General features: G+C 28.9%; 6 protein-coding genes across 8 annotated transcripts in view; 2 read left to right on the top strand and 4 right to left on the bottom strand.

The window, feature by feature from the left end:
- The window catches only part of LOC100202978 (supervillin), a 47344-nt gene extending 39365 nt beyond the window's left edge, over nucleotides 1-7979 (top strand). For all 3 annotated transcript variants that reach the window (XM_065799232.1, XM_065799231.1, XM_065799230.1), the window contains 5 exons: nucleotides 4176-4325; nucleotides 5314-5432; nucleotides 5519-5577; nucleotides 5693-5789; nucleotides 7173-7979. In XM_065799232.1, the coding sequence (XP_065655304.1) occupies nucleotides 4176-4325; nucleotides 5314-5432; nucleotides 5519-5577; nucleotides 5693-5789; nucleotides 7173-7259 (512 nt within the window). In that variant the 3' untranslated portion in view covers nucleotides 7260-7979. The remainder of the gene's footprint in view (nucleotides 1-4175; nucleotides 4326-5313; nucleotides 5433-5518; nucleotides 5578-5692; nucleotides 5790-7172) is intronic.
- Nucleotides 7980-13185: 5206 nt separating this feature from the next.
- Nucleotides 13186-29013, top strand: LOC136080955 (uncharacterized). The gene is made up of 3 exons (XM_065798315.1): nucleotides 13186-13353; nucleotides 13559-13615; nucleotides 28630-29013. Exons 1-3 carry the CDS (start codon nucleotides 13323-13325, stop codon nucleotides 28881-28883), a joined length of 342 nt encoding a protein of 113 aa, XP_065654387.1. The 5' UTR covers nucleotides 13186-13322; the 3' UTR covers nucleotides 28884-29013.
- A 3552-nt stretch (nucleotides 29014-32565) lies between these two features.
- Nucleotides 32566-33455, bottom strand: LOC136081206 (uncharacterized). Its single transcript, XM_065798504.1, has 2 exons — nucleotides 33384-33455; nucleotides 32566-33264 (listed from the first exon to the last, which is right to left on the bottom strand). The coding sequence occupies exons 1-2, from the start codon at nucleotides 33453-33455 to the stop codon at nucleotides 32566-32568; spliced, it is 771 nt and encodes a 256-aa protein (XP_065654576.1).
- Nucleotides 33456-48277: 14822 nt separating this feature from the next.
- LOC136081650 (uncharacterized) lies at nucleotides 48278-55357 on the bottom strand. Its single transcript, XM_065799229.1, has 7 exons — nucleotides 55161-55357; nucleotides 53972-54128; nucleotides 51857-52029; nucleotides 51475-51783; nucleotides 50901-51182; nucleotides 49856-50017; nucleotides 48278-49713 (listed from the first exon to the last, which is right to left on the bottom strand). The coding sequence occupies exons 1-5, from the start codon at nucleotides 55272-55274 to the stop codon at nucleotides 51150-51152; spliced, it is 786 nt and encodes a 261-aa protein (XP_065655301.1). The 5' UTR covers nucleotides 55275-55357; the 3' UTR covers nucleotides 48278-49713; nucleotides 49856-50017; nucleotides 50901-51149.
- A 5829-nt stretch (nucleotides 55358-61186) lies between these two features.
- On the bottom strand, nucleotides 61187-63332 carry LOC105851038 (uncharacterized). The gene has a single exon (XM_065799228.1). The coding sequence runs from the start codon at nucleotides 62900-62902 to the stop codon at nucleotides 61589-61591; it is 1314 nt and encodes a 437-aa protein (XP_065655300.1). The 5' UTR covers nucleotides 62903-63332; the 3' UTR covers nucleotides 61187-61588.
- A 121-nt stretch (nucleotides 63333-63453) lies between these two features.
- The window catches only part of LOC100203097 (endoplasmic reticulum resident protein 44), a 22050-nt gene continuing 13414 nt past the window's right edge, over nucleotides 63454-72089 (bottom strand). The window contains exons 8-13 of the mRNA XM_065799227.1: nucleotides 69131-69188; nucleotides 68814-69045; nucleotides 68654-68727; nucleotides 68297-68364; nucleotides 68070-68193; nucleotides 63454-64086 (exon numbers count right to left, since the gene is read on the bottom strand). Of these exons, the coding sequence (XP_065655299.1) occupies nucleotides 63880-64086; nucleotides 68070-68193; nucleotides 68297-68364; nucleotides 68654-68727; nucleotides 68814-69045; nucleotides 69131-69188 (763 nt within the window). The 3' untranslated portion in view covers nucleotides 63454-63879. The remainder of the gene's footprint in view (nucleotides 64087-68069; nucleotides 68194-68296; nucleotides 68365-68653; nucleotides 68728-68813; nucleotides 69046-69130; nucleotides 69189-72089) is intronic.

The raw sequence follows: 72089 nt of genomic DNA, 5'->3' as shown, positions 1-72089 counted from the left end.
AATATCAGAAATGTGTTTTATTTCTTCTTCTTTTAAAATTAAATCTGTTCTAGATATATCAACAAGAGCCTTTGCAATAAAATTTTTTAATTTTAAGAATCGTTTTAACATACTTATTAGCGAATTCCATCTTGTTTTACTATTCAAAATAGGCTTGAGTTCTTTTCCTAAATCTGTTCTACAAATACTTTGAAGGGAATCGTTTTTAAGTGGAGATTTTCTAAAAAGTTTGACTGTTTTATGAACCTTCAATATGATAATGCCATAGTCCTCATTAAACTGGATTTCCTGTGAAACAGAGCTATTACTTTTCTCATTCCAGCATTCTTCAGTGTTGTTTTCATCATCAGGGTCGGAATCAGATGTTTCATTTTCAATCTCATCAGTCATTGTTTCATTTTGAGTTGTTTCTATTTCTAAGCATTTTTTCTTATAAAGAATATCACATACAGCAAGATGAATTCCATGGCAGTAGCAAAGTTGGTGTATAACTCCCATTTCTGGTCCCATTTTTTTCATTACTGATGCACCTTCAGTAACACATCCAAAAACATCATTGATCAAATTTAAGCCAAATTCATTTAATTTCTCAATAACAATATTAACAGCTCTTTCTGAAGGCAACGAACCATTTATTCTAATCATTCCAAGACCATAGTGACATTTGTCTGAATAATGTACATTGAGACATAAATACCTTTTAGTTTTACCAGAAGTCCACTCATCAAGAGAAATTGAAAACCTTTCTCCTTTTAATTTTTTTTGCTGAAGCTCTTGAACAACTTTTAACTTAATTGAGTTTGTGTAGTCATTTTTGTGTGTCCAGCCATTTTTAATATTTTTGCTATTGGCCAAAGTTGCAAAAGGGATACAATTAACAGCAGTTAAACGAGCTAATACATCTTCAGCTTTGCTACCTATATTATTACAATAGGTAGCAATACTTGGCTGTATATTTTTAGACTTCTCTGAAATAACTTTCGTCAAATATATTTTATGTTTGTGCTCTAAATGATACAAGAAACTTGAAGTTAATGAATGGAATTTAAGTTCAACTGTACAATGTTTGCACTTGTATGTTGATTTGCCTTTATTTTCCAATAAAAAGTGTTTCCAAACTTCAGAGTGGTTTTTTCCAAACAACATTGTAAATGGTGGTTAAGAAACGGCACTATGAAAAAAGCATTGTTTTTGTTTGTTTATAATAATATTTGACCGGATGCAAGAAAATAAAGGCAAATCAACATACAAGTCAACACAAGTCTTGTTTGTTAAAAAAGCGCTTGTAAATGTTCGTAAAAATCTTTGAAACAAAAAAACACAAAGTTGTTATATTAAAAAAAAATTAATCGATTAATCGTTTGTTAATTAATCGATTAATGATTAATGGTTTTTAATCGATTAATTGTTAATCGTTTACCACCCCTACTGTAGACATCAACAGTCTCTAAAATCAGTATATCAAATATTTGTTCTTTATTATATACTTTTGTTTATAATCTTTTTTTGATCTTGTATATTTATTCAGATTTGTGTTATAATGTGTGAATGAGACTGCATATTTGTGAGAAGCATAACAGCGCAAAAATTTTACACAAAAGTACGTATTAGTGTATTTTTATAACAAATGCATTCTTGGTTGGAATGTACTGAACTATACTACTAGATAAGTTTAGACATATCACGATCTCATTAGGTTTTTTGTTTCTATCTAGTTTTCTTGATCTGACATCGCTAAGTTACTTTGTTGTGGTTTGCACTAACTGTTGTGTTCACTAACATTCTTTTGGTCATTTTGTCAACAATGTTGTTTTTTAACGTTACATTTTTCAGTATTTATAAGCTATTAGTAGAAAATCGCATTTATTGTCTCATCTGTTTATTTTCTCACTATTCTCTGCCTACTGATTATATGTTTGTATTTTTTTTATCTCTGGCTAATCATTTTTTAATTTATCTAAATCTGTTTTGTGTAATAGCTATTGTCTCTACTTATCAGGCAAGATTTATATTTCTCATACTATTGGAGTTACCACATTTTCTACTAACTACTTTTGTACTAACCACAAACCATCTTAACTTAAGACACATTTCAGCCATAAAAGAAACAGTAAGTTACTCATATATATATACAATTTGCTTTGTGTTATTTCTTTACATTAAAATTGTTTATTTAAATACATGGCGCATACATGCATGTGTACAGGTTTGTCTCTTCTAGTGTAAGTGTACATGATATTTATATGTATTTACATATTTGTTTATATTTACACCACGCGCATCCCTCACCACCTTCATGAGATCTCTAAGAATGTTGAAGCTATATTAAAAACTGGGATAGGGATTGGGATTTTTGGCTTTTGTAGTGTAGTCCTATTATATTGCAATATTGACTAATATGACGTAGAGTGCAGGCGGTGAGATCTGTTGCAAGGACATGCCCCTGACGAGTGGCGTATTATGTTTATATTATGTATATATTACATTAACAACATTTATATACTTTTATGTCACACAGGTGATTATCAGTTTTCAATTTATTTTCTAGAGTTTAGACCATAAATAGTACCGCATTTATTAGCCTTTTTTTTCTTTTTATATTGCCCGAACTATCATTTTTTATCATTTTACTTAATATTTTGTTATCTACCTATTTTATTTTATTGTTTTTGTATGATGCGATAATTTTAGCCATGGTTGCCTTTAATAAACCAGCGGATCTATATTGACTTGTTTCCTCATAGACCATTGTTTATCATTTGTTTAGAATGACAAGAGCATGAGTTATTGTTCACCCTATCCCTGAGTCCTAAAATTTTATTCTTCCTACAAAATAGTCTTTACATTCATTTATGATTCTCACCCAATGACATCTACAATCTACTTCTATTTTCACATCTCACAGGTTTACGTAACTGGATGCGACACAATGGTCACTTTTTGCGACCATTGTGTCGCATAAACAAACAAATTTATTCTTTGTGGCTGGTGAGCCCCGATTTTTTCCAATGTACACTACAACGACAAAACAGACATTAGGCTATCCCACTGGATGTGGTTACAGCGCTCAATAACCTAATGACTACGCTGACACTCATGCACATGTTCATTCGGAAGCTCCACAATGCACTTCGGATCAGCGCTCGCTGACTATGTGCTAAAGTAAAGAAAAGAAGTAATAAGTCAAGAATTTTTTAAATAACTGCTCAGAGAAATAAAAAAAATCAGAGTCATAAAAAAAATCAGAGTCATAAAAAAAGTATAAAATTTTAAGTGTTCTACCCTTGGCATTTTTATTATTATCATTTTATTATTATTATTATTATTATTATTATTATTATCATTAATAAGTATAATATAAATAGAAACTAGAAATTATAATTGAGTTTTATAATATTTTTATCAAGCATCAAACAATGTTGTTTAACTCAATTTTATTAAGCAAGGGTTTAAAGTTTTTAAACTTTATAAAAACTTTGGAACTTTATAGACATTTAAATCATACAAAAGATTTTTTTGAATGAAAGGAAAGCTAAGGTGACACCAAAGTCATGAAACCTCACTGTGGTTGAATTAATCTTTGATCACTTCTGCAAAAAAAGTAATAAAAAATATATTTATATTAATGCACTAGATTTTGATATTTGATATCTGTGACCATCAAAGTAAACTAAAATAAAAGTAAAAATAGGCAATAAAAAAAAAATCTATAATATAAAAAATAATAAATATTTAATGTTTGATTACATGATTATTTTAAAACATGTAAAAATAATTTGAAAATAAATAATTTGAAAATAACAACAATAAAAAGCTTGGTAGTAATAGTTAAGCAATATTCTCACATAAAAAAATTCTTTTTTTTTTTTTTTTTTTTTTTGCATAAGGACTAATTGAAATTATAAGGTTTATTTTCAATAGTTCTGTAAAGTTATAGTCAATTATGGTTTGTCCATGCTCTGTTTAGTGTTCAGTTCATTATTTAAAAAAAAGCAATTAAGTTCTCCAGGTTTTTTTTTTTGAATTTTTAAGAGTTGAGATTTTACTAACTCTTAGACATTCAAATTTCAAAGGAATTTTTAATTTCTTTGAAATTTGAATGTTTATTTGAGTTTATTTTATTTTGTAAATTTCTTTTTTGTTTTGTTAATAAATTATTACATCTTATTTTACAGCCATATTTATTTTGGATTCCAGTATTCATATATACGTGTGGTTTGGCTGGTGGCCTGATGATGATGATGTTGGCGAAAGCAGCTCAAAAATTAGACGTTGGGGTGAAGAACGAAAGAAAGCAATGGAGAGTGCCTTACTTTATGCTGAAAGTATGTATTTTAAAATTTTTAATTAAGTGCCAAGCATTTTATTAATTTTAAAATATTGGTTTTAAACCAACTTTGTTTAATCAATGAATTTGTAAAATCACACAGAACTTTTATAAAAAATACATATTATTTATAAAAAATGGAATCATATATCCTTTGATCATTCTCAGTTCTGCTCAAAATTGTTGTTTATAATTATTTATAATAAAAAAAAAAATTAGTCATTTTTTTTTATTATAAATAAAAAAGTTTTTTTTTTCAAATCCATAAAAAACAGTTGTTTTGAAAGATTGAAATCCGCAATAATAAACTTAAAGATTTACAGTTAGCTACTTTTATAATTTGCAAATCTTCTATTAACAGCTTTCTTGTTCTCTAATTATTCTAATTATTCTAAATATTCCTTGCTTTCTTAGGAATTTAAAAAGTGGCTGGAATATTAGGAGTGTCTTTGTATTTAAAAAAAGTTGTTTTAGTCTTTTGAATTAACAAATTATTTTAATGGTCAAATTTCCAAAAATATATTAAAAGTTTAAAAATAAATGCAATACAAACTGGATATAATATTTGTACCCAGTTATATATAAATAACAAGAACTAGCCTAAAATTTGTACAAAATAATGCAATCAAGGTTATAATACCTCATGATGATTGCATGGATCATTTAAAAATATAATTTTGGAAATAGTTTAGTAGAAGTTATGACAAACCTTGTGAAGTTGTATTGTAACTGATTTTGACAAAATTGTTTTTAATGTATCCACACAAAATTATTTTTATTTTTAATTATTATTATTATTATTTTTTTTTTTTTCCATCACTAATTCAAATCAACATTAACAATTTGAACGTTTAGGTGGTTTTGAATGTTTTTATCTATAAAGTTTATTTTTTATTTTTTTTATTTATTTATTTTTTATATATATAAAAGTATTCATTTTAAATTAGATTTTCAATAAATAAATTAGAAAATACTATTTGTTTTAGAAATGGATCGTGACCCAGATAATATGTATATTGTGTATGCAGGGCTTGAACCAGAATCTTTCATTGACCTTTTTCCATACTGGGTTGTACAAGAGGATATAACTGATTTGCAAATTGATGTGAGTTTTGTTTTAACTTGTTAGCTTATAAATTTTTTATAATTTCTTTTAAATTATAGTGAATTTTTTTTTTTAATTTGAATTAGATGGGAATTGAGGAAGACAAACTGTGCAAAGTCACTGAAGAACTGGCGTTATTTACAAAGTATGTTTATATATAAATGCAAGCAATGTTTGTCTTTTTTTTAGTTATAGATTTCATTCATCGTTTTTTTTTTTTTTTTTTTCGTCTCTTAAAATTTTATTTTTTTTAATCAAAGGGAATACTACACCATAGATGAACTCCGTCGTAAACCACCTCCGCAAGGTATTGATCCTACCAAGCTAGAGAAATATTTATCAGAGGAAAGTTTTTTGGTAGGTGTATTAATTTTTTTTTTATATAAATTCTCATACAACATATTTCTGCTACTTCTTTTTAAAAACTATGATAATGTATTCATATTTTCAAAATGTGTATGTATAAATACCTGCTCTTTGTATATCAGCTCTATACTAATTCACATAGTTACTACAGAAAACCACTTTTTTTATTAATTTTGTGTTTCTATTCCTTTTTCTAAACCTTATGGAGAAATACAAACCAAGGCCATATTTGAGAGAAATTTTAAATAGTTGATTCAATATTCACTATAAGAAAATGTTTTCTAATTCTAAAAAAGTATTTTATTTTGGAAAGTTTTTTTTTAGGAAATGATTTCAATATCAATAAGTATATATTGATTTATTTAGTTGAAAAAGCTTATCTTTCAAGCATTGTTCTGACTAACTCCAAGTTAGTCAGACTTTGTTGTTAAATTTTGTCTTATTTGAACAAATTCTGGAAATTCTGGAATTACCCATAGTAAATTTATACGTAAATTTACTATGGGTAATTTCCTACATAAAATCAAGGACATTGATGACTTTTCAACAAGGAGCTAAATAGACTAGAGACAAAATGGTTTCCATTTTTTGCCAAATTATACCAATTTTATGCGAAGTGTTTATATACCACTCTATGCGCATTTCAGCGGGAAATAATTTGTTAATTTTTTTGAGACATTTCAGTATGTCTTTTTAAAAGATTAAATATAATAATAAAATGCTACACAAGTTTATTTAAACCTGAGTAATCACAGCTCAAAAAATTGTTTACAAGACGTAATTTTGAAAAAATAATTACACACTTGTGAATTATGGGAATCTACAAGCAGGATTTCATCAAAATATTGCGAACGTTTAACAGATTTAAAATTGATTTTTTTTTTTTTTTTTTTTTTTTTGGTTGCTAGATTCCCCCTTTCTTTTCTCCACTGTACATAAATTTTAGTTTTTATAGAAAAAGATGAAATGCAAAAAGGAATATTTTCTTTTGAACTAATAGACATACTACGAATAGCCATTTTCTTGTATTAACTGCATAATTTTTCTTCAATTTACTAAAAAAAACTTGTTTAGAAATTATATTTTAAAATATAAACGTTATATATATAAAAAAAATAATTCGAAGAATAACATGTAGGTTATCTAATCTTTTTGTAACAAAGTGTTCAACTGTGCAACGATTATAGTATACCATAATAGTCCATTATTTTATGATGAATATAAATTGAAATTAATCAATTACTCAACTAAAATCGGCTAATAGTCGTTTACAAGTTACCAATTTCAACTGATAATGAGATCCCTAATAGGAGATAATTATTTTTTTATAGAAATTTTTTTACTTTATTTTGACAAATGTTATTAATATTTTAGGAAGTATTTCATTTTCAAAAAGCAACGTTTTACAAACTACCAGTCTGGCAGCAAGTCAATTGGAAAAAGAAAGTTGGACTTTATTAAAGTTAACTTTTGCGTTTCTTCCTGTTTTTAAAAAAAAGATTTGATTGCAAATACGAGTGAGACAAATAGTGTAATCGTGTCTTATTCATTCAAACATGCCATAAACTTTACCTTTATATTTAATTTGTATATTTTCGGCAGTTTCTTTCATATACATCCATATTTTATTGCTTACTTTATGTCAGCACATAAGTAATTCACTTTATTACCTTATCGAAGGAAGGACTTGTCGAATGCTTTTGACCGGATATTTAAAGATTTGTATTTATTGATTATTATAAAACAAATAAAAAAATATATATATATATTAGTATGTATCTATATCCATTTATGAGACATTAAATATTAGACGTATGTTAAATATGTCGTTTTTTTGTTCAAGCTTTTTATTTATTTTTTTATTTGATTTTACTACTTTTTTTAACAATGTAGGTATTTATATATTCATTAAATAATAATAATAAATAATGCCCTTTTTTTTTTAAATAAAAAAGTTGCTAAAATTTTCTGTGGATTTTTTTTTAAAATATTTTATCTAGTGTAGATTATCACTACTTAATTGTAAATAAATTAGAACTTCTTTAAAATTTTTATATTATGTTTTTACCGTTACATATTGTAAATAATAATGACGTTTCAAATATTATTTTTTAATGTGATTTTTATTTTGCACAACTGTAAAAATTCTAAAAAGAATCAAAGAAAGGTTATTTAAGTGTACCATATACTTTCTTTATTTGTTAACTATCTTGTTAAAATCAAAATGGTTTTTTAAAAAAATAGTTTTTACTTTAAAAACTGACTGGTAATCAGATAAAAAAAATCAAAAAACTTTGTTTAATAAAAGTATTTTGTGGTAAAATTAAATTGCTTTGTCAAAAAATCCTTATGGCAGAAGATTGCTAATAGATATGGATTCCTTCATAAGAAGTTTTAGATGCATTTAATATTTTGACATCCGCTTCATAAATATTCCAGTATTTCCGTGTATTTTTGGATATGATAAAATAAATCACTTGCGCGAACTTGTCCCAATTTAATTAAGAATATTTTATTTTTATTTTTTCGCTTGAAAAAAAAATCTTTTTTCTGTTTCCAAAACTATTAATCTTGTGTATAAAATAAAAAACAATAGTTCATTAATTATATTCATCATTAAAAAAATGCATTTAGCTCCTATTTTTTATTTAAGTTAGTGTTTACGCGTAAATAACTTTAATACGAATACATGTGTGTAATACGTGCCTAAGGCACACGTAAATTTGTTTCTCAATAATACTTGGTATTCTTTAATATGGTATTTTGGTTCAAGAAATCCAAATTTGTTCTTTAAATTAGTATTTTTGCGCGTAAACAACACTTGCACGCGTACGCAGCTTTTGTACGCGTATTTTTTAGTTTTATTAACAAATTTAAACTTAGTGATCCCAAAAACACTGGTATTGATGTATCTTAAGTTTACATTCTCCTCTTTCGATATTTTTTTTCTCAATAATGAAAAAAAAAAAACATTCAAAGAGGTCTAATATTGCTGGAGAGAGAACAAAGCTGTTTTCATATTTTTAAATGAAATACCGCGTAATTAACATGGTTTAAAGTTAACCAATCCCATTCCACTTTTAAAAAAATTCATGATATTGTTTCGAAACGTCATAAGTAATCAAACCGTTGCAAATAAAAGTTTAGAAAAATTGGTTAATATTTAAGTGATTTTAAACAATACTAGTTTAGAGCAAGGGCGGATCCATAGGTGGGGGGGGGGGTAGAGATTGCTCCGCCTTATTTACTTTTATATTCTTTTAAAATATCTGTTTTTAAATACGGCAAAAATATTGCAGCACATAAAACAAAATCCTGGAGATAATAAGTTCCTCGCAGAAAAAACGTTTTTTAAGAACGGAACAAACCTAGAGCAAAACGGGGAAACAAAATGTAAGATTCCAATAGGTACTAGAGGTTGCCTAAAACTATGATATTTATATTTACTATTGAGGTATTTAAAAAATTTTACCTAGATTGTGAGTTTTGTTGTGATTACTTCCTGTTCGAATAGTTGTTAAAAATTTATCTATTCCACTTTTTAGAAAGTAATCCATTTTGATTACAGCTTTTTCAAAGCTTATAAAATACATTTCGAAACTTTCCTTTTCCAACGCAAAAGCGCCATTTTGACTTAGTACAGTTTTTGTAACATAATTATTCCGCACGAATACTACAAAGACCGTATGTATCTTCTCCCCTAGCTTACCGCTTGCATTGTTCAAATTTATAACTAATATGAGTACAGAATCCGAAGCATCTAATTAATGAATGAAATGTTTTCAATGCAACCACGGAATGAGATGCTTGATTTTTTTAAAAAAAGTAGTAATATTTCTTAAACACTGAAGAAGGTTGCCAACATGGAGAATTTAAAAAGATCGATACAGTAGATCTAATCAGTGACCTAAGAATATTTTAAGACCAATTGCTAAGTACACATTGCCATAGGTGGAATAAACTTAATAATAAAAAATATGAAAAAAAGTATGAAAAATATTCAGTACATATATTTTTTTTTTTTTTAATTTTGCAATTTAATCGTGATAAATGCTTGTGATAAAATACAGTCGACTCTCGATATCTCGAATACTTGATATCTCGAACTTTTGAGTATCTCGAACTTTTTTAGCGGTCCCATGGACATAACGTACTAGTTTAGGCTAAAATCCTCTCGATATCTCGAACCTTATTATCTCGAACTTTTTGGTATCTCGAACAATATTTTCGGTCCACAGTGCAATTTTCTCTCGTTATCTCGAACTTTTCAACATTTTTTTTTTCAAAAATGTTTTAATAAAATTTAATTTTTTTAAATTCCAATTTTCGAAAAAAAAAAATTTTTAATTCCATTTTTAAATTCGATTTTTTTAAGAATCGAATTTCTGAAAAGTTTTTCTTTAATATATAATTTATTCTTTTTGTCAAAAGCAGCTACATGCCGCTCGTTAAACGAAAACTCACGAACAAATCTATAATAGAAAAATGCAAGGCATTAAAAGACCTAGAGACTGGGATGTCTAACAAAGAGGTTGCCAAAAAGTATGGAGTCCCAAAGAACACATTATCAACCTGGATTAAAAATAAAACCAAGTTATTAACCTTACTGGAAAAAAATGGCACAAAATCTAAACGGAAGAAACTTCGTAGTGGTAATTTCAAAAATGTAGACAAGGCCATATACACGTGGTTCGTTGCAAAAAGAAGTCAACAAGTACCAATTGATGGTACCATACTAAAAGAAAAGGCACTAAAATTCGCAGAAGCATTAGGAGAGTTGGATTTTAAAGCATCTGATTGTTGGTTTCATAATTGGAAAGAAAGGTCAGTTAAATTTTGTCAAATCTAGTTCAATTTTAATATAAACAAATAACATGTATCTGTTTATATTTAATTTATTTAGTTTTTTAAACGTGTAATTAAAATTCAATTATTCTGTTCCTATTTTTAGGAACGGCATCAGCTTTAAAATAATCTCAGGCGAAAGTGCCGCCGTGACGAATAATATGACTGCTTCGTGGAATGAAACTACACTTCCAACATTGCTTTTGAATTACAAACTTGAAAACATTTTCAATGCCGATGAGTTTGGACTATTTTACCAGTGCCTACCAAACAAAACATACCATTTATCACGAGAAAAATGTTTTGGGGGAAAAAAAATAGTAAAGTCAGACTAACAGGCATAGCAGCAGGGAGTGCAACGGGAGAAAAATTACCTATGTTTGTTATCGGAAAATCTAAAAACCCACGGTGTTTTAAGCACATTAAACAACTTCCTTGCACATATAAAAATCAGCTAAAAAGTTGGATGACCGGAGACCTTTTTACAGAATGGGTAATGAAACTTGACTCATTTTTTCGTGCTCAAGACAGGAAAGTAGCACTCCTGGTGGATAACTGTTCTGCCCACCCACACATTGAAGGGCTAAGCAACATCAACCTAATATTTTTCCCCCCTAACACCACATCTGTCCTTCATCCCATGGATCAAGGCGTAATACGAAGTCTTAAAGCTCATTATCGTCACAATTGTGCGTTTGTGTATCAAGGCTGTCGATAATAACGAACCCATGCCAAAAATTTCTATACTTCAAGCAATGAAAGATCTTGTTTCTTCGTGGAATGCTGTGTCGAAGGAGACTGTCATCAACTGCTTTAAAAAAGCTGGTATCAGCAAAACAAACAAGAGTATTGAAGAAGCTGATGATGATCATTCTTTTAAATTTTTGACAGAAGAACTTAACCGTTTGCGAGTTAGATCCTCGTGCCGTCCAAGAAGATCTCTCAGCGGAATCTAACATTGGTTTAGATTGCGATGTAGTAACCACCGGTTCACTTGCTACTGATGCTGAAATCATTGCTCAGATTTTAGACCCTAATTTTGAAAACGACGATAATGAAGTTGAAGATAGCGTTGACGAAGCTATTGACGTCGAAGCCCCGCCACGCCCATCTGATATTCAATTAGAAATTGCTTTTGAAACATTTCAAAATGCTTCGCTATACAGCTCAAAATACGGAAATGAAATACAATCCCTAGCACTAAAACTTGAGGATTTAATGAAGATGGAAAAGATGGATAATTTAAAACAATACCAGATAACAGATTTTTTCCAAAAGTTGTAGTTTTTGTTGTTAATGATTTTTGTCAGAAAAATAACTTGTTTTAATGAAAGTCGAGCAATTTTATTTATTTTCAACCCTTTTCTTGATATCTCGAACTCTCGATATCTCGAACTTTTTTTCCGGTCCCCTTAGTGTTCGAGATATCGAGAGTCGACTGTATATATAAAATGTGTAAAACTACGTTTCACAATTGATATAACTGTTAATATATAAATTCGTTTAGTAAAATAAATTTAGAACAAATAAAAGTAAAAGCAAATAAAAGGAATACATTGTTCTAGTTTATATTTTTTTACTAAAAAAGAAAAAAAAAATTCAAGTCCGTAGATAATAAAAAACGCTTTGATTCAGATTTAAACTGTTCAAGTGTATTTCTTTTGATAGTAACAATCTGGGGAAAAAATTTCTACAAATAAGGATTGAATTTGAATTTAACTTTAATGTAAATTTTAGGATGACAAAGTTGTTATTGAAGAATCTACTAGGGTATGACTTATTTCGCTAAAATAGGGTTAATATTGGCAGAGATATTCCATATTTTATATTGTACATAAACTGTAAAACAAGATGTATGTTAATTTTGTATACATTCAACGTTCCAAGTTTGCATGAGAGAGCTTCACAAGATATTTTTTTACCTACTCCAAAGACTACAGGCATGTTTTTGTTTACTGTAGAGTTTTTTAAGCTTTGTATAATTTGTGCTTACCCAGGCCATGTTACCATAGCTTAAGTGACTATGTAATAACGAAAAGTATAAACTTTTTATGGAAATGATATTTAGGAAAAGTTTTGCTTTATACATTAATGTAATATTTCTTGTTTGTATGGAGCTTCCACGGATCTGAATAATATACCTTGCTTCAATATATTGAAGCGATTAGCATATACAGGTCTCATTTATGTCTCATTTATTGTCTCAATTATGCAAAACAAAATGAAAAGTAGTAAAATAGCAAATTCTTCACTTAAGTAACTTTTTTTTTAAACTAAATTTTCTAAAACCTACTTTTTAGTATTATCATAACGGAAGTATCAAATACCATAACGGAAGTATCGAATATCATAACGGAAGTATCGAAAACCATAATGCTAATATGTTACGATAATGTTGTAAATAAGTAAAATGTCAAAGGTTTCTAGTTATTCTTTGCTGAAAATATCCTACCTTAATTAAAATTATAATTTCAGTCCTGAATACTAAGTAGGCTGCAAGTCTAAAATAGAATAAATCTTTTGCTGCACTAAAATCAACTAACAAAAATATTATGCAACTGTGGTGCTCGCTGGACCAATTTAATGTTGCAAAACTTTACGTTTAAAGTTATTAAACTTAAAAAAAAAGGTATATATATGTAATTCTCTCACAGTAACAGTAAAAATATCAACACAAAAATGAGTTTTTTTGTATTAAGCTTTCTTTCCGGTAAGTGAAACTATCGATTAATATCGATTTTTGATCGTATCATCGGTTAACATTATTACAATATTTAATAGATACGGTTAATACAATAGTATTGTTATTGCTTTAAAAAAATTAAGAAATCAATAAGTACTTCATAGAAAAAATAAATATTATGATACATGTTGTTGTTAAGTTTTTTTGTATAAACGTAAGTTTCTTTATTTAGTTTTATTAATACCAACCACAGCTTCTACCCAACACGGCGAATCTTCTCGTTATACAAGTAAGATTTCTTTAAAAAGTAAAAACAAATTTTAATTCACAATGAATGTTTGAGAATGATACTTTAACAAAGTTATTTCAAATTTTGCTCCATCAAATAGGAGGTTTGACGCTGAAAAATTTTTATTTATTAAAATATAACTTCATACAGTACAAGTTATCTAATATTCAACACAAAGCGGACTCTGAAAGGTCTTTATATGATACAGGTTTATCCTAATTTACTAAGAACTTTATTTATGGTATCGTTAAACCTCTTTTTTCACATTTTTATTTATTATAAGTCGTAAGACATAATAATACGTATTTTTTTAAATTCTGTTCTTCATCATTTTTTGATAAAAAACTTTAATTGATGTAATATTATATTACATCATATATTAATACAAAAATACATCATAGATATTTGCAAAGCATTTTTTTTTTCTTTGCTTTATCATATTTACTATAAATATGTTACGACAATAACTCTTTTCAGATATTTAAAACAGAATATAAAGGTTTTCCAGTGTTCTTTATTATTATTGAATATTTTAATAAAAAAAATTTTCATATAAAAGGTCCTCGATACAATAAATTAATTATTTTACGTGACCTTAGTCACGCTTTTTGGATAAAAAAGGCACGGTGCAAAACCTTAACGTAAATATCGTGATCGTGGTCACGTTTTTTACGTAAAAATGTGCAGCGTAAAACAATATTATTAAACAATTGTTTTTATCAATTTAATTCAATGATATTATAATAATTCAATTATTCCTATTTATTAGATAACATAGTATAATTATTATATTTTATAAAAAAATATGTAACTGACATAAATTAAATACCATTTAAAAAATAAATAAATAAATTGCGTAAACAAATTGCGTAAATTTAAATTTACCATTTAAAAAATAAATAAATACATTGCGTAAAAAAATTGCGTAAATAAATAAATTGCGTTTAAAAAGAAAATTGTTATCTCGATTTGTCCCAGGATACCGCATACTTAGAACTCTCACCCTGTTATTTCGAAAGAGAAAGTCTGAATTTAACACCTTCCTTCTTTAAGAAAAAAAATTGGCTCTTTACTAGTGTTGCCAGATGACCGACTTTTACAAGAACAGTAAAAATCTTTATTTTTATAGCTTCGGCACTGTATTCTCCAACGAAAAAGTCGGACATTTACTCTTTACTGCGTTAGATGCACAGATCCGAATTATTGATCACGTAAACATATAAAACATATATCTCTTACATAGATGACAATTGCGCGACATTTCTCCCGATATTTTTTGAAATTTAATAAAGTTTTAACCCTCTGTATACTTTTAAAGCAAAAAAAAGATACATATACTTTTAAAGCAAAAAATATATATAAATACTTTTAAAGCAAAAAAAAAAATCGGAAAACGGGTCACGGGAGCTAGTTAAGTCAAATAAGATAAGTTTATCTTTTTTGGTAGCAACTTCTTTTGCAATACTCTTAACGAACAAAAATTATTAATTACCGGTATTGGCGGTTTATTAAAGTATGCCATAAATTTTAGCAAGCAAAACTATCAACTTAGGGGTGGGAGAATGGAGGGAGAGTGCCATAAATTCTTATAGAACAACTTATCTTAATACTTTGGCGTAAGCATTTGTAGCTCGATGATAAGGTGCGATGTACTCTAAGCGGTAAGATAATAGCCGAACCCTCCAATAAAATAAAATATTATTTGTATTTTTTAATCTTGCTGATCTTTCAAAAACACAATTTCATAAATACAAAAATTTTAAACAAAGTAATTTAAGCAAAAAGACTTTTAACTGTAAGAAAAGTTTAAAAATTTTTTTATATTATACATACACGGTCATATTAAACATACACGTTTAAATAATTAATCCGCAACCTCAACTTACCTACTGTCAGGAGTACCGACGTTTACACTTGCAGACGTTTTTATTTCACTCTATATAAGTGGATTTTTTTTTACACTAGCATATTTCATATTGTTTTTTACATTTGGAAGTTGTATACGCTATGCTATATGGAAGGGTACTGAACATAAGTGTAGCACTAATGTTGAGTACCCGCTCTTACCGCACGAAAAGTGTTGAGTACCCGCACGAAAAGTGTGTTTAATTAATATCGATATAAAAAAGTTTATAAAATGGTTTCTTTTCAATATAGAGTTTACCTTTATTTGCTCTAAGCAAAAAAATCAAATTAGCTTTCCGCCTTTTACCGCTTTTTTAAATACGGAACAAAACAGTTTAAATAAAAAAAAAACTATAAAAAATTTATATAAAAAGTGCTTAGAGACTCTTTCACGCCATTAACTTGAGTTTAATGGCTGCCATAAGTTTTATGCAAAAATGCACGAATGAGCATTAATATTATAAAGTTGCTCAATATATAATATGATTTCTATGCTTAACTTAATTTAAATAATGATGTTTATATTAGAATATAGGTCATTAAAACTATTGCTCATGCTAATGTGTTTTAAGACATATTTGGCTATGAAAATAGTTGCGTGTTTAAATTTAATTAATTATTCGTGTTCGACAAGAAATTAAGGGAAAGCTTAAAACGTTGACGCCATAATAAACTCATAAAAAATGAATAAAAATATTCTGATGAGCCCAACTAGCATTGCAATCTACATTTAACATGCACTCATAAGTTTTTGACATTTTAATATGAATTTCATCTTCCAGAGTATCAACAAAATGAAAAATTGCATGGGAGTAGATTCCGTTTCAAAGGTTTTCAATTTCACCAAATATTAAAAAAGGTACGAATTCCAAATAAAGAATGGCGTAAAATCGTATCTTGAAGAGTATTCGCAGTACGATCGGGAGCTTCTACTAAAAAACACAAAAATTACCTCATCTACACATACGTGGTTAATGATGTTCATAAGGACTTATTGGTCAGAGGTGGATACAGTATTCTTTGATGTTTGAGGTCTAACTTTCAGACATTGACCAAACTTCTAAAAATTTTTCTTATGTTAAACAAGGATGCTGTGCAAAAATTTTAATGGTTTGAGCCTAGAAACAAAAAAAGCCGTAAAATTTTTGCTACGCTTGCCCCAAATGTGAGAGCATCAAGTTGATAAAATATTTCTTTACAATTCTTAACTAAATTTTATTCATCGATAAATTTTAAAAGTCATACGATTATTTCTTAGAGTTCAAAAATTATAACAATGTAAAGTTTAAACCAACCTTAATTTGGGGGAGTTACAATCCTATATCTATAAAATAAAACAAAATTCGCAAACTTTTGTTAGCAATCAAAAATATTCTGAAAAAGTCTTAAAAAAACTGAACCGAAAAGAAATCGCTTTGTATTGGTACGTGCGTAAAGTATGAACTAGAACCTTAATAATTTATTAAATATTTCTTGTTTTTTAAATAATTTTTTGAATTTTACCCCCTAGAAATAAGTCAACTTTATATTTTATGGAACTTAAAAAAAAATTGTTTTTTTTGTAATGATCCTTCTTTACACTCTACCTCCTACATCAGAAAATAATATTGCAAAGTATTGAGTCGAGTTGATTTGCCATTCTGGAATAATCATGTTTTGAAAATTGAAGAAAATCGATCTTTTTTATATGTTTTTTGAAGACATTGTCTTTTTTAAAAATGAAATTAGATAAATCCTAATTTTTCAAATTTTGTCCATTAAATTTGTTCAAAAATTGCGGCCGTGGCGCAATGGTTAGAACGCTTGCTTTATAAGCAGGAGACCCAGGTTCGAACGAGCTCTGGACATATTTTCGCGTCACGGTAAGGAAGGAGGCGTGAACTTCCTGGTTAAATGCACTTCCGCGGTGCTCTGTGACAAGACCGTTAGGACTTCTTGGGGCACCTAAAATAAAAAAATCAAATTTTTAAATCTGATTTTAGAATGAAATTTAGTTATTTTACTAAAATAGATTAATTTTTTTATATCCATATTAATCCACCTTAAAGAAATCTAATTTCTTATTGGCTAGCCTCTCCAAACTCCCTGGCCACAGCGACTGCCTAGGCTGGACATGGGTAATGATGAGCCTGTGTATCTTTAAATAAAGCAAGTCGCGTTTTTTTGTTGTTGCGTATTTTAAGATTCGGATAAGCGAGGCAAAAAAAAGAAAGTTTGTTACAAATTGTTTCAAAAGCTGTATGCTTTAGTTTTTGATATAAAAAACATCAAATTTGCATTTTTTTATTTGATTATTTAACTTTTTTTATTATTACTTTGAGCAATAATAAAAAACTTTTTTATTTTGCTTTGCTAAAAGTTTCATTTAACAGAAGTTATAATTATTAAAAAAAATAAAAATATTGCTTATTTAAATAAAAAAAACTTTGAAGTTAAAATGTTTATTGACTAGTTTAGCAGTTATTTTAAACGATTCACTGTTGGTCATGAATGTATGCATAACATGTCAATTTCTACAACTAACGTTTAGTTGAGCAGGCAATTGGTAGTTGTAAGCATAAATAATTTTTAGCTTGACCGTAAAATACACTGTGATTCTTTTTGTTCCCATAATGCAATATATATAGTATTTGTAAATATTCTTTTAGGTCATCTCATAATAATATTTATTAATTATTTTGAAAAATTGCTAAATAGTGTAGGGGAGAGCTGGGTTGCTTGTAATTTACGTTTTAGGCGGCTTATATTTTATTTTTATTAAATCAAAGCCAAACTTTACATAAAGGTAGTTTAAGTATTTCTGGTAACTATCACAACAACTTCGTGACATTAAATTAAATATATTTTGTTGTAAAATCATTTTTCAAAGACCTCTGCTGTGTGACAGCAGTAAGCCTAGTGTGCATTCTTCATGAGCCCATTTTTTGCAAAGCGTACATTAAATCCAATGTTTTCTTGATCTGCTATTAGCAAATGATTCAAAACAGTAGATACAATATTTTGCATCCTTAGATAAATTTAAAACTATCAAAGTGCTTTTTTAAGCAAAACTTAACTTCAAAAATTTTTTTCATTCACATGTAATTTAAGATTTTTAATCTTACTTGTTTCCTGTTTTCTATCATTAGTGAGCCATGCTTTGACAGGTGAGGCGCTTTTTCCTTCCTCTTTTTGATGGTAACCTTTAACCTGCTTTAGGCAGAGGCCTAATACTCTCAGTTGGCATTAGTGATTTGGTCATGATAAAAGATTTTATTTGATACAAGTGGATCTTTTATACTTCTGTCTAGCTGATTAGCCGATATCTGAATAAATTCTTTAAACCCATTGTTTGGTAGTCCTAGTTGAACTGAATACGGTTGGCAGATTTATTTATTTAAATCAGCATGTGAAGAAGATGGGTTTTGGCGATCAGTTACATAATTAGGACAATAATCTAGGACAGCATCAGTAAAAAATATTTATTAGGACAGCATCAGGAAAAATATCAGGATTTAATGGGTAAATTTTTCATTGCAGAAAAGCTAATCTAAATATTCTTGGGAGACACCCTACAGCTTGTGATGTCGCACATTTGAACACCCTATGATACAGCTTGTGATGTCGCACATTTGAACACCCTATGATACAGCTTGTGATGTCGCACATTTGAACACCCTATGATACAGCTTGTGATGTCGCACATTTGAACACCCTATGATACAGCTTGTGATGTCGCACATTTGAACACCCTATGATACAGCTTGTGATGTCGCACATTTGAACACCCTATGATACAGCTTGTGATGTCGCACATTTGAACACCCTATGATACAGCTTGTGATGTCGCACATTTGAACACCCTATGATACAGCTTGTGATGTCGCACATTTGAACACCCTATGATACAGCTTGTGATGTCGCACATTTGAACACCCTATGATACAGCTTGTGATGTCGCACATTTGAACACCCTATGATACAGCTTGTGATGTCGCACATTTGAACACCCTATGATACAGCTTGTGATGTCGCACATTTGAACACCCTATGATACAGCTTGTGATGTCGCACATTTGAACACCCTATGATACAGCTTGTGATGTCGCACATTTGAACACCCTATGATACAGCTTGTGATGTCGCACATTTGAACACCCTATGATACAGCTTGTGATGTCGCACATTTGAACACCCTATGATACAGCTTGTGATGTCGCACATTTGAACACCCTATGATACAGCTTGTGATGTCGCACATTTGAACACCCTATGATACAGCTTGTGATGTCGCACATTTGAACAACATTGTATAGCTCTAACCATGAATTTAAATTAGCGGTTTAAAAAAATACGCGCGCAAGGTAAACGTGACAGCCATCCTATTTATTTTTTGAAAAGTAACCCCTTCTAAGCTAGTAGAAAGACACTTATTAATTTACCCAAAAACGTACGAATTTCATAATTTTTTATAGATTACGTTTCTCAAATGAATAAAAAAATTATAAATGTACATTCAAAACACAATAAAAAATTTCCGTTTAGAAAAAGAAAAATTCTAAGTATGTGAAATTCAACTTTTACATATCAAAATCACATATAAACAAAAACCAGCTGTGACGCAGTGGTTAGAGTTCTGACTCAGCCGCGACCCAGAGGTCCGAGATTCGACGCAGGCTCAATAAGCAACATCAGTATGGAAGTAAGCGTGAACTTCCCTAAAAATATTCTTCCGAGGTGCTCTGTGGTAAAACCGTAAGGACTTATGGGAGCATCTTAATAGCTAAAAAAATTTTTTTTTAGAACTGTAAAAGTATCTTTTTTTAACAAAGTTTCTGTTGCACGATTTAAAAGTTTTAAATCCTATCTAAACTTTTAGTAATAAACTTTGTAAGCGGCGTAAAAACCCCGCTCTTCCCTACATAAAAAAAAGTTTTTTGATATTTAGTTACAACATATTAGTTAGTATATAATAGCTCAATACTTATAACTATAAAGAATCCCCCCCCCCCCATGCACCTCCCCAAGATGAACGAAGTTATGGTTGCAATTTCGGTTATAGACCTCTATAACCGAAGTTGTCATTGCGTGACAAAATAGGGTATGAGCGAAAATGGATATATAAAATAATTTGAAAAGTTACAAAACTAAATCAAAATGCCTTCAATATAAATGCACTTCAAGAAGCGATGTTTCCAATAATAATGAAATCACTAAAAACGTTAGCAACTGCAAAAAAGCAGCCGCAGCTCAGTGGCTAATTCAATTAGCGATCGCATTATGCAGCCTGCTTGTGGCTTGCACACTTGCCTCAGAAGCTAGAGAAGCTAGAAAAGCTAGAGCCTCAGAAGCTAGAGATCCGTGGTTCAACGCCACGTCTGGGCAAGTTTTATAACATTGGTAAGGAAGGAAGCGTGAACTTCCTATCAAAAGTTCCCCCGCGGTGCTCTGCGATAAGACCATAAGGTCTTCTTGAGGCACCTAAAATTAAAATTTAAAAAAACAAAAACAGAAACTTAAAACATTCTACTTTTGAAATGAAGTCATAGTTATACAATTTAAACATATATATATATATATATATATATATATATATATATATATATATATATATATATATATATATATATATATATATATATTTATATTTATATGATAATTATAAAGTTTACACCCCCCCCCCTCAATTTTTTATTTTTATAAGGTTATTTAGGTGTTCCCAGAAGTCCTTACAGTCTTATCACGGAGCACCGCGGAAGTTCACGCCTCCTACCTTACCAATGTCCCTTATTAGGCTAGAGCCGGCGTCGAACCCCAGATCTCTGGGTTCTTAGCCAGAACTCCAACCACGGCTGCTAATTTGAGGGGGGTGTAAACTTTATAAAGTCATAAAAGCCGATCAAAAAGAGATAATTGAATCAAATTTGAAATTTGTCGATGAATATAAATAAAGTTTAATATTAAAAAAAAAAAATAACAAATTTGACTCATTGCCCTCTTATTTGGGGCTGGGTTTTATTTTGGGGCTAAGGTTTTGGGGTTTTTGTTGTTCCCAGTCTCCAATCACCGCAATTTTTTGCGAAGCATCCTCATTCCTCATATATATGAACATACATAAATATGGAGTTTTCTTCATGTTTCAAAGTTGCTTAGTTCAAACATCAAAAAAAGTTGTCTACGCCTTGCTATTTTCCTTCTAAAAAATAAAATATAAGCTCAATAAAAACAAAGCTGTTAAAAAAGAAGCTAACAGCTAAAAAAAAATATGATAATAATGATTATGAAAATATCTTGAATTTAATGATGATTATTTATCTCGCTTGATAAATCTTTCTCCAATGGACCGCGTGCATGTTGAGAACTCTTTCAAGTTCGTAAAAGCCAAGTAACTAATTAAAACTACTTTAAAAACGAAAGCGAAACGACGTTGAGCTAGAACGTAGACTCTTTACATTAGTAATATTAAGATTAATCTTAGTATTAAGATTATTATTAAGATATATTTATTATATTTTCGGTTACTGAGGCTCATACTTTTGATATGGATTGTTGCTAACAGAGGCGTAGAAAGAATTTTTTGGTGTTTGAGATAGGTAACTTCCAGACATGGAGCAAACTCCAAACATTTATATGTTTATACTTATGTCAAATAATGAGGGTTTGCAAAAAATTGTGATGATTAGAAGCTGGGAACAAAAAAGCCCCAAAATTTTCGCCCCCCCTGCCCCAAACGTGAGAGCAACAAGTTGATGAAGTATTTTTTGTACTATTCTTAACTAGACTTATATTCATCGATAAATTTTAGATTTCATTTTAAAATATTTTAGCGTTCAAAAATTATGACCATATAAAGTTTAAACCCCCCTCAATTTGAGGGGGTTGCAAATTTTATATGATAATAATTTTATATAGTTAATAATGTTGTCATATAGTTATTCATCTTTATTTATATTACACACATAATGTCAATAAAGATGAATAATATACAGACATAATGTTAATAAATATGAATAATATGACAACACTATGTGTACTTATTTAATGTTTAAAAACTTTTTTTTTTAGTTCTTTTTACAAAGTCTCTGCTTTGAATTTGTTTTTTACTATTTGCATTGTTTCTTCACAAAAATAATATTATAAAATTTTTTTACTGTATTGTAAACAGTACTTTTTTTGTGTAAAATAAATTGATTTATTGAGTTTTCATTGCATTGATAAAAGTTATAACAACACATGTGTTATAAAAATTTATATTTATAATACGACATATTAAAAATATTAGATTATAATATGGTATTATAGTTTAATACATATTTTATAGTAATATAATGTAAATGTTTTTAGGTTTTATTTAATATATATGTTGTTATCTATATATATATATACATATATATATACATATATATATATATATATATATATATATATATATATATATATATATATATATATATATATATATATATATATATATATATATATATATATATATATATATATAACAACAATAAGCTGATTAATTAATTGCAATTAATTAATCAGATTATTGTCTTGCAGTTTTAGATAAAGAAAATAACTCTAAAAGTAACTTGAAAATTTGCTCTTCAACTGCAAAGAGAGTGAGTAATGTTATAGTCTTTGGAATGTCACAAAAAAGAATGGAGATTGATACTAAAATCCATAAAGAGTGACTCCAAATTAGTTAATGATCTATTTAGAGAAATAATCATAAATAAAAATATAATCAAAAAAGTTTATCATTTCAAATCTAGAAGCGATGCACTAAGCAGCCCTGTTTTAGTAGAATTAACGAACAATGCATACGAAGTAGAAATTTTGAAAACTACTATAAAGCTGAAGCCATTGAATAATTTTCAAAAAGTATACACCAATCTGGATCAAACTGAGGTCAAAAAGGAACAAAAGAAAGAACTAGTTATTGAGAAAAACAAATGCCACAGAAAACTTTCTATAGAAGAAACTATCAAAAAGCCTTTTTGATATGTTATTCAAGGAATTAGAGTCTGCAAAATCTGCATCAAGTAAATTGAAAAGAAAATACCGTCATCTGTGTTGCTGGTATACTAATGCAACATTGCTAAACTACAAGTCTGAAGAATTATTAATTGATATTGAAGTTAAGCAACCTTGTGTAATGATATGTGAAACATATCAAAGTGAATCATCAGCAACAAATATCCTGAGTTTTTCCTTTTCCAGACTAAACAGACTGATTAAAAGGGGACATGGAGTATATATTTATAGTCATGAAAGCATCAGTTCTTTTAATTTGAATAATAGTTATTTAGATAATGACAATACTGAGTAAATATGGTGCTCAGTTTGTACAGTTTCAGAAATATTTGTGGGTGTCTATAGGGTAGATGGTTGTAGTGAGGGAAATAACAAGAAAGTTGTAGATTTAGTCAATTACTCTTATAAGTTGTTAAAAAAAATTAATATTCAGGTTTACAGATATGTGGCAACTTTAAATACTCAAAATATAATCAACTCAAGTTATAAATCAACCAACATTTCAAATTAATAACTAGGAAACAATAAACGTATTAGACTTAGTGGTACCAGAATCTTTGGCTAAAGTTTCTCAAATAAAACACGTATTAAACTTTTTTTTGAATTTTTCTTGAATATTTTAATATCCTTTTTTTGTTTCTTTTGTCTTTTAGAGATTAGAATTTTAATAAATAATATATATATATATATATATATATATATATTATATATATATATATATATATATATTAGGAGCTCATTTGCAAAACGTGTGTGATACACATAAAGCATGCGCATAGGAAAAATACAATTCGATAGGGTCATGAAATAAACCTTATTAAATTATTGACTAAGCTTATTTTAATAATGTGAGATGGACTTAGATTATTTTGAAATAAGTTAGTTGACGAAAAACTATATATAAATATAAGCTTCATTGAACTTATACAAGATTTGTTTTATTAAAAAGCATTAAAATGATTTGAAAGGAAAGGTTTTGATTAAAGCATTAGGCTTTTGATATCTTTTTTTTAGCTTCTGCTACTGGGACTTTTTTATAAATCTGAGAGGGACAAGATAAAAAATTATGGCCTCTTTTAGTTATAATCTGAGGACCATTCAGCAAAAATTTAAAATTCCGCTTGAACTTTAATTTATTTAGCTGATCCTTTTGTAATAAAAAAGCGTTTATTTTCCTGTACTTTAATTGGCAGTGGCTTTTTAAATACTCTTTAACATACTGACTTAAAGTCAAACACATTCCAGTCTATTCCTGCAATTTTTACAGCTCTTTAAATACTGTAAACATTATAGTACCCTGGAGAATATATTCTTTCAATTTTCATAAACTTTTTTCTAAAGTTCCAAATACACGGTCACATGGCAAAAATGTATGCTCTCGAACAGGAAACAAAAGTTCGATTGTTTTTACTAATACTGGTGCATGGCGTAACAGTCAGAAGCCTGCTATGTAAATTAAAGCGTTTTTTTTATTTTGACATTCACAAGCATCAGAAACTTAGCGAGCAGTGTCTAGGCTATCCATGCTTGTATTACAAAGCTTGTCCAACACTGCGCTGGAGCAGGAAGAACTACTTTTTTTGAGGTCATTCTCATTCCAAGTATAGATAATGACATTATCTTTGTTCAAACATCCACTACTTTTATTTTCTACAACACGAAAGTTGTTTACTGTAACAAGCTTGCTTATCTGGAACTTTAGGGATGATTCGGTTTTTTAAGCAAATAATTTTTAAACCATCTCTTTGTTCCTTCAGAAAATTATAAAATGTATTTGCTCTTCCTTTGTGAACAGCTAAATCAGTAATCAAACTGTTCTTTCTTTCTAAAGCACTTTTACACTATATTTGGAGTCGATATATTTTCGCAATACGAACATGCATCTGATTTAGGAGAGCCAAACCCTAAATTAAAGTTGAAAATAAAAATTTCTCGGAAAAATTCAAAAGTTACTGGTAGATTAGGTTGCTTCTCTGTGATATAGTTAGATATAGGTTGAGTATAATAGACTATTATACCTCCTTGGTTAAATTCAATTAAACGACGCTAAGATAAATCATCGTTTTAATCGCACGTGAATCAAGTACACCTCTACCGTTATTTTTGTTAACAAAAACAAAAAAAATTCATGTGGGCAGGGTGGTCTTAAAAAGCTTGGATGAATAGAAAAAGTTTGTAAAAATTATTCAAAGTCCTCTCCCGTGTATTAGACACCAAAGAGTAGATATAAAAAAAATAAGCTATATGGATTGCGTTGATTAAAAGATTTATTACTTATAATTTAGAAATAAATAAAAAATACTACCTCTCTTTTTGTTTTCTTTTCCATGCATCTCCCTCAGTAAGATGGTTGTTAGCTTTTTCTCCAACAGCTATAAAACTTTCTCTAGTTTCAGCCTTTTTGAATTAAGTGATAAATTTTTAATAATTTGATGCGCCAAGAAAAAGTGCACTAATAATAAGTATAAACAGATCTTTCATTTTTAAAACAACATAACGTCACTTATCGCTTATCTGATTGGGTTCTGTCTTAGCATGTTTTGAAGCTTTAACCCAGTTTGACTTTACGTGTTTTAAAAAACGTTTCAAAACACGTTAAGTCAAACTGGGTTAAAGCTTCAAAAAAACAGGTGAGGGAAACTGTTACGTTTCACTTAGATTTTTCAGGACTTAGAGTCTTTTAATAGAACTAATATTTAAATAAATGATAGATTTCAGTATATAAAATATAGAAATGGAATTGACTCAAATAAAAATTTTTGTGACTAAGCGCTTAAAAAATTTATTATATATATATATATATATTATATTTATTATATAATATATATATATATATAAAATTTATTTTTTTCCAAATTATTTTTGAGTTATTAAAGTTATTAAACATAACGGGTAATACCCGTTATATCAGGTTATTCAAGCATAACGTTTACGTAACGCTAGCGTAACGCCAGAAAAGTAACGCTAACATAACGCCATTTCGTGTTTTACAACAGGTAATTACCATTATGTTCAATCAAGGACGTTTTACCAGATGTACGTTTAACTCATTGTTTAAAAGCCAAGATATGCGTGCCTGCAATTGTTATAAATAACAAAAGCCAAACAATAGGAATCATTTATGCCACGTGGAATACTTTTATATGATTGTACATCAAAATCTATCCAACTAAAGTATTGTGAATAATAATACTTTACTATTTTGTTAAAAATTATTCTATTTATTCTATTACCCTTGTATAATTCCTGTATAAGTAAATAACAAAAAGTTTTTAAATCATATTATTCTAGAACTCTACTTGTAAAAAAAAATACGATAAAAAACGATATGATTCCCGTCAAAAATTAGAATTTTGAATCTTTAAAAAAATAGTAAATTTAAAGTGTAGGGAGTAATGCCAACAATCTCTAGTTCAATCTTTAAATGATCTATGATATGACCTACATCACGTAGAAAATTCTTTTTATATAACAATATTCATGTTACTATGCCATATATTGCATTTTCAAAAAGACATTATTTTTGACGTCAAAGTTTGTTTATAAATAAGTTATTATTTAAAAAAACTTGCATATTAATTAAAATATTTTCAAATACGTGAGACATTCTTAATTACATAAAATGCATTTATATTTTGCAAAAGTTAGTATTTTACGAGTAATAAAACATTTACTGAAAGAAGTTAGCAAACCAAAAATGTCGGTTAAATGTCGGTTTTTTTGTAAAATTATTTCAAAAAATGACGCTAATAATTCCAACCGCAGCAATTGATCTTTTGGTCTATTACAATACGTTAAACGTCTCTCTATTAAAACGTCATTGGTTAGATTAGATTAGATTAATATTTATTAGAACAAATTCTAACGGACACACAGGTCCATAAAATATGAAGGACTCTGACAATGTATAATTCGTTCAAAGTATAATTCGTTCAATGTATAATTCGTTCAATGTATTATTCGTATGGAAAAAATATAACGGCAAATACCGTTATGTTTTTTATATACGAATTATACGTGGAACATATAATTCGTATAACGGTATTTGCAGTTATGTTTTATCATACGAATCATACATTAAACGTAGCGGTAATTTCCCGTTAAAAACACGAAATTTAGCGTTATGTTTTTAAAAATATAACGGGTATTTTTTTACTGTGTATTCCATTTTATAACCCTTTTTATAACTCTTGTCGCACAGTTATTATACACTGCGCTGTTATTGTTCAATAAGTTTTACATCCTTTTTGTAGAATAGATTCTAGACTGAAGCAGCATACATTAAATGAGAACAAAGCAAAGATGAATAAAGTGGTCTCATTAAAAATCATATTAAGATGTTTAAAACTATGCTTGATTAGTCAGTTTTTTATGCTTGATTAGTCAGTTTTTATTTTTACTTTTCAATTGTCAATTTAATCTGCGGAGTGAACTCACAATTTAATCTGCTATTCTCATTTCAAATTATCCAATATCTGATATCATCACACCAAGATCAATGTCGTAATTTGATTATTCTAAAATTGTGCTTGCGCCTGTACCGAGTTTAGCCATCTTGCACAGTTTAAAGTTTTGTTGAAATATGAGTGAACTCACATTTTTCTAGATTGAAGTTCAAAAGCCACTTTTTTGATCATTCCCAGAACGCTAGTCTTAAAGCTAGCTAGTGGAGTGGGCTACTAGAGTGAGAACTTTTGTTAAGCTTGCCTCGGCAATCTCAAAAAAAAGTTCTCAATCTAGTAAAAAAATTAATCTATTTTAAAAAAAACTGATTTTAAACTCTTGTAGCAATTTTGTAAAACTTTGTTACAATTGGATTTTAAATTTAAAAAGTAAACATCATTTAATTAAAAATATGGAAACTTAACGCCTTTTAAAACTTGGTGGTAACAAATCAAAAATGAATGACACAGTAGGTAACGTTGGTAACGTTGGTAACGTAATTAAATAACGTTGGTAAGTAACCTTGGTAACGTTTTACCACAATTCGTATATTAAAAAAATCAACATTTTATAAAATTTCTTACTACCTAAATTTATCTAAAAATAATAATGTAATTTTACTTTTTAACGCACTTTTCATTTACAATATCTAGGATGTACGAAGTCCGAGTGTGATTCCAGTGGAGCATTGTCATATTGCGGACCTATTGAAAAACCATGTAATCCCAACCACGAAGATGCACCTGCAAGTAGCTGTATAGAACCAAACAAAAGATGTTGTCGCTCAATTTGTAACGGACCAAAGTCTCATTGTCTTCATAACAGTCGCACATGTTTACTAGGGTACGAAGAAGCCGAAGGAAAATGTTTAGTAGAAGGACATAAATGTTGCAAGCCCATTTCTTGAAATTTGTAGTTAAAATAAGTTAATTATAATAATAGCAATAATAGTAATAAATTAATAACAAATAAGCAAAAAGATAATTTTTTAATTGCTTAGTTAGCTAACTATAATAATATACTTGACTTTCATTTAACTTGTAATTAATATTTTTTTATTCCGTTTTTTACATAATATGCAAGAGAATAAGAAAAAAGGAAGATAAAAAATAACCGAGAGTTGTAGTTTTAATCAACTGAACTTTCTCGATAAAACACTAATTCTGAAGAACATAAGAAATCTACTAAGTGCAGGTAGATTTATCAGGAATCGCTTCGTTTATAATAATTTAAAATTTTAGTATTTTGACGGTTTGTCTATTTAAAATGCCGCCATTTTAAACGACGGCAACAAAACAGCAAGTAGCAACTTATTCTTAAACTTCATATTAAATGAATGGAATGTTACTAGCATGATTTATAATATACAATTTATTATATACAACTTATGAAACTTTAAGCTTTAGTAATTTATAAAACAATTTTTTTGATTTTTAAAAAACTGTTTTAGCTGGTTTTTTAATCAAATGTCGTGTTATGATTCGAAGCAAGAAAAAAAGCTTAAACTAATATGAGGCCGGGTGAATAAAAAAAAGCTGTTACTTAGCGTTTTTGGAGTAATTGCTCAGCTCTACGTGAATAAAAATTCTAGCAAATTGGTTAGATTCTTATTCATGTAAACCTGACCAGTTACTGAGTAAATGCAATTGCTTTTTTTTTATTTACCCGGCCTACTCGGTGTAGTTAAGGCGATTTACAAATTATTCAAATTCTTTTATTTAGAATTAGCATGATTTCGTCCAAACAAGAGTTTTAGATGCTATAATATTTTTGCTTCAGGTTTTTTAATACTTAAAGATACTTTTTTCTATTGTTTTTTATTTTTAAAACCTTTTTACTACCCCTGATAATGAGTCTAAAGAACACAATTTTGGAGTCTTTAGATCACTTTCGCTAAACGGCGTTAACATGAACTTAGTTGAAATCTTTTGAAAAAATGCCTTAACCCACTATCGATCCTAGTTCTCATTGGTTCTTACGTATGTTAACTATATATAGTTGTCAAAACACAATATTTTTTTCAATTTTCAGAAAAGGAACTAGAATTTTGACCAAGAAAGAGCTTATAATTAAAAAAATTGCCAATAAACGATCAGAACAGATCATATAATTAAACTATGATGTTCATTTCACCCAAAAAAACGTATTTATTTAAAATCTTATTCAAATTTGGACTAGCGAATGTAATTTCAAGAAGACTTTTTTTTTTAAAAAAAGAATCCTTGGTCTGGGTTTTTTCGCTAAAAACATTTATATTTTATGATACCGCAAAACTTATCATTTTAACTTTTTTCGTCTTTTAATAATTCACAGACTTGATCATTTAAAGGAAATATGTCATAGTCAACTAAATATCATACAGACGCTATATTATTTTACAAATTGCCTTAACTACATTGAGAAATTAAATGAATATAAAGCGTTCATTTAATATATATGTCGTAGTCAAAAAAATATCATACAGATGCTAAATTATTTTGAAATTGCCTTAACTACTCCGAGTATGCTTTTAAAATAAAGTAAGTCTATTTAACTTTTAAATCATTTTGTTGAATAATTACAGTTACTAATGGTTAAAAGTATCCTTCGAATAATTTTTTTTTTTAATGTATAAATTTTTAATGTAATAAAAATAATTTAAGTTTTTTATTTTTTATTCGCCTTGAAATTGCTTTGATGTTTGCGACCTGATGAACTCTCATCTACTTTTTCCTTATGTCTGATTCTTCCTCTGATGACGAAAAAAATAAGGCCTTTATGGATGAAATAAAAAGTTGGAAAGTAGAAAAATTAAAAGAATTTCTTCAAGCAAGGAGTATTCCTCTTGGTCAAAATCCTGCAAGAGGAAACTTGTTAAAAAACGTGTATTATGCCAGTAAACTTAAATTACCAGTTCAAAAAACCATGCAAGAAGAGACTAGATCTTTTCAAAAATTGAAATTAAAATCAGGTGTCCAGCTTCCCCATCCTAATGAAATTGGAAATTGGGTAATAAATAAAGAAATAGTAATAAAGTTATTACCAACTACAACTTATTCGGACATTGAAACTTATGCTTTTGATACTCATAGCTCTAAAGCTTTGAAAGAAGGACATTCTCTTTATTCTTCAGATCACTTAACTTCAGTATCTTTTAATAATTTATCAGATGCTGTAAAATTTTGTTATTTAAAAGGAACTATAGTACCTCAAACAAGAATAAACGATGAAAAATATGAGTCATGGGTATGTTTAAATAAAAATGGAAGTATATTATCTGCAGAATGCAAATGCATAGCCGGTTATGGAGAAAGCTGCAAACATATATTTGCTTTGTTATTTTTGTTGAAGAGTATGTGCGATTAGGAGAAAATGTAACTTGTACGTCAGTAAAACAAAAGTGGGGGACTAGAACTCAAAAAAGAAAATTACATGAGCCAGATATATTACAAAATATTTCTATTAAAAAAGTCAAACCTAGTATTGAAAATAAATGTCTTAAACTCAGTCGATTTTTATACGATCCTCGTCCTTATCATTTAAGGCAGTCAGATTTTACATTGGAAGATTGGGAAGCAGTTGCAGAATACACCGATGGAAAAAGTGCTGTAATTTGCCTAAAGCCAAATATACAGTCAGAATATTTAAAAAAAAACTACCTTCTGCAAACTTTAAACGAAACACTACCACCCACCATAGACCAATTAGTAGCTCAAATAGAATGTTGTTATGGAAATGAACGTTTAGCATTTAAATGTGATCAAAAAGTTTACTTTGGAAAAAATATAGAGTTGGAAGAATATCGTCATCGATCGCTCATGATGTTTGGAAAAAATTTGACGTTGACTTGATAGTGAAAAACAAAAAAGCAGCATTTTCTTTATGTGCTAAAAGATATATTAAGGAAATGAAAAAAAATCATAAAAACTTTGAATGTTATCAAACCGGCCTAATAATATCAATTGAAACACCTTATCTTGTAGCAAACCCAGATGGTATTACAAGTTGTACATGGTGTGGGTTTGGTTTGCTTGAAATTAAATGCCCATGGACATTTAGGCTAAAAAAAACTCTGAATATGCTCTAAGTGCGCAAAGTTTCCTAGAAAACAAATCTTGTGCAAACACATACACACTAAAAACTAGTCATAGATACAGTACGCAAATACAACATCAGTTATTAGTGGCTATCCACATGCTGATTTCTATGTATGTTTAGCCAGTGATCAAAACCGTGAAAGAATTTATTCTGATCCTGGCTATATTAAAAATGTGCAAAAGTTTCAAATATTTTTTACAGAATTTATTTTGCCTGAATTATTTATAAAGAAACTCGAAAAAGAGGAAATGGTTAAATTAATTTTATATGATCTCATAAAGAAGTGTGTTAATGATTTAGAAAGTAAACAACTTAATGAAACATTCAATTATGACATCATAAATCTTAAGCAACAGAAAACATGTGATATCGATCTGAACACATTTTGAAAACATTATTCTTAATATTTTTGCATGGTTTATTAATGTAACTTTTTTTTATAAAAAAAAAAAGAGTATAAAAAATTAAAATATCTTTTTTTTATATATATATTTATTAAGATTTAATTTATGTCAAATAAATTCTTTTACAATTGGTGGTTGTAAATTACTTAAAGCCCCAAAAATAACATAAATGTGATCAATGAGGTCTAGCATTGTTAATGATAACTCATTCTTACAAATCCTAAACTCTTTAAGTCGACGAATTGAGCGTTCTACATGGACACGTGATTGAGCAATTTCTTTGGCTGATAGAATTTTCGCTTGTGTAAAATGTTGTCCTTTTTTTTTAAAAGGTGGACAAACTAATACCACTTTTTTTTCCAAAAGCAAATCTTGGATATTAAAACCTCTGTCCGCCAAGCACATAGAACCTTCACAAAACATGTTAATAGCATTGCAGTCTTCTGTAATGTGTCTATCTGAAGCTTGGCCACCGTAAGCTAAAGAGATAAAACTGAAAGAACCAGTTTTTGTTGTAACAACTAACTTTTTTAATGTGTTACTACTTTTATAAGTACTAAATGTTTGATACTGTGCTTTTGCATTTGATGGTCTCTGAATTGTTTGCTCAGTGCAGTCTATTATACCTTCTACATTGTGCAACTTTCCAGAAAAATGTCTTGCTTTATACAATAAATTTGCTTCTCGTGTGGGCCATAAAAGAAGAGGCTTTAACTCATTTCCAAAATAAGTAATCCAGATATAGATAGTAATCCAAAATAGGTAACATTTTAACGTCTTTGCATCTCCAAAATTTAAGTTGCAAAACTACCATTAAAAAGTTTAATATGGTCTTTAATAATGTACTTTTCCGGATACCTTCTATCATTGCTACAGTTTTGAACAACGCAGTGATCATCCCCACCCATGTATAGATAATTGTTTACTTCCTTTAAAATATTGTTTTGATTTGTTTGCGCCTCGGTTATCCCATAATGCTTTTCGCTGGTTTCGCGCATAATCAATAGCGAAATGGTCTATTGCATTTACTCAGTAACTGGTCAGGTTTACATGAATAAAAGTCTAAGCAATTTGCTAGAATTTTTATTCACGTAGAGCTGAGCAATTACTCCAAAAACGCTAAGAAACAGCTTTTTTTATTCACCCGGCCTCATATTAGTTTAAGCTTTTTTTCTTGCTTCGAATCATAACACGACATTTGATTAAAAAACCAGCTAAAACAGTTTTTTAAAAATCAAAAAAATTGTTTTATAAAATACGAAAGCCTAAAGTTTCATAAGTTGTATATAATAAATTGTATATTATAAATCATGCTAGTAACATTCCATTCATTTAATATGAAGTTTAAGAATAAGTTGCTACTTGCTGTTTCGTTGCCGCCATTTAAAATGGCGGCATTTTAAATAGGCGAACCGTCAAAATACTAAAATTTTAAATTATTATAAACGTTTTTGCGTCAACATATAAAGATTAAGTATTAAGTACAGTCTTGATGTCGTTTTCTTTTTGTTTACGAAACAAAAAGTTACAAGCATAGTCCTGAAGTATTACAATGCGGTTGAACTTGCATCTGCTTTATACTTCCGTGGTTGAACTTACGCTAAGTTCAAAAATAAGTCAACAACATACTCACAGCACTTTCATTTACAAAAATGCACCCTGATGTTTATGTGTATTACTAAAAATTTCTTAAGATTGATTGAAGTTCGGCTTTTGTACAAAATTATGGAGAACCGTTTATGATTATAATTATGAAATTATGAAGAGCCGTATGCTTTTTCGTTATGAAGAGGTATACTATCATTATATAAAACTTTCGCTAAAATATTGTTTCCAGTTTTAAAAACATCACAACACAACTTTTCATAGTTTTACAAAGTCAATTGCAAATTCATTATGATTTTAATAAATTTCAAGTAAAGTATAAAATTTAATATAAAAATATCTTTTAAAACTTTAGTGTTTTAACGAGAAAGTTCAGTTGTTTAAAACTACAACTCTCGGTTATTTTTTATCTTTCTTTTTTTCTTATTCTCTTGCATATTATGTAAAAAATACGGAATAAAAAAATATAAATGACAAGTTAAATGAAAGATTGTTGACTTTTTGTCAAGTTTATTACTTACTTATAGTTAGCTAACGAATCACTTAAAAAATTCTCTTTTTGCTTTTTTATAAATAATTTATTACTATTATTGTTATTATTATGATTAACTTATTTTAACTACAAATTTCAAGAAATGGGCTTGCAACATTTATGTCCATCTACTAAACATTTTCCTTCGGCTTCTTCGTACCCTGGTAAACATGTGCGACTGTTATGAAGACAATGAGACTTTGGTTCGTTACAAATTGAGCGACAACATCTTTTGTTTGGTTCTATACAGCTACTTGCAGGTGCATCTTCGTGGTTGGGATTACATGGTTTTTCAATAGGTCCGCAATATGACAATGCTCCGCTGGAATCACACTCGGACTTCGTACATCCTAGATATTGTAAATGAAAAGTGCATTAAAAATTAAAATTTTTTATTTTTAAAATAATTAAGGTAGTAAGAAATTTTCTAAAATAATGATTTTTAAACTACGACTTGTGGCAAAACGTAACCAAGGTTACTTACCAACGTTATTTAATTACGTTACCAACGTTACCAACGTTATAAAAAGGGTTATAAAATAGACACAGTAAAAAAATACCCGTTATATTTTCAAAAAACATAACGCTAAATTTCGCGTTTTTAACGGGTAATTACCGCTACGTTTAATGTATAATTTGTATGATAAAACATAACTGCAAATACCGTTATACGAATTATATGTTCCACGTATAATTCGTATATATAAAACATAACGGTATTTTCCGTTATATTTTTTCCATACAAATTATAATACATTGTCAGTGTCCTTCATATTTTATGAACCTGCGTGTCCGTTAGAATTTGTATCACTGTTCCAATAAATTTTAATCCAATCTAACCAAGGACGTTTTAATAGATAGACGTTTAACGCATTGTAATAGATCAAAAGATCAATTACTGCGGTAGGAATTATTAGCGTCATTTTTTGAAATAATTTTACAAAATAAACCGACATTTAACCGACATTTTTGGTTTGCTAACTTCTTTCAGTAAATGTTTTATTACTCATAAAATACTAACTTTTGCAAAATATAAATGCATTTTATGTAATTAAGAATGTCTCGCGTATTTGAAATTTTCAAATTGAAAATATTTTAATGCAAGCTTTGTTTAATAATAACTTATTTGTAAACAAACTTTGACGTCAAAAATAATGTCTGTTTAAAAATGCAATATATGGCATAGTAACATGAATATTGTTATGTAAAAATAATTTTCTACATGATGTAGGATATATCATAGATCATTTAAAGATTGAACTAGAGATTGTTGGCATTACTCCCAACACTTTGAATTTACTATTTTCTTAAAGATTCAAAATTCTAATTTTTGACGGGAATCATATCGTTTTTTATCGTATTTTTTTTTACAAGTAGAGTTCTAGAATAATATGATTTAAAAACTTTTTGTTATTTACTTATACAGGAATTATACAAGGGTAATAGAATAAATAGAATAATTTTTAACAAAATAGTAAAGTATTATTATTCACAATACTTTAGTTGGATAGATTTTGATGTACAATCATATAAAAGTATTCCACGTGGCATAAATGATTCCTATTGTTTGGCTTTTGTTATTTATAACAATTGCAGGCACGCATATCTTGGCTTTTAAACAATGAGTTAAACGTACATCTGGTAAAACGTCCTTGATTGAACATAATGGTAATTACCTGTTGTAAAACACGAAATGGCGTTATGTTAGCGTTACTTTTCTGGCGTTACGCTAGCGTTACGTAAACGTTATGCTTGAATAACCTGATATAACGGGTATTACCCGTTATGTTTAATAACTTTAATAACTCAAAAATAATTTGGAAAAAAATAAATTTTATATATATATATATATTATATAATAAATATAATATATATATATATATATAATAAATTTTTTAAGCGCTTAGTCACAAAAATTTTTATTTGAGTCAATTCCATTTCTATATTTTATATACTGAAATCTATCATTTATTTAAATATTAGTTCTATTAAAAGACTCTAAGTCCTGAAAAATCTAAGTGAAACGTAACAGTTTCCCTCACCTGTTTTTTTGAAGCTTTAACCCAGTTTGACTTAACGTGTTTTGAAACGTTTTTTAAAACACGTAAAGTCAAACTGGGTTAAAGCTTCAAAACATGCTAAGACAGAACCCAATCAGATAAGCGATAAGTGACGTTATGTTGTTTTAAAAATGAAAGATCTGTTTATACTTATTATTAGTGCACTTTTTCTTGGCGCATCAAATTATTAAAAATTTATCACTTAATTCAAAAAGGCTGAAACTAGAGAAAGTTTTATAGCTGTTGGAGAAAAAGCTAACAACCATCTTACTGAGGGAGATGCATGGAAAAGAAAACAAAAAGAGAGGTAGTATTTTTTATTTATTTCTAAATTATAAGTAATAAATCTTTTAATCAACGCAATCCATATAGCTTATTTTTTTTATATCTACTCTTTGGTGTCTAATACACGGGAGAGGACTTTGAATAATTTTTACAAACTTTTTCTATTCATCCAAGCTTTTTAAGACCACCCTGCCCACATGAATTTTTTTTGTTTTTGTTAACAAAAATAACGGTAGAGGTGTACTTGATTCACGTGCGATTAAAACGATGATTTATCTTAGCCGTCGTTTAATTGAATTTAACCGTGGCGTTACTTTTTTTTTAAATTCTAAATATAGAAGACTTTTTCTAAGAACTGGAGATCGTGCCCCCCCCCCCCTATTACTTTGAAACCCGTGTCGTTGGCCCTGAAACTTAGTGATTTTCTCTAAATTTATTTTCTGCAAGCTTCTTAAATAATTTCTTATTTTTTATTATATATAAATTTATTTTCAACATTGCATTAGTAATAAATGTGTAAATATTATTTAAAAAAACAAAACAATAAAAAAGCAAAAAATAAACGATATTTGTAAAAATATATTTTTATAGATGTTATCTGACATTTTAATACCATTATAATGTAATGATTTTATGTAAAAATTTTATGAATATGTTTTTATATTTACGGCAACGTAAAAGCGGTATTTAATGATTTGCATTTTTGATGAAACTTGCAGAAGACCATTTAGTCTTCTGCAAGTTTTCCGCGTTCTTTTTACAGTGTTAGAGTGAATTTATTACTTTTGTAAAACCACTTTGTAATATTTTGTTTTTATTTATATATTCACTGTTAACGAATTTTTATTATGTCGTTACGAATTTGTAATATTAAGTAACAAAAAATAAATATAAAAAAAATAAGATAAATTAAGAGCGGACGCTTGTATAAAAAGCTTTTTAACAAAAATTTTGTTTTGGATGACAAATCTTATTTTACTTTGTCAAACTCCACAGTTGTTGGGAATAATGGGTATTACTCCAGTGACTCCAAGAATCTTTCTCCAGACCTCAATTACAAAAAAAAAAGCTTCGAAAATAAAGTATTGGTTTAGTTTGCAATTAGTCTCAAAGGTATGGCTAGATCAGTTATTAAGTAATCTGGCTTTTCTGTTGACAAAAATACATACAAAAAAGGTTGCATTGAAAATATTTTGATTTCATTCATACGTGAACCTAAATGCGTGTATCCTGATGACAATTATGTTTTTTGGCTTGACTAGAAGCTTCGACTCATTTTGCAAAAAATATAATTGCTTAGCTGGACAGTGAAAGTATCAATTATGTTCTTAAGAAAGATAATACTGCCAACTGTCCGGAGATAAGAAAGACTTTTGGGGTTATTTAAAAGGTTTAGTCTACAAGGGAAAGTGGGAAGCTAAAAATGTTCAAAAATTGTTTTTGAATAATTAAGAATTGTTTTACAAAAATTACTCAAAAAGTTACTTCTGCTGGATATGATCGACTACCTGGTTTATATTTATAAATTCTCATATTCCTGGCAATTGCTCTTGTAAATTTGCTGATATTTTATGTCTTTATGTCTTTTCTAACTAGAAATAATTGTTTAAAACATTAAAAATTTGCAATAGGATTGAAATGTCAATTACTGGAATTTTTTATGAACAATTAAAAAAAACAAGTTGTTTGGATATTTTTGGATCGAAAGTAACCAAAACGAGTAGTATATACTGGAGTAGTGGTAACTGGAATAACTCTATTGGAATATATATACAGTATCGGACAAAACAAGTGCAACCAAATAATGCTAATTTAGTTTCTTTATATAAAAGTGCTGCATTTTTTCAATTTAGAGAAATAACTATGTAACTGTTTAGAGACAAAGTTCTTTAAGTTTTATTCATCACAAAGTTCAATATTTGTACACGAAAATTAATAAATTAATCAAAAGTATTAAAAAAAGTTGATTTCCTTCTGGACAAAACAAGAGCAACTCGACAAAATGTTGACCAAGCTGTATTTTTCTATCAATATTTCGTGGCGAACCTTTTGTTGTCGATCATAGCCTTGCATTTTTGAGGCATAGATTCGATCAGGTGATCAATGAAACTTTGTGGAATCGCTGCCCAGGCCTTTTGGATTTATTCAAACAGTTGATCCTTATTACGAACACCTTCACAATTAATTCTGCGGTTGACAATCTCCCACAGGTTCTCGATAGGGTTGAGATCCGGAGATTGAGGCGGCCAATCCATCACCGATAGGTGGTTGTCTTGAAACCACTGCTTGACTACTTTTGCAGTGTGCTTCGGATCGTTGTCTTGCTGAAAATCGAGGCGTTTTCCGGCCGGTCGACGTACACGGCAAATGCCATCGCTCCCAATGATGTTGAACTTCGATTCATCACTGAACAGGACAGTTCGCTATTTCTGCACATTCCAGTCAATATGAGATGTAGCAAACAGGAGTGTATTCTTCTGGTTTTTTAGTGAAATCAGCGGTTTCTTTGCAGGGCGTCGAGAAAACAATCCGGCTTCAACAGCACGTCCAAGACTACCGGGAGCCATTTTTGCACTTGAAGTCATAAAAATAATAAAAATAAATAATCACGCTTCTCAAGACTTACCGTGTTACATTTACCTTGTGATGATACAATAATGCTCTGTGGAACACAACGTCTTGGTTGGATGTGGACTGTATTGATGTAATGAAACACTTGTTGTATTTCACTTCTTGTATTGATGTTCTTCGATAAAACACTTTGATAAAACTCACTTCGATAAACTGACTGACTGTCTTGATAATACTGACTGATTGACTTCCAGATTCTGACTGAATTACATGTCGATTTACATGTCTCTTATATAGTAAAATGAACCTGTGTGAACTTGTTCTGGAAGATTCTAGATGCTTCTTTTCGATGCTTCTGGAAGCTTCTGGATGCGTCTGGATGCTTCTGAATGTTTCTGGATATTTCTGGATGCTACTGGATGCTTCCAGATGCTTCTTCTGGAAACTTCTGGAAGCTTCTGCATGCTTCTGGAAATTTATGGAAACTTCTGGATACTTCCTTTTTTTATTAAAAAACTTCTGTGACGTTGACAAGGACCAGACTTAAGAAAATGAAACAAACCAAAAAAGTTGCACTTGTTCTGTCCGCTGCAAAATGGCACTTGTCAACAAAATTCTGCCTGTGTGCTGTCACCTGTTAGCTGATTGCTCATGTCATGGCATGCTATGACATCAGACTCCTGAACTGTTTGCTGTGGTAGTATAGTTCGTTTCGTTTTTAAGACATGTAAAATTAGGAACACTTTTTAGCATTGTTCAATGTTGGTTGCAAATGTTTTGTCCAATACTGTACATAAGCGTATTATGCCAAAAAATTAAAATTATAAAATTTTGGGCAATTTTTGGAGGCGTGTACAAATTGTTATTTTGTTGTTTGAGTCAGTTTAATCTGTGTCAAACACATTTCGGATCGTCCATAAATTACGTAACGCAAACTTTCACAATAAACAAAACAAAAAAGATCAAAAAGTTTTCCCTCGCATAGTTTTAATTTAAATAAAAAATCAAAATAGCTTTTTAAGTTTAATGAAAATCGCCGCGTAAAAGGGCCTAAAATCTCCTACTTTTGTTTTTTAAATATGTTTTGCGCTGCGTAATTTATGGACAATCCCTTTGCACGAGTTAGAATCACTTCACAATCATTATAAGTTAAACAAATATACAAAGAATATAAAAATATATCTGAAAAAAATTGAAATAGGTGGTTATTTTACAATTCAATTTTCAGGCCAATACTTTTGTAATTAACAAGCAAAATTATCCAAGTCACTTTTGATAATTTTGCTTCATAAATTGACTTTTTGTTCTATAGTTTTGTTAGGACTTAAATGATATATTCTTAAAATTTGTTTTAGATATGAAATAAAAACCAACTGACAAGTGATCGGCCCTTAGATCTGCTGAATAGCATTTATGCGAAGAAAGTTTCCCATGCACCAGTTTTTGTTACATATTTTTGACATTCCCAGTATCTGTGACTGAAGGCGAGAGATTCTTTAGAAAGTTAGCTCTGATTAAATAATTAACTAAGAGCTACAATGCGACAGGATTGTCTTAACAACTGTCTTATTCTTTCAATTGAAACAGATTTGACGAAGAAAGTTAATTACGATGTTGTTGCTTCCAATTTTGCTGCTAGGAAACAATCATTATACAATTTATACAATTTTGATATATTGTCCATAAAAAAGTTTAAAATATTTTTTCTTGCCTTGATGTGTTTAATTTTTTGATAGCAGACGTAATTTTCTTACTTAAAGTTCGCTGAGCATTTAATACTATTTTAATGTATTTAATACTATTTTTTAGAACTTTTACTTAAGTAAAAACTTACGTGAAAACTTAAGAATTTGGTAAGTTTCTGTGAGCTAGAGGTTACGCAAGGTTTGTGATTATGTCTTTGCATAACTTTCAAATTTAAGTAAAACTTACGCTAAAATTGCGTAAATTTTTGATTTACAAAAGTGTTGTGAATCCGCACCCGAATCCTCAACATAAAGATTAAAAAAGAAAAGCTAAATAATTTTCTTATTGAATGAAAATGTACTTTTTGTACGATTTCTTTTACAAACTTGGCGATCTGACAAATATTCTAATACGAATTTAAACTTTCTAGTCATTAATTATAGACACTATTCAAGGATTTAAGCTACTACAAATTTTGAGAATTTTTAATTAGCGATTTATATGAATGAATGTCATTAAAACTCTAATTGAGATTCAGAAGTTGAGAACCAGTGTTTTAAACAACAGTGTTGTAATGAACAGATTCTAAACATCGGTCAGGATCACTCTTAATGGCATCCTAATTTATTTAACAAAATAACGAGGTGGTCTTTAATAACATGAACTTTCCATCCCATTGAAAGATTGTGGTTAAAATTAATAATTACATAAGTTTCAGTTTTATAAATCAAAATAAAAACTAAAACTTGATGGTATATAAATATAAATATGGTATAAATAAGAATAGCTTTTATACTTACTTTATATTTAATAATTTCTTGCCTAAAAATTTTACCAATGCTAAACTATCCAATGGTTACTTAGCCAGACACTAATAACTGGATCCTTACGCAAAAAATTTGAAATCACTATTACAATTTTTATCAGCTAATGAAGTTCAGGTAAAGCATGTAAACCAAGTATATTATTATCACCAGCTAAAGTAGACATGAATGAATATTTTTGTGAATTTGCAATAAACATTTCTTAGATCCATTTTTTGAAAAAGTTTCCGTGCAGCAACTTTAATTTAAAGAAAGTTTTCCCAGATTTAAACTTTTACCGTCACTTTATATACAAGGGTAATTTCCTCCATGTCCTTACTAAACTGATAAACATACTTGCTGAAGAATCTGAATGTTTGCATAATTTAAAGTAACTTTTTTGAATAAAACTAAACCAAGAGCTTTATTAACACCAGTATATCATATTATTTATATTTATTCAAACTTTATGACAAACTTTGATTTATTGAATATTAAAATATTCTTTCAAAAAAAATAATTAAAAAAATTAAGTAAATTTTTATTTTGTTAATACGTTTCCCACAACTCTACTCTTGCTAAAATTAGAAAATATAATTATTGAGTTTAATTATATAAGAGCTCTAGGAAAATAAAAGTTTAACAGCAATTTCTGTGAGTTCAGGCTGAAGTAATTAATTTCCAAAAAAATAAAAGTTTAGGTGTAAAAACACCTTAAGTTAATTAGAAACTAATTTAAAAAATAACCTTGTAAATTTTAACTTAAAACTGTGTCTCCATTTTTATTAAATATATTATGACATTTGCCGTTAAAAAGCCCACATAAGGGCTCTATGAAAAGATGGTGGTGACTCTAGTCATCCGTATCTTCTTAGAGCCCCTGCCTGTTTTTATAAATCCACTTATTTTGTACGTAAATGTTCTTTGTAATTATATTTCTTTTTATCTGAACAGCAAATATATTTAAAAAAAAAGTTAACAATGCACGAAATGGAATAAAAAAATTGTAAATCAAAGCTCGCAGAAGCTATTTTGTTTCTATTTTTGTTCAGGACTATTTACTCTCCTTCTTTTTAGATTTTTTTTCTTGTGCAAGAAAAATTAGAAGATGTAGTTTATATGCTAAAGCCTTTACGATCTATCTTACGATTACGATATATGAGCGACGGCAGCCGAGAAGATAAGCGAAGAACTTAATGAATCAAACAAAGAACTTAATGAATCAAACAAAGCCATCGAATTTTTAAACCATCAATACGAAACATTTAGTGAATCTATGAAAACAACTAAAAATGACCCACAATCATTAAATAAGTCAAATGAAGAAAATGAAATTTTAAAGGACAAATCAGCTGAACTAGAAGATAGGAGTCGTCGTAATAATTTAAGATTTGAGGGAATTGATAAAATTGAAGGTGATACGTGGGAATAGAGCAAGGAATTAATAAAAAAATTGCGAAAGAAAAACTTGATATTAAGCAGGAAGTGTATATCGAAAGAGCACATCGTACAGGGAGAATAGATAACGGGAAAGGTATTACAAGAGAAAAATATTATAAAGTAGTTTACAATAAGATAATCACTAAATCCGAAAAAAATATACTACTTTTCTTTTTTTTTTTCCAAAAATGTTTGGCCACGAAAATGGCTAAAATTATTAACAATAACTTTGAAAAAACTTTTAAATTTTTTCAAAGTAACTATTTTAACTTAGACGATGAATCTGACCCAGATATGAATTATTTTAACGAAATTAATACGCCTGAGTTTGAATCTCTTATATTTTTATCCAAATAAAATAAGAAATTATTTTAATATGGAACAAAAAAGTGATTATTTAACGTCATCCACGAGTTTTAAAAAAAAATTTTGAAAGTTTTTTAAAGTTATTATGCGAAACAGAAAATTTTTTTAACATTTGTTTAACGGAAATGTGGTGTTCTAAAGAATTTTTGATTCTAATTCTAATCTCCATCTCCCAGGTTAATTCGGTTTTTTTAAAACGTAAAGTTAATAAGGAGGAGGAGGAGTACTTTTTTACATAAAAGAAAATATTCTTTATGACAATTGACGCGATATGAGTGTTTCTGATGAAGATCAAGAGATTTTAACAATTAAAATTATAAACAAGAAAATCTAAAAACGTTCTACTTAGCTGTTGTTATCGGCCTCCTACTGGAAAAACTGAACACTAAAGCAATTTTTTAAAACACGATTTGATAGAAAAAATTAATCAAGAAAGAAAAAAATATTACATAGTTGGGACTTCAATTTGGACTGTTTTGAGTATAATTTAAACCAAAACATAAAAAAATTTTACAACGACTTATTTGAAACGGGAACAATACCTAATACCTATAATAAATAAACCTACAAGAATAAGAAATCATTCATCTTCCTTAATGGATAACATTCTAACTAATGATTTTTTTAACAAGCTGCTTAAAAAAGGTATTGTTAAAACAGATGTCTCAGATCACTTTCCTATTTCTTTTTTTGTATAAATGCAAATTATAAATTAAATCTCCTGAGTAAAACAACTATAAAAAAGCGTGTATACAATAACAATATTTTGAAATCTTTTAAGAAACAAACTTTGAATCAAAACTGGAGCAATATTAACTTCAATGATGATAAAAACCTGAACTACAATACTTTTTTTAAAACATTTAAATTCATCTATGACGCAAACTTGCCTATTCGTGAAATAATCCTTAACGCCAAGGACGTATCATGTCCTTAAATAACTAAAGGACTTAAAAAATCATCGAAAGTGAAACAAAAACTGTATATTAGATATCTAAAATATAAATCAGTCAATCATGTTTTTATCTACACATACTCGCGTCATTGGTTAATTTATTGATTTCATTTTAACCCTTTCGTGACGAGTGACCCGTATGGCGGTTCATAAAATTTGTTTCTAATTGACGAGTGACCCGCATGGCGGTGCATAAATAATTTTGAATATTTCAAATCATCAATAGCAAATGGGGAAAACTTTAAACTTATTTTTGAAATGTGAATAAGTTCTTAAGTTAATGCTTCAAACCGTTTGTTAACTGCATTTATAGATCGCTCAAAAATTAATTTAAAAAAATGACAAAAACAGATAAAAAGTATACTTTTATGAATGAGATCCTTGATATTTTTTTCAGTGATAGTGGTGAAGATTTTTTTTGTTTGATCACCAAAATAAATGTATCATTTATTTAAATTCAAAAACGGTATGTTTATGTATTTCTTCTTTATTTGTTAAAGGTTACATAGAGAAACTATATATTTTTGTTAATTTCTACATGATATATTTTGATCACGTTACTAAGATAATAAATTTTTTTATAGTTTTTTAATTTCCTGAAAGCCAATTCTTTGACAAAAAAAACAAGGACTTATTTGTAAAATTCTGACTAGTAATTTTTATTTTATACTCTTTTAATTGATCATGATCCTAGATCGTTATTTTACGCGCAGTCATATGCTGTTTTTAAGTCAGTCGCGAAAGGGTTAAACTAAGTATCTCGAATTTTCGGGAGTGTTCGGTGAATTATTCGGGATTGTTTCCAAATTAATAAAAAGAGGAATATTTACTTTTTTTTTAATTTGTTTTAAAAAAATGTGATTTTTGAATCATATTAAGAATATGGCTTTGAAAATCTCAGATTTCTTTTTACCTAATAAAAGTGAGCTAAATATTGGCTAGCGGTAATTGCCGGCAGTGCCGGCAAATAATTCTAGGGTTAATTGCCGGCAGTGCCGGCAAATAAATCTGGGGTTAATTGCCGGCAGTACCAGCAAAATAGCAGTCTTGGAACTTCTTACAATGCAATCAAATATTGCAAATTATCTGTCGGCAGTGCTAAATATAGTATGAACTGCTTGCAACTCAATGAAGGACTTTAAAATATCTGTCGGCAGTACAAAAAACATATCATTGTGAGTTGCTTGCAATGCAATAACAGACATTGAATTATCTACCGGCAGTATTAAAGTCTTGGAACTTTTTACAATGCAATCAAATGAATTTTGAATTTGATTTTATTTAGACTCAATAAATTTACAATCAATAATTATTTTTTTTTTTTTTTATGTTTTTACAAATTCAATAATACTATAAATTAGTCAATCATTGATTATAAAGTATATTGACGAAGAGATGCAACACCAGGCATCTCTATACTAACTAATGTGTAGGGCTAATTGTCAACGAGACAAGATGCCCATCATGATAGGAAACTTTTGAATAAGTTGACCGAGTGAGTGTCAATTCCTTCCTGTGGTAGCATATGTGGTACCATACACGGTGTGACACGATTAGTAAAAAAGTGATGTCGCTCTTCGCAATCGCTGACAATTTGTCTGTGTAGCTGTTTATTGTGACTCCTCCTGCAATATACGTTGTTAGAGATCCTTTGAGGAACAAAAAAGTTAACATCATCAATTTTATTTATAATTTTAAACTGTTCAATAAGATCTCCTCTAGCTCTTCTCTCTTCTAGTGTTGTCACTCTAAATATATTTAAGCGTTGCTCATATGGGAGATGTTTGATTGAGGAAACTTTTGTCGCTCTGCGCTGAACTCTTTCAAGCATATTGATATCCTTTTTTAGGTGAGGAGACCATGCTTGAATAGCGAATTCCAGGTGTGGGCGCACATATGTGATGTAAAGCGTTCGCCAGAGATAAATGCTTCTGCTTCGGAACACTTCTTTTAGTAGGCCCAATTTGTAATAGGCTACTGAGACTGCAGACTCTACCTGGGCACGGACTTTGAGGTCATTTGATATTAGAATACCTAGATCTCGTTCAGTTTCAGTTTCCTCCAGGTTTCGACGAGTGCCTTCTGTGTTCGTCATTGAATAGACTTGATTAGATTTTCTGTTACCTCGACCGACATGCATTGTTTTGCATTTTTCCACATTTAAGAACATCAACCATTTGTGAGACCATTTTATGGCTTGATCAATGTCTGATTGTAAAGCTAGCATATCTTCATTCGATTTTATCATGTTCATAATTTTACTATCATCTGCGTAGAGCTTGAACTGGCTGGTAATGTTGTCCGGCAGATCATTTATAAATAGTACGAAAAGGAGAGGGCCGAGGACACTTCCTTGAGGGACGCCACTTGTAACTTTTTTCCAATCTGATGTGAATATTTTAGCAGTTGAGTGAGTATCAATGACAACACGCTGTTGTCTATTGTTAAGCCAAGCATTTATCCACATTAGTGCTTTCCCGCTGATGCCATATGCTTTCAATTTGCTCAATAGGCGATTATGTGGGACTTTATCAAATGCTTTTGCAAAATCAGTGTAAATCATATCGACTGGATACTTCTTGTGTGCAGCTTCTGTGAGGAAGTCGCGAGTTTCGAGGAGATTAGTCAAACAGCTTTTTCTTTGAAATATTGCAAATTATCTGTCGGCAGTGCTAAATATAGTATGAACTGCTTGCAACTCAATGAAAGACTTTAAAATATCTGTCGGCAGTACATAAAACATATCATTTTGAGTTGCTTGCAATGCAATAACAGACATTGATTATCTACCGGCATACAATAACGGTATTGTAGTGCAATAGAACAAAAATGTCAGATATTTGCACGCAATTTGGTCAGGTTAACCTTTCGACGCAAAAATTAAAACATTCATTTTGAATATTTACTTTAAAAGTAATAGAACATAGGATGCACAGTTTGGCTCTAATTTTTTTCAAAAACAAATGGTTATATGACTTATCATTTTACTTTAATTTATTAAATTAATTTAAACAAATTTTAACCTGATAAAAGTTTACTAACATTTAACTTGAATTGTCGTTTTTACTTGTTCCATATTTGATGTGATTGTTGCCTAATGATTCAAAAGGTAAATTTCTGTGTGAAATGTACCAAATGATGTCATTTCAACAGTAACCATACCACGAAGACTTCTTAGCTAACCTAACCAACAAAAATAAATAAATTAATATTATGACCATATCGGTAACTGTAAACATGTGTACGTTGTTGGTAATTGTAAAAATTAAAAAATCCTGTGTGCCCGTGTATATATGTATGTAAATATTAGTATCTGTGCATATAAATATATAAATATATATATATATATATATATATATATATATATATATATATATATATATATATATATATATATATATATATATATATTCTCGGTTTAAAAAAACAGATAAAACTAAGTGGCTTTCCTAACAAAATTCAACGGCTATTATACAAAAATATAAAAACTCTCTGTATAAGTACTAAATTTTCAATCTGCTTTTATAAAATATAATAAGAAAGTAAATGATTACAATGAAAATAAACAAGGAACCAATGAAAATACTATATCAACTATAGTTCTTGGTTTGTAAAAGGCCTTTTCAAATTGGTAGGCCTATCACCCTCACTCAGACAACAGCGACAAAAGAACTTTTTAGACGATTTTCCTGTAATACCACTACAGCAAACATGATACCAGTTTATACAGTGATCACACTGCACCCAATCTGACTGTGGAAATTGTGCTGGAGATTCATTTGATTTACAATCATTGCATCGATACGCCTTTTTATCTGCATTAATGAAACGCTGTATTGATTGAATTAGGCGCCATGCATCAGCCAAAAAGTAAGACTTTAGATCATTTAAACCAAATCGACTATCACAAACATAAGCACTGAAATTACATAGAATATCTTTGCGCTGGCCTTTACGAGCACAATTTAAAATATCTCTAATTGCATATTCACTAACAATATGCTTCAGTCTAAATGAATCTTTTTCTAAGGTTGTCATTTTTTCCCATACTTTCAGACAAGTACTTTTATAAACTCGCTGAGAACGAGGCAAAGGAGGTCTACCCTGTTTTATTGCCATAGCAGGAAATTTTAGATGCTGAATTGACATATTCAGCTTTTGATCGTCTAAGATTTTACTATTTATACTTTTGTTTGTCAAATTGTTTGTCTCTACAGCTAAATTTTTCTCATCTAAACTATTTTTAAAAATATTAATAGCACTTACTTTATCTAAATTTTCACCATCAACACTTTCCGACTCAACAAGGCATGATTAAGTTTCAAAGCCCTGAACATTTGAATTTCTTAATGATGATAAAATAGATGTAGTGACACCTGCTTCAACTCCATCTGGGATTTGATTATGCTGTTGCCATTCTCCACGTATAACCTGTTGTTCAATTGAATTTAGATATTGAAGAGCCTGCGGAAATGTTGCCTTTGACTTGTCACTTAAAATGTTAGCAATCTTCATAGCAATAGAGTACGCTGCCTGGAAAAATTTTAAATTATTAAAACAATAACAACATGATAGTAATTACAGATTTTTTATAAATAACCAAAATAATTAAGAGTTAAATATTTTTAATTTTAAGTGTCTGGGTATCTTCAAAAAAGTAATACAAATAAACAATCAAACCATAAATCTTTTTTCACGCGTATCATACAGTGTTGAAGGTATAACATGTGTTACTTTTGGAGAAACATTTAATGGCGCTACAGTTGTATTTATAACCCATCTCTTATTAACTAATGTTATATCAAATATGTGCATTGAAAGGATTTGCCTGACATAAAAAATATGCCAACAAGGAAGGCCATTACCCGTAAAAGCATCACAAGTACAAGAATCAGAAAAAGATCTTATTAATTTTCCTTTCAAAGTGAAAACAAAACTATTGTTGCAAACTTCCTAAATAAAAAATAAAAAAATCAAAGTAAAAAAAAAAAAAATCAAAATAAAATCGAAAAACAAAATAAGGTAAAAAATTAATCATTTGTTAAAAGAGAAATATAAGAAAAGTGTTTAAGTACTCAAATGAATTCAAACTAACATAGGTTGCATCATTGGATTTCATGAAGTATAGTTGCTTCACCATTTTTTTAAGTGCATATGAAGATACTTTTGCAACAGCATCCGAAAGCTCGTTAGGTATTTTTATTGGTGTCTTCATAGTTGCATTAAAGTAGCTGTGTTTTGCTTCCACAGAACGAATCTATGTTGAATAAAAGCATCAATTCAAATAAAATTTTTAACGGTAAAGAGTTCATTCATATTCCTTCAAAAGGTAGAATTTCATATTTTAGTTTTTTTTTTCTTCACAAAATAATGTCAATAACTTTATGGACTACAACTACTTAAAATACTTCAAGGTTGTTATTTTGTAACTTATTAAACAACTTTGCCTAATCATTCTTGGCGATTGTATCCTCTTGATTTATCATCAGAGCCTACCAGCGCCAAGCCAATAAAGTCTGTAATATAGTTATAAAAAAAGCTAAATTTCCTGGAATGTTGTTTATACTATCTTATTTAGCTTTCCTTTTGGTTTTAAAGTAATATTTAGTTTATTTACTTGGTATTTCTCCTAAATTTATTTATAATTTTTTAAAAGTAAATACCATAAATGGTATTTACATTTAAACAAATAAAAATTAATAAAAATTGGTGATCAAAAATGAAATGTGTAAATTGATTTGTTCATTAAATTTGATCACCCTGTAAACCATAATTAAGCTCACTAAGCTTTTCTGTGATGTTGCACAGAAGAAATGAAATTTATACTGCACCATTCATTATTTTAAATTTAATGTAATTTTAATTGTATTGTTGTGAAAAAATATATATGTATCTTTCCTTAAATTAATAAATTGTTTAAGAACTTGTACTGAGGTAAAAAAAACATCACTATGACTAATGTTTATGACTATAACTAATCACTATATTTGCTAAAGAGCACTTTTCTGTTGATATATTGCTCCTGGGCAACACAATGAAGCATGACAACATTTTGAGTACCACTGCAATAAATATTTGCCAGACCCAATATTAAAATGTTTTATATGAAATATATAATATATTTAAAAAAAACTACTTACGATTGCAATACTAAGTAGCTTTTCAACTAGAAAAGACATTTTGATTTTTGAGGAATTGATGACTTTTTTAATTTTTGCATGAAAGCATTCAAGGCGATTTGTAGTGTGGTTATCCAGATGAAGCTTACCAATACAAGTGTAGCCAGCAAACATAGGAATCATTGAAACAGTGTTCCAATTACGGTTAAATTAATAACTAAGTTCTGACCCAGCATATTCAAATTCCTTGACTAATACATCATACTCATCTTAGGAACTACACTTTACCATGTTTTCAAAAATCTGATAAAAAATGTAAAACAAAATTATGAACTTAAACTTAAAGTTATAAATTAAAAATAAACAAAAAAAATAAAAATCTCTTATTTTCAACAAGATAAAGTAAATTCGTTAAAATCAGCACACTAGTCACCTAAAATATACTTAAGCATTGTTTGAGCATAATGTAAAAACACCAATAGAAATTCTTAAACATTTTAAAAGTGTGATCTTGGTACTATTGTGAAGAAATAAAAATAACTATTATTAACAAAAATTATATTACAGTATTTACTATGATTAATAGCAACAGTACCCCGTAAATTTTGCTACGTCTTTCTTCCGGAAACTTATGCTTGTTTAGCTCTTCTAAAAATGCTTTAAGCATGTGAAAGCGACAAAGAAATATGGAGCTACCAGAAAAGGTGTTTCGAATAGCCCCAATTCCAGCAGAGTCTTTATCAATAACAAATATTGCTTTGTTTAAACCTTCTTTAAGCCAAACTAAAAATTCAGAAATACTAGGAATATCTTCTCTTTGCAAAAGACAATGAGCTACGGGTTGACCAATTCCAAAAGCATCAGTGACTAGTAATGTAAACAAAGGAAATCCTTGGGAATTGACCTAAAAAATATAAAGGAAATTTGTAAATTATGATGAATAAATAAGATTAATGATAAAATAAAACAGTGTTAACTTTGAAGGTTGAATCCATCAGAATAACACCACCATATTGTGACAATAATTCTAATTGTTCCGATGATGACCACATAACTCCCTTTAGGGTGACACCATCATCATCAACTAAAATTTTGAAATGCACATTGGGGCGCCCTAATACCTCTTCAAGATGAAGCAAATCATTGCAACCTAAGAAATGTGATTTGAAAAATAATTTCAAGATCATTTATCATTACATTTAAAACAATTATTAGTTTTGAATTTAATATTTCGAGTAAATTAATAAAATAACAAAAAAAATAGAAATTAAATTTTTTTAAAAATTCACATAACAATTTTTTAGTTTACTAAATAGATAAGAAATACTCTTGGTTTGGAATTTTTTCCGAATGTTTTGCACATCTTGTCTTTTAACTTCAAACCCATCTTGGTGCAAAATTCCAAATTTTGGTTAAGAAGTTTTACAAATTATGAATATTTTTTAATCGTAAAACTTTAGTCACTAAATATGCACTTCGCTATTCATTCCACTATTTGTAAAAAAGATTAAAATCTAGTTTTAACTTTAAACCAGATTTAATATTTGTGTACAAATTGTGCAACATTCCCTTTAATTTATTTTAAACTTTTACTACATATAATAAACTTTATTAGAGTGATACACTTTAAAGTTTAAAGCTTAAGTATCTGGTTTTTGCTAAATTGTTTTTGTAACAATTGCTACACCAATATTTCCATTTTGGACAACAAATTGCTAGTAATGTCAAAAAATAGTATTTGCGCTATTTGCGTACCAAAATTAATTACATAATGATTGGTACATTTGATTACCTAATGACTACCACAATAGATACATAATGATTGGTATTAGCAATCATTCACATGGAATTCATGTGAGAACATAAAAAGCCATAGCGCTAAAGTTATAAATCAGATGTTACTGAGAAAACAACAAACAGTTTATAACTATTTAATTTATTTAATGAAGTGATATTTATTGTTTTTGTGTTATTTTATTGTAAACTAAATATTTGCTACATGAATGGTTTTTATTTTTACTATTTGTTTTTTTACACTGTTGTTTCTATTATATATTTTTTATGATCAATTTGTATTATTTTGTTATACATAATTATACATAATATAATATACACATAAACTTTTTTATATTGCCATTTATCATTATTGTTAGTGTAATTATTATAACTTTTAATATTTGGTGTCATTGCATTTATCAAATTATTGTTTGAGGGACACACCATCAATTACAGTCATTTCATAATTATTTAACTATTATTATCATCATTGCGTATAATTGTAATTATTATTATCATATAATGATAACTAATTTTGTTAATATTATTATTGATGATGATTTTTAGCTTAACTTGATTATATACATATTTATAATGCGAATATTACTTAGAAAAATAAATATTGTGCTGAGAAATTTGCTGCATTTTGCAACATTACCTTTTTTGACAAAATGCCTAAAGTAAGTCCGATTTTGCACCCTTTTGACAAAAATACGACTAAAGAGGGTAAAGCTTCTTGCAATCATTGTAAGAATGTACTCAATACACAACAGTACTCAACTTCTACTCTTCATTTGCATCTTAAAGCAAAACATGGAGTTATTAACACGCAGTTTGAGGAAAACAAAAGGAGAGCTGCAGAAAAAAAAATTATCTAGTTCAGCAAAAAAAGCAAAAAATGCTGTTGGTCAATTCTCAACAATCCTCAATAATCAGAACATTTTAAGCTAAACCCTATGAAGCCACAGACCCTAAATAAATAAAGTTTGAATACAATCTTACTGGCTTGTTGTGCACAACAAACACTCCATTCTATCTAGTGTCAACTAATGGTTTCATTAGACTTATCAAATCAATCAACCCAAAGCATAAGGGTCATCTGAGAGTTTTTTCAGGAGCTTGTCAAGTTGTTACTTTAACAACATCAAATCTCAAAACTACAAATGTTGAGAAGCTGGTTTACATAGCTGATATGATAAATTTAAATACAGCATTTGAAATAAACATTACTGTCGGTGGTCTATATCTTTATAAAAAATTCAGCAATACCTCACTATATTATTTTATAATATCAAAAATATGTTATCCATACTTACTTTTTTTAAGTGTAGAGCTCGCTCTTTTAAACTTTCTTTGAGTAGCTAAACTATTTTTATCCACACCATAATGCTTGCAAACATACCTACAACACTGAATAGTGGATTCAGGAACATCAACAATTTTTTGCTTTACTAATTTATTAAAATTAGCAACCTAAAAAAAACATAAATAAATAACGCAATGATTTATATAACACATAAATACATCAAAGTGAATCAAATAACTTGAGATCAGTCAACTATGTTGGAATGATTGTTAATGTTGTTTAACGCATTTAAAAGCCATCTTGTGTTTAATAAATGTTCATTTTTTTTTTACTTATAAACAAACTCAACTTGTTACAAAAACTGTTTTTTTTTTTTTTTTGTTAATTCACCTCCTTAAGGCCAAGAAGGTCGCTACAGATGAGGAGACTACTTATTTGTGGTATAACCCTCTCTCAACTCTATAACTCTGAAACAGGGACCTTGACGAACAAGGTTCCTGTTTCGGAGTCAACACGGTACTACCAGGGACGTGGTGAGGAGTATGAAGACTATGACTATGAAGACTATAACGACTATGAAGCGAGCGCTCTACCACTACACCACTACCACATGTTTGCTAATCTGACATTTTAAAACTGGTCGCAGTGTTATTAAGCAATCCTTGTAATCAAATTTTTTTTACTTAAATGAGAATAACTGTTTGTTATGAAATTTTCACTATTGTAATGCTGATTTTAGCCTCTTTTCAATGATATATAATAATCAATAAAAAAAATGGTTTAACATTTTTACACATATCCCTAACTGATGAGAGCACAATAAGCACAAAAAAATATAATATTTATAGCCCCTATAACTGTAGCACTACCTTTACACCTTTATTTTGATACTGAGTTATAGAAATTTGATGTGAACTGACAAAGTTGTAGCTAAAACCCTACTTACTAATAAAAATCTCATGAATTTGTTACCTAGGACCTCAAAACTTTTTATAAAATTGACAGAATGAAAATCATTAAGCAATTAGGATTATGAGCGAATAACTTTTAATCTATTTAAATTCATTTTACCTATTCCGCTTTATTTATTTTATTTTACTTATTCCACTTTATTTATTTTACTTATTCCACCTTATATAAAAGATCATGTTAAACATGATCAAAACATGATGTTTTATTTATACTAAGTGTTTACTTACTGTTCTTTTTGTATCTCGATTAATTGGAAGGCAGTTGTCTTTACAAAATTTTAGCAAAGCTTCTTCTGCTTCTTCAAAAGATGAATAAATGGCACCGTGACAGAAGTTAGACATTTATACTAACAAGAATGTTGAAAATTTAAAATATTTAATCTTAAAAGCTAATTGTGCTTTTTTTGAAAATTAAAGTATGCGAAGAATTTGATACTTTTTTACGCATATTAATCGAAAGTTGATACTTCAATACTTCCTGCCGGCAATTAACCCCAGAATGCCGGCAATTACCTTTTGCGCTAAATATTCTTTTTTTTTTAGTGCTTTTTAAGAAAGCAGTGTAAAACCGTATTCCGAAGTGTTTTTTTTTTTAAAGATTTATTCATTTACATAAAGCTTTTTCTATTCTACCGAATATCCAATAACCAGGACTCCACTTTCTACGATAACACATGAGACGAAAAAACGTTAACTCATTTATTTCCACAACAATCAGAATACCGTTATTTTCTATTCCGCCAACAAGATTATGGTTAGTTTTAATTTTTACTTATATATTTTGACAGAAGCTACCCCAATCTACAAGCTTGTGGTTAATGCTACTCATGCGGGTAGCATGAGTTGAGTTACTCACGCACAAATAGATTGAAGTAAGCTTCATACCAACTGTCTTCTAGTTGCATATTCCTTTATTAACAACCAGTAAACTGGTAAAAGCAGCAACCAAATAAATAATGTCGATGAAAATGTTTAGATAAATCGGTGAATGAAGCAACTAAATATTTTTAAATTTTAAATATTTTTATTTGTAAAGATTGTTTTATAATGATATTTATATATAATGAACTTCGGAACAACTTTGAAGTTTCTGGACAAGTTTGAAGTTTGTTTCATTATGATATAAATTATAGTAAATTATTCTGTTCATGTAATTTTTGTTTAATCAAAGTATTAAGTATATTTACATTATGAAATTTTTTTCATTAATTAAGATAAATTCATATGTCATTAATTAAGATAAATAAAATTAAAATAAATAAAAACGTCATTATATGCTAATTTATTTTAAAACACTAATTAATTTTAAAACTTTTACCCCACTCAATTGGACAATAGTTTTTGTTACCAGCAAGGCAAAAGACCAATGGCATAAAATCTTAATACAGTATAAAAATTCTGAAAGTAATATTAACGAAGTACCCTGAAAAAGATGTTTACGGAGACAATTCTAGACACCATAAGTACAGATCCATTGCAAGACGGAATCTTTTAAAACCATCCGTGAAACTTTTTTCGCTTTCAGTTTATCTACTTTTTTTTTGATTTTTGTCTATGGTAGGTGTTTTTTTTTTTACAAAATGAGTGTCAAAACCTTGTCCCACAAAATAATCATTGAATGATAATTGGTCTCTAGGCTTTGCAAATTTAAAAATATTTTTATTGAATCTTTGTTTCCTCTAAGTTTATAAATATCGTCTAAGGCATCGCACATAACAACAAAAAAACATCAACAATGACTTGCAAAAACATTCTCAAACAGTTTCGGAGTTAAATCTTTTTTTTCTTAAACATTTTTACTGTTCTAATCAACAAAAAATCTCAAAAATTTTTGTAAATATTCTAAATGTGTAACATCTCTTTGGTATCTTTCCCAGTCAGTTTTGTAGAGTCAAGTTTAAATGTAGAGCTTCCGTTGCTTGTTCACTGAAAAGACCAAGTCCTGCCTTTTTGATTTCGATTAACTGTGATATGTGGTAAAAAGCAGAATGTACTTTTGGTGTGATTGAAACTTGGAATTTAATGTAGCTGTCTCTAAATTTTATAATATTTGATTCAAAGTTTGGATCCAGCTGGATGCCAAAGCCTGCAGTAACCACATTTCTAAAATGAGATAGAGTTTAAATAAAGAGAATGGCTGAATCACCAAGCTTTTTCAATTTACCTAAACCTCTCAAAAGTTTCATACAAATGTTGCTCTATTGGTGGAATAGTTTCTATTATAAACTTTTGGTCTGGAAACTCCAACAACGGTAGATGCACCACGTTTTGGAAGACTTTTTATTTTCTCAAATCACCACCTGAGCTAAAAAAGTATTTTTGCTTGCTTCTTATACCGGCAAAATTTTTCAAACTTCTGAAAAACCATTGAAGAGATTTGTTGTCTCAATGCCACACCAACAGCAAAAGTATCTGCTGCTATGAAGTTGTATACAACACATTGTAATGATAAGCTTCGTATCACATGAGACAATCTGGGAAACTTTTGCACAATTTACTAAAACTTTGATGAGATCAAGGATTGACTCGAAATTAGCAAAGGCTTTTGGAGTGTATTAATAAATCGCTACCAGGATTTGTTGCTTGACACTGGTAGTTTTTGATGGTGTAGGTATCATCAATCTGAAAGTTTTCTGAAGTGGGCTTTTAATCTCATCTTCATCTTAAACCATATTGAGGTTAAAGCTTACTTTCAGAAATTTTCCTCCTCCGTCTATTGCAAGTTTCACAACAGCAGATTCAAAAGTTTTTATTCCTGATATAAATATTGATGTTGTTGAGATCACAACAGTAAACAACTTGACTTGTTTTATTGATTTCACTGAGCTGAATACTTGTCACTGTAAAATGCTGCTTGAGCAAACTTCTTTTGAACGTTTCAAAATTCTGACAAGACTCAAGATGTTCATAACAGATTTAATTTTCTAATCCCGTTAATGGAAAGACCTGTTTTTTTGAGAGGTTCTTTGGACAGTTTTTATGTAGCTAAAGATCCTGTTGAAAAAGATTAATTTTTAAACAATAGCCTATATTAGACAAAAACTTTTAATGCCAAAGTTAATAAATTTACTTCTTCTTTTTCGCAAAGAATTTTCTCTTATATTTGTTAGCTTTAGAAAGAATAAATTAATTGTGTCAAAGTATGCTGATTTATGTGGGTTCTCTATAATAGGGTTTACAGTTTCTTTGTTTAAAGTAGTTGGTGGTGTTTCATCTGGAGTCCCGTTAACCAATTTTTATGAAAGTAAATCTCTTTAGGTTTACTTTCATAAAAACGTATATTTTTGCTCTAGCCTTTTTATACCTGTTTTAGACCTCGTATAGAATATATCAGTCCTGGGGCTAGATAATTCAAAGGTGGGTTAAAATAATATTTTGGCGCCTTAATAAAATAAAGTTTAAATTTTGTAATGTATTTTAATACAATGTTTTTGAAAGAAGGCTATAAATAATTTATCTTCAAAAAAGTACTTTTCAAAAAAAAATACTTCTCAACAACGTCAACAGTTTGTTAGCGGAAAAATGCACTTGCATGATTAGGGTCTCCGATAGCTTTCATGACACCCGGAGTGTAGTAGCAATTAGGCGCCCCTATAAGCATGCATATTTTAAAAACAAGAACATATAAAATTATAAAAGTTGTTAAAAACACGTACAACTGTGTTTTTATTTCAAATGAAAAAACTGTTAATCTACATTCATATTTTTATAAAAATCTGGATTTAATCTGGACTAAATAACAGAGGCTCTTTGAAATTAATATTGAAAACTTTTTTTTTTGCTTTTTCTACTTAAAATTGTTAATATTATTATAAATCTTTTGTTTTATAGTGGCCCTACAATCGCGTTTTTAAATCAATTTTAGTTTACTTAAAGGCCATTTGCTTATCATGGGTTGATGTTTTGGTTAAAGGTTAAGCAACGGCTTTAGAGTAGCACTAATTTTATTAGTGCTGCTCTAAATATCAGTTATATATTTTTATATTCTCAAGAAAAAATAAAAGTACTCAACGAAAATTTGGCGCCTTCGAATCCTTTGCGCCTGGGTTAAAATCACCGATTGTACCCCCCTTCCCTTGGGCCTGGAATATAATAACATTATGAACATAAACATTTAACAACTCTGGGCAACTCAATAGAATTCTAAAAACAAGTATTTACTAATAAAAACATTTGTATTTGTACAAAAATCTTTTTGGGGTCTTTTTTGCGCTTTGTTCGGGAATAACTTAATAATGTTGGTTTTTAGCGCAGTAAAAATTTGAACTGCCAAAAAGTTCTGGAGAAAAAACACTTTCGCTAAAGCTGTTGTTTTTAAAATTTTTGAATTTTTTTTATTATTATTATTTTTTCCATTTATTTTTACAAGTTTTAACAATATATTCTTTTATTACAAATACATTCAATATGCTTTAAAAATAATTGAAACGATATTAGATATATTTGAAGCACAAAGTAATATAAGAAAGTAAAAATACAATTACAATTTATATTTTGAGAAGACAAGATATGTCAAAAAAACAATCTTTCATTACGTCGTCAAAGGAAACTCGCAGAAAACTGTGAGAAGTCTTCAAGTAAAAACTGTGTGAAGTTTTGTCATAGAGAATCTTTTTCTTTATAGTTTTTTATTAATTTCATGAGATACTCATAGCTATTTCATTAATTACTTATTATATTTTTAAATATAATTAGCCGTGTTATGCAGAGCCGGAACCAGCTTTTTTTGGTCTTTGAGATAGATAACTTCCAGACATGGAGCAAACGCCAAATATTTATATGTTTATACTTATGTCAAAAAAAAGATGCTTTGCTGGGAACAAAAAAGCCCCAAAAATTTAGCCCCACCTGCCCCAAACGTGAGAGCAACAAGTTAATGAAACATTTTTTGTACTGTTCTCAATTAGACTTATATTCATCAATAAATTTTAAGTTTCATAGTATTATCTTTCAGCGTTCAAAAATAATGACTATGTAAAATTTATAACCCCCTCAAATTGAGGGGGGTTTAAACTTTATATGGTCATAATTTTTGAAAGCTAAAATATTTTACTATGAAATTTAAAATTTATCGATGAGTATTAGTCTAGTTAAAAACAGTACAAAAAATATTTCATCAACTTGTTACTCTCACGTTTGGGGCAGGGGAGGGGGGCAAAATTTAGGGCTTTTTTATTCCCAGCTTCCAATCATCGCAATTTTTTGCAAAGCATCCTTATTTGACATAAGTATAAACATATAAATGTTTGGAGTTTGCTTCATGTCGGGAAGTTAGCTATCTCAAAGACCAAAAAAGCTGGTTCCGGATCTGGTGTTATGAAGCATAACATAAACGTATCATACGTACTTGCTTATATATTTAATTTTTTACATATTTTTAATATATTAATAATTCATGAGATATTACAAAATTTCCATATAATTGTTTGTATCTAAGATGAGTTTTTTTTAGATTAGATTCTTTTAAATATATATTTTCAAAATAAATTTCTTAAAGTGAGTTTCTGCCGTCTATAGAGAGATCTTAATTTAGTTTTCTGGGTACTTGCCCATGCTATATTTCGTATAAAGGAAAAATAAAGAAGTTTTAAGTTATCGAACGACAGATAAGGTTTTGCTTTACAGAGTAGACCAATGTTTTTTCCGATTTTTGTATAATGGCATTTATGTGAGAGTTCCATGATAAATAAAATTTTAAGAACAACGCCTCTTTATAAGATGAACGTTTAAGAAAAGCATAAAAAATTTTACAAGGTTTTTAAATATATTTTTGTTGTTCATAAAGATTAAATCTTCAAAAAAAAAATTTTTTTTCAGGTTATTAATAAATGTTAGTCAACAATATACAACATGTATTGATGACATAGAATAATCATACGACTTAGTACGAAACCAGAAAATACAGCGATTATGTTGAAATGTGATAATTGGAAACAAAGTTTAAAGTTTTTTAACAAAATCCGTTACACCAAACAAACTAAACATAACTGTTGTCCGCTACACCAAACAAACTAAACATAATTGTTGTCCGCTACACCAAACAAACTAAACACAACTGTTATCTGCTACACCAAACAAACTAAACACAACTGTTATCTGCTACACCAAACAAACTAAACACAACTGCTATACTTGCTACATAAACCAAATATAGAGTAGCTAATAAAAGTAGGGAAATGGGTAAAAAATAAAAAAACTACGAGTGCTCCATTTATAAAAACTAACAAACAAAAAAAAATCAAATAAAAGAAATATAGATGTATATATATATATTTATAAATATATTGCATAGTGGTATTTTAATTTCCAATAAAACACTTTTGGAATACAGTTTGATATGAAACATAAGAAATCACTGTACATTTGTGGGTAATGCAAAAAATATTACTTTTTGTTCGGTTCGATATAAACATTAATTCAACAGTGCGTATCAAAATAAATAATGTACCTTAAAAAAATACTAATATGTAAAAAATTACTAATGAAATTTTATTGGTTAAACATTTTCTTTCCAATAATTCTATTGGATGAACGTCCAATTATCTACTGAGCGCATAAAAAAGTTGTCTGATGAACTTACGTAATATAGATCAGTTTTATAAAACACGCGATTATTTCAAAATTTTCGAAGAGTAAGGTTTTTCGTTATTAAAACATTAAGGAGGTAAAACAATTTGACAACCGTCGCCTACGTGATCCATTACACGTTGCTTTAAGTCACATATTTGTTGTTTTAACGCGTTAGCTACTGCATTTAGCTCAATATTTTTTTCCTTTAAATCTTTAACTTTATCTTCTAGTCTTCCTTCTCGTTCAAGTTTTCTTTTTCTGCACTTAGAAGAGGCAACTCTGTTTCGAAGTTTTTTTCGTTCTCTTTTTATAAGTTCTTGCAATTCAAGATTAACAGGTACCATGTGAGGATTTTCCATTAGCATTTTTAAAGTTCCTTCGTCAATACCCAAACCGTTTATAGAGTCTATTTGAGGCACATGATGAGTTGTGTTGTTATTGTTGTTTGGATAACTAGCACCAATCTGTTGCTGCATTAGTTGATGTTCTAAAAGTTTTTGCTGAAGTTGCGAAGGGACTTGCGATGGTACGTTGTGCTGTGATTGGAACCCGTTAGAGTTGATCATAGTACGGTCGTTTTGATAATTTAAACTAGGCTCGCGGTCAGATTGAAATCCCATTGCTTGTGTGAGAAAAGCGATTTCGTGTTGCTGTTGCATATGGTGGGCATTAATTGATTGGTTCATGTTGTTCATCATTGTTAATTGGTTATTAAGCGCCATTTGTTCAGAAATTGATAAATGAGAAATATTGTTTGGATGATGAACAGCAAGGTTGTTTAAACGATGCTGATTTTTGTTAGGAGGGTGCGAACAAGGATGCTGAAAATTGTTTCTACGTTGTTGATTTGGATTATATAATTGTTTCATAGGATTTTGAGTTCTTAGCTTTTGAATATTCATAGGTGACGATATAGGCTTGCGCTTTCCTTGCAAAATTTTTGAATGTAAATTTTCTTTGCCAACTCTATTATTACAATTTGTACCGGAAAAATCAGTTGGTAAAACTTCTTGTTTGTCATGCAATTGCTGAAGTGCATCGGTAAAACAATTTTCCGTACTCACAAAATCGTCATCCAAAGAAAAAGCAGAAGAGTCAGATTTATCTTCACTTGAAAAGTTTGAATCATTTTCATTTATGTTCATAAACATCTGTTCAAGATCAGGTGAACCGAGTTTTAAAAAATCAAGGTTAGGAGATTCAACAGTAGATTCATATTGTGGCCGTTTTGATGGCAAACAGTTATTATTCTCAACGAATGTAAGATCGAGCTGTGATTTATCATACAAAACGGACGTAGTAAGAGTTCTTGTAAGAAAATCATCGGAGTAAAAAGTTGTATCTAATACATCTTCCATACTTAAAAACTTTTCGTTAAGCGGAAGGGTTCCGCTCAACATTTATGGTAAAACTTGCTACGTTTTTTCATTGCTTGAAAAAAAAAGTTTAAAAAAAAAATTACTTGGATAACTTGGTTGAGCTCTCGTGCAACGGTGAAATTCTTTTGAGCTCCTCTGCATGTTTAAAGATTACACGCTTCATCAAACACCGCCCGAGATCTTATTCAAGCGTATTCGTGTTTTAAACACTTTGATTCGATCCATAAATCTGTTCGAACTGTTTCTTTATTAACCGGTAAACAATTTTGCAAAAATCAAAAAGGCGGAACGAGATTTCAAAACTAGTTAAGCCCTTGAGAATAAATATACACTTTCAAGTAGTTAATGGTTAATCAAGCGTTCTAAATGTGGAATTAAAACGGACTCCCAATTACATCGTAGCTGCCATCGATAAACAATTTGTTTTGCGTTTTATATAATCAAAGACATGGACCAAATGTTTATATTAAACAAGAAGTGTGTTTGATAAAAACTTTTTAAAAACTGATATAAAAAAATACACGCAAGCCCGCTGTTAAACGAGTTCTTAATTAACAAGAAAAACAATAAAATAAATAGCTAATTTTTTATTTATAAGTTTTCGCTGTACATTACCACGAACAATCTGCGTAGCCAAGTTAAATGACTGAAATTGTCAATGCTAAAATAATAATAAATAAAGGAACTAAAAAGGAATTTCGCAAAAGCTTGATTAGAATCAAAAATCTACAAACAACTTAAATTCATTCAGAATTTTTAGTTAAGAGAAAAATAACTAAAAGTACAATACTAAAAAAATAATAGAAACAAAAGCATTTTGAAATAAGCCCTAAATTTTAACTACATATAAATTTAACGTGGTCTTTTACACATAAATAAAACAATTGCTTTGCCATCAAAATAATACTCATCGATACTCGCCATGGTAAATATACCACTGATATAGTTTTTTTTTAATTAAAATAAACATTTCAAAAAATAACGGAGAATATTATATTTTACAGCTCATCACGCCATTCTCCAGAATAATCTCGCCAATGTAAAAGCGTATATCTGTTTTCTGATGGTGCAAGTTTATTGAACACTGTCTCGGGAGGAGGTGCTTGACCAGATCCTGATCCGCCTTCGGTTTTCTTTTCTTGAGAAGCTGGATCATATTTTATTTGTATATCACCTCCTTCTTGCGTTGCTTCTTTTGGTACCTCCTAAAAAAAGTTATAAAAAAATTGTGCTAATGAGCCTTTTTACATTAAAAAAATTAATGGGCCCCTCATTTTATCAAATTTATGCTCATTTAGTTTATATTTCAACCATTTAATTTATGCTACACTATTTAAAATATCTACATTAGTTAATTAATATTTTATACAGAGTTTATATGGTACTCATTAATAATAATTTACTTAAAATAAATCTTGTAAGATTTCTTGGATATCGAGACATAAACTTTAATATTACTTAAAAGTCAAACCGATAAACGTTTTGTTTAACCTAAAACCCATTGTCAGGTGATTAAAATGGGTTCTAGCCTATAAGTTCAAGAGAAAGTGTCTTTTACCATTGTCAGAAATCGACGCAGGAAAGTTTTGTTTAACTCACTCATCGATGACTAAATCTTTATATCATCACAGTTGCATGATGGCCTGCATATATCCAAGTATGACATGATATGAATAATCTCAAGATTTTCAATAAATCTTTAAATGTATTTAATCAAAGCAAATCTATTAATAATTATCTTTTACATGGAAGCAAGGTCATATCATTTTTTTCCGAAGATTTAGAAAGATGGTTTGGGTATATAGAGCTCAAAGATACAAATGATCATATGTAAGCATGTGCAGATGCAAACTAAGTCTTTAGTCCTTCTTCTTCACACAGAGTTTGTTCAGCACACTTTCAAGGGAACAAAAAAACTTATATGAATAATGTTCCAACAATTATTCCAAAAACAGTTAAGCTAACTGCTCGTGTACCAAGGAAAACCAAAAATAGCCTTGGTTTAATACATAAAACAATACAAATACCTTATAGTGAAGAACTATCGACACCTGTTTTAAGCTACGAAGAAACATTAAAACAAGAAAATAAAATTCTTAAAGATCAAATTGAGGACATTATAAAAGAAAAACAAGCGTTAGAAAACACTCAAAAAGAAGCTATATGTAAGCTCAATGACAAAATACTTCTATCACAATTTACAGTTGAAAGGTTTAAACATAACAAAGAACATTTCAAATTTTACACAGGTTTTGAAAATTTTGAACTATTTAAAGTAGTCATGAAGTTTTTAGAACCAGAAATATATTCACTAAACTATTGGGGTTCAATGTCTACTGTTGCTGACGATTTAAGTGAAAATTCTTCATCTAAAACAAGAGGAAGATCACGTATATTAAACGTTGAAGAGGAATTTTTCATGGTGCTAATTCGACTACGTTGCGCCTTTCCTATAGAAGATTTAGCAATACGGTTTAATATTTCATCAAGCACTACCAGTAGGATATTAATTACTTGGTATGATTTTTTGCACATAAAATTTAGATCAATTCCAATATGGCCAACAAAAAAACTAGTTAATGAAACAATGCCTAGCTGCTTTAAAGATGTATACCCTAATACTCGTGTAATTATAGACTGTACAGAAATATTTACTGTGATGCCAACTAGCTATCGCACTCAATCAGCTATGTTTTCAAAATATAAACATCATCACACAGCAAAGGGTTTGATTGGTATTGCACCGAGTGGTGCCATAACATTTGTATCTGATTTATATGCTGGAAGATCAAGTGATAAACAGATAACAAATCACTGTGGCATACTAAAATTATTAGAAAAAGGTGATAGCCTGATGGCTGATAGAGGTTTCGATATCGTAAATGACTTACCAAAAGGAATTAATCTCAACATACCACCATTTCTTGAAGGCGATTTTCAACTTACATTGGAAAAAGAATTAGAAACAAGACGAATTGCATCTGTGCGAATTCATGTCGAACGTGCAATTGCAAGAATCAAAAACTACAGAATATTACAAAACACATTTCCACTTTCAATGGCTGCTGACATGAACAAAATATGGGTCATAGTTTGTTATTTAGTTACTTTTCTGCCACCTCTAATAAAAACTGATAGCAAATAATGTAACCAGACAAAAAAAGAAACATTTTATAAATATTCTGTAAACGTTTATTTTACTTTAAATATTTCTGATGACATAAATTTGAAATAAAAATCTGTTAACTCTGGAAAAATAATTGTATTCCATAATTCCGCATCATACTCTATTGTTTCGATGTGCAATGATTTTTCTGTGTATACAATAAAATCAATTGTTTTAGTTTCTGTTAGTGCCATAACGCCTTGACACTGATAGTAATAAGGATGGTTTATTTTTAATTTTGGAGCACCATCGTTAAATTTCAAATAAAAGTTTTTATCTTGACACGCTTCTTTAATTGTTAAATGTTTTTTTGAAGAAGGACATTTCACTTCAAGTACTTTTTCAGCGCTAACTACTCCATCAGGGCTACAACCCAACCAAGGGCATTTTGGGTTTATAAAAAACCCACATCGAGTAACACTTGACTTCGTTATGTTTTCATATAGTTTTATTGCTATATCTTCATTAACCTTTCCCCACATACAGTTTTCTCCTGCTTTGATATTTTTTGTTTGTAAACATTTTTTTAAAATTGATGTAGGGTAAATTTTTTTCCACCTATTTATTACAGTACCAAAATTTGAAGCTGTCAATCGTTTGCATCTTTCTTGATACCATAATGTACTTTCAGATTGTTTAACTGTATTGACTTCAATATTTTTAGCTTCCTCAATATCAACAATTAAATGTAATTCTACAAATGCTTTTTGTTCAGTAGACAAACAACTTAAATCAATCACCTTTTTTAAATTGTCAAATAGAGTAATAATAATCAATCGGTCATCTTTTTTACTAAAAGGTTCTGCAATATTATTGTCTATAAATGTTGACAGAGATGAATTAAAAAAGGAACATGCCTGAAAGTTATTATCACGAACTATTGAAGATATATATGTCTCCTGGCAGAGATTTTCTAAACCTTTACAAAGAGTTTGAAGTTGTAAAGTTGAGGTTTCGTAACAATTTGGTAATGAATGGTATCTACGTGTTCCTGAAACTAAAGGTCTTTTTCGAGTACTATTTTTGTCTTTAAAAGCGTCAGCTTTTTCAAAATTTAAGTTTGAAAACAAAATTGCTTCAGAGTTGGATGATTCACCTGGTACATGCCATATCTGTAAAACATCAGTACATGTTTCTGTTTCTGGGACCACTTTAATGTCTAACTCTTTATAATCAACTAGTTGATATAATGATGCAGCAACATGCTTACAACAGCCCCCCGCACCAGCTTTACAATGGCATTTCGAATAAAGTATTTCACCAGTAGATTGGCACAAGTGTATAAAAACTTCGTATTGTTTACGTTTCATAGAAGCAGCAACATTAGACTTAACAATAAACAAATTTATGGATGCTGTTACATTCGCTTTAACACATACATTTTTGACATAGTTTTCTTTAAATAAACGATAGCCAAGAGTTTGGTGTTTATTGGCTCCTTTTTTACAATTATCAATATGTATAGTATCATTAACAAGATATTTCTTGATAAAATTGTGAGATATATTTGGTAAAAGTAAAATGTCTCTTGACCAAGTTGATATACTCTTGTTTATAGATTCTTCTTCGTCAACAGCAATAAGCTCATCATGCTTAAGTTCCCGAAACATAGCTTTAGATGCCTGGCAAGAGTTCTGAAAAGAACTAGCATCAATTTTATTTTCTAAATTAGCATTAAAAGAACTAATCATTATAATAATATTTAATTCCTAATACTTTAATCGGATTGTTTTGATTTAAATGAATACAACTACCACAATGCATTGCGCAGTTGCCGATTTATGGGAAAGGTCCATTCGCACATTATATATTATTTTGTAAACTATGCACACGCAGTGCTTTTAAAAATACATAGTGCTATTAAAGATTTAAACAATTTGATTTTAAAATTTATTATATTTTATTTATATATATAACTATCTGTATAAACACATAGTAAGATTAAAGGTTTAAATAAAAAAATTATGTGAATACGCTAATATAAACCATAAAAACTTGTAAAAAAAAAAAATAAATAACTACTTGATGAATTTCGACAGCTTCATTTGGTGTCTCAACAACAGTGTCAGGAGGTGGATTATGAAAGTCTTGGTGCAACTTTCCTGAATGAAGATCATTTATAAACTGCTTCAACTTACCTGATACACTATTAAAAAAATAAGTAAAATAAGTAAAAATGATCAAATTCTTCAAAAACTATCCAATTCAAAATACTAAAATCCAATTCAAAATAATGAAATAATACTTACTCTATATTATCAAATCTTTTGAACATGTACATGTGTCTGAAACTATCAATAGCAATTAACGGTAAATCCTATTTAAAAAATATCAACACTATGTAACTAATGTAATCAAATTATATTCTGTTTAACCACAATAGCACAAGAAGGGTGTAAAACAATTGCACAAGAAAGGTGTAAAACTATTAGTGGGTGTTAACTATTATTACTACATGAATATAAACGTTAACATAGCAACAACGTTAACATAGCAACAATACTTGCTATGTTAACGTTTATATTCTATTATTATCTATATTCTATCTATATTATCTATATTCTATTTATAATATCTATACTGCTATTAAAGATAAATGCATTTACATGAATTGATTTTCCAAGATGATGTAATGGATGAGCAAATGTTGTACCATCTGCAGTTAAAAAATTTACACGTCCTAAAAAATTAAAGTTTTAATATCTTTTTAATTTCCAGTAATTTCTTTATTCTTGATAAAATAAATAAATTAAATAAATAATTAACCTCTTTCTGATAAAAGTTCTCTTGCTACAGCATTTTTGAATCTTTGAATGCTAATGATATCATCAGGCTTATGAAAAAGAATTAAAAATGGCAGACCTTCTTCAGTGAGCTCTTCTCCATTTTCAAATGTTATTTCTCTTACTAATGGATTGGCTTTGTCATTAACCCATTGTTTAAGTTGTTCGTAATTGTTTAAAGCAACTGTAAGAGCAGCTTCTGATTCGCCAGAAGTCTAAACGATTTTATTTCCAATATTAACACTTCATGGGAAAAATTTATGATAACCTGACAATGTATACAAATAAATTTATGATAACCTTCTTGGGCTTGAATATAATAGTTTCTCCCATATGACGCTCCTGAGCACTTGCATCTCTAAAAAATAACAAATTTACTTATTTTGTTATTGAAAATTTTAAGAAAATATTATTTGTGTTGTAAACCTTTTCAGTTCCAAACATTTTTTCAATTTAGTAAAAGCTTATAACAATGACTTCTTAAAAATACTTATTCAATAGTTTTTTTAAATATAGAAGCATCCTAATGAGAAATTAGAATTAGAAGCTAAATGCAATGCATTAAATAAGTGTAATAAAAACAAAAAAATCAATTATCTTTTAGCCTGTTGCTACAAAGGTGTGGCAACATTGACTGAAGGTTTAGCATGGGGTGGCAATCTTTTCTTTAATCATTCTTCATTTTTTCTTATTTTTTAGAAATTTTTTAGTATTCTGCCTATTCGGCTACTTTTTTTTCACTATTTTTTAATATATACAGCTGAATATTGCAAATTATTGGTCCAATTACTAAATACCAGATTGTAACGAAAAATAAAACATAAAAAAGGATTGCATATAATTTTTTATTATAACAAATAATTAGCATATTTGATACTATAATTCAGGTCATTATAAAAATCTATAAATTGTAAGTTATGTAAAAAACCATTTGTTAAGTAAGTTATGTAAAAAACCATTTGCTAAATATTTGGTGCTTTGGCACCAAATATTTAGCAACACTTAGTTATTTTGAATTACGGTGAGTTATTTAGCAACACATTATTAATATTAAAATTAGGTGTTGGGCAAACTAGCCACATATTGAGTATTAGCGGCATCTTTAAAAAAATTATATGTGAAAAAATAGTTGATTTAGGCATAAATAAAAGTCAAACTTTTTAAACGATTGAAATCAGAAACTGGGTAAATTTTTTTTTATGTATTACATATATGATGAAAAGTGAATAACTTTTTATTGACTTAACATAAAAGCCCTAATATAAAATATTTACAACATTATCACAGCAGTATTTATTCAAGCTTTACATTTATCTAAAGAGATAAGAACAAATTTAGAAAATCATAATTGAATGGTCTGGACAACCATTTAACGGGAAAATGATATAATAACTACTATTTATTTAAAAAAAAAAGTTAATTTGTTATTTAAAATATATTTCTGATTTGTTTAAAAAGTTTGGGTAACGCATTAGACATTCTTGCACTCCCAAATAATGTTACACTAAAAAGATTCATCCTTAGACTCACACATCATTATTAGTCATCCTTGCACTCACAACCCTATCTCTCTTCACAAAACCAGAAATGAAAAATACTGATGTAACCTATTTTAAATGCTCTTTCACAAGACCGCGTGTGAAGAGAAAAGTACAGAGCTTCAAAATGAGTAACCAAATATTTATCAAGATCATATGTAGAATTTTTGGCATGCAACATTGGTTCTGATATTAGTTTCTTCTCCTAGTCTATTGGCTCTTTGATAGATAAAGCTTGTGCATTGGACAAAATTTTTCTGTGAACTTACAGCTTATCTACAAACTGTAAGCTTTTCTTTATATCTTTAATTGTTTTACAGGCAAACTTTCTTAATTCTTCATCATAGAATGGTATAAGAGTTTAAATCAGGGATTCAGAGTGGACAAAATAAGCTCTATTTTGAACTTCATTATCTTGTTATACAATGTGACCTGGACCATCTACAGTACTGTGTTTTACTTTTATTTTATACCATGCATGCAAATATACTTAAGCTAGCCATTTGTCAAAAAAATGAAACTTTCAAATAAAATCATCATGATTTTATTTGAAAGATCAAAAGATTTTTTTTTCGCTTTTCTTTTCTAATTTCTAACCCTGACTTTCTTCATTTTATTTCTCTTATAATGATTTCTCTTATAATACTGTTATTCATCTAATATCCATCCATACTTTGAATCTAATATTTTGAAATCTTCCTTTTTTTTTTTTTTCTTAGAGCAAAAAGCTATAAAAGTTTAACCTTGTGAATCTTTTTCTCTTTTGGTACACTGAACTGAGACAAAGTTTAGTCTTTGTGCAGTTAATTAAAAAACTCTCCTTACTTTCCTTTTGATAGAACTGCTTCACTCAATATGTTCCAATTGTCTTGATAATGTTGTCTCCTAATCCAAAAAACTTTTACAGTTGTCTCCAAATCCAAGAAGCTTTACTCCTGTAAGAAGAAGTAGACAGATAAAATCTTAAGATAATCAAATTTTATTATAAAGCATTCATAGAAAATCTTACATTTTCTTTATGTTTTGCAACATAATTTTGTATGATGTTAATTATTTTCTTTCTTAAAAGTAGTGGGAAATTAAATTTTCTTGTCTCAATTAATTATACAAAGACTCAACTTTTTTGTCTCAATTAACTATGCAAAGATTAAACTTTGTCTCAATTAAATATGCAAAGAATAAACTTTCTTGTTTCAATAAATCTTCTTGACTCAATTAAACTCTTTGAAATAATTGTAAAACATCAATAAAAATATAATGATTTAAAATAAAAATATTTTAAACTTGATAACTTTAATCACTCTGATAATTGTGAAAAAAAGCAAGACAACAACAATTTGATAAGAAGGCTTGCTATGAATGAACTAATGATCTTGCTTTGTTTTTTCAATGAATAAAAATTTTTTTTTAATAAACTTAATTTGTTATTAAGTTGTTGCTTTTTTGTTGGGATAACTTGTTTGATTATCTTAAAGCTTATAGCCAGAATAACAGTTTAATATTTTTTCATCTTTTTATATGCAAATAATTTATCATTTATATTATTTTTTAAATAATATATATTATATATATTTATCTGCATGCAAATAAATATATATAATATATTTATTTACATGCAGACACTTTAACAGATTCAGGTCAGTGTTTGCATGCCACAAAAAAGCAAAGAAAGTCAGTTTTAATATCAGCTTTGCTAAATGCCAACCTGGATTTTATGGGCT

The sequence above is a fragment of the Hydra vulgaris genome, chromosome 06 (genome assembly GCF_038396675.1).
Source record: "Hydra vulgaris chromosome 06, alternate assembly HydraT2T_AEP".
Lineage (NCBI taxonomy): Eukaryota > Metazoa > Cnidaria > Hydrozoa > Anthoathecata > Hydridae > Hydra > Hydra vulgaris.
This window is presented reverse-complemented; position numbering and strand designations above follow the sequence as displayed.

Coding starts and splice junctions, on each gene's coding strand:
- LOC136081206 (XM_065798504.1), bottom strand. CDS start 33,455: ATGCGCGAAACCAGCGAAAAGCATTATGGGATAACCGAGGCGCAAACA. Junction 33,265..33,383: donor AAAACAATATTTTAAAGGAA/GTAAACAATTAT, acceptor TTTTAATGGTAG/TTTTGCAACTTAAATTTTGG.
- LOC105851038 (XM_065799228.1), bottom strand. CDS start 62,902: ATGTTGAGCGGAACCCTTCCGCTTAACGAAAAGTTTTTAAGTATGGAA.
- LOC136081650 (XM_065799229.1), bottom strand. CDS start 55,274: ATGTCTAACTTCTGTCACGGTGCCATTTATTCATCTTTTGAAGAAGCA. Junction 54,129..55,160: donor ATCGAGATACAAAAAGAACA/GTAAGTAAACAC, acceptor TGTTTTTTTTAG/GTTGCTAATTTTAATAAATT. Junction 51,784..51,856: donor TGATGGATTCAACCTTCAAA/GTTAACACTGTT, acceptor TATATTTTTTAG/GTCAATTCCCAAGGATTTCC.
- LOC136080955 (XM_065798315.1), top strand. CDS start 13,323: ATGAGTTTTTTTGTATTAAGCTTTCTTTCCG. Junction 13,354..13,558: donor TGTATTAAGCTTTCTTTCCG/GTAAGTGAAACT, acceptor TTCTTTATTTAG/TTTTATTAATACCAACCACA. Junction 13,616..28,629: donor CGAATCTTCTCGTTATACAA/GTAAGATTTCTT, acceptor TACAATATCTAG/GATGTACGAAGTCCGAGTGT.